Raw genomic sequence first — 72,089 nt, forward strand, 5'->3', positions numbered from 1 at the left:
TGCATTACTTAGTGAGATACCACACTGTAAAAGTTGCAGACTCCAAATCTAACCTTAAGGCAGTGACAAGTGGAGTGCCACAGGGTTCCGTCCTGGGACCTCTCCTGTTTGGTATCTACTTCTCTGAAGTACAGGCTAACACAGAAGGCCTCTGGCTGATGAAGTTCACAGATGACTGCAAACTAGGAGCCATAGTCAAATCCCCAAATGATGTGGACATCCTACAGAAGGGCCTCACTGAGACAGATGCCTGGTGTCAGAGCCATGGCCTCAAGCTCAATGCCAAAAAGTGCAGTGTCATCCCCTTTGGTAAAAACTCAGTACCCATGAACTACCACATAGGCAGCAATCTACTTAACATTGAATGCGTGATAAGAGACCTTGGGACCCATGTGGACAGTAGTCTCTCCTTTGATAGTCACATTGCCACAGTAGTCAGGAAGTCCTTGTACGTGGCACACCTCATCATAAAAGGGATCTCATCCAGGAAAAAAGAGGTCATTGTTCCCCTCTACTCGTCACTCATTAGACCCATTATAGAGTACAACTCTCCTTTTGGAATGTACCTCACAAGACATCTGCAGCAGCTGGAAAGGCCACACAAGTACCTCACAAAGAGGATTGCTGGCCTCAAACAAATGCCCTACACTGACCACCTCAAAAAACTCCAGCTTTACTCCGTAGCAATCACCTACTCTGAGGTGATCTCTGCCTAACATATAAAGCTATGTCAAACCCAGAGCCATTGGACATGCTACACCTAAAGAAATCCCAATCCCTCCAAGCTACATGCTCTAGGGACCTAAACCTTGTCACCACAATAAACAGGATACGCTGGAGGGATAGATTCCTATCCCAGAGACTTCCTATACTCTGGAACAAGCTACCCATCTATGTCAAGCAAGGTTCTTCATTAGCACTCTTCAAGAAAAATCTTGATGAGTGGATGGGAAATAGGAAATACACCCCAGGGATCACTTCTGTGTCTCTGCTGGACAGTGGCACAGGAAAATAACTTTCTTGGGTGGCGTAAGCTATGGTACCTTGCTGGCTAGGCTTACACAGGCCATTGGGCCGATAGCCTAGTACCTGCCTATGAACCTATGAGAAGGGCAGCTTTCAATAAATCTGAATGTAAAAGAAATTGGAAAAATAGAATAAATCCATCTACTTAATATTGGGTATTTATATATACTTTTTAAATATTGTAAAATAAGATTTATATATTTAGAGTTTCCTGGAACAGGAATGCACATATTATATCATTATTTAATACTTAACAAGTTTTACCATTAAATGATATCTCATGTAATACTTTCCAATTTTGCACTGTATGTTGTATCACTTTAAAATTAGATGCCATAGCATAAAATTATTTTTATTGTTTTTTTCTTCTTTTTTCTGAACCTACTCCTAATAATGTCTCCTCAAATACCTTCTCCCTCAAACCTGTACCTACTAGCTACATCAAAACTCTACTCCCTAAATTAAAACCATGCTCAGCATCAGCTGACAATATTCCTTCCACTTTTCTTCTACTAGCAGCTGACTCTCTTGCTCTCCCTGTATCTATCCTAATTAATCACTCTATCTCTGAATCTAAAGTCCCTTCCATCTAGAAACAATGCTACACTCTATCTATACACAAAGGAGGTAACTCCACTGAAATCTCCAACTTTAGACCTATCGCTATCCTCTCCCCTCTCTCTAAAGTACTAGAAACATGTATTCATAAACAAGTTATGCAGTATCTAATACAGGAAAATCTGCTTACACCCACTCAACACAACTTCAGATCCAAACATATCACCTCTACAGCTCTATTATCCTTCCTCAAGACTGTCTTTATAGCCATGGACGACCATAAACTTATTTCTTGCCTATTGTTGGACCTCTGAAAAGCTTTCAACACTGTCTCACACACTCTTCTGCTGCACAAACTGCATAACCTCAACTTCCCTCTGATACTGTTGCATGGTTCTCCAGCTACCTCACTGATAGATCTCAATCAATGAGATGGCACTTTGCACTCTCCCCTCCTCTCCCTGTCAAAATGGGTGTACTTCAAGAGTCTATCCTAGGGCCTTTACTTTTTAATATCTTTACTAATCAGCTCTATACCTCCTGTCCACAGTCATCTTTAGTGCAATACACAGATGACTCTACAGTCCTCACCACAGCCAACTCTCCTTCTAAGCTCTTCTCAGCTACTCAGGCATCTTTTAACTTAGTTCAAACATGGCTCTCCAACAACCAGCTCATCCTTAACCCTAAAAAAACAAAGCTGTTACTCTTCCTACCTAAAAAGTTCATAAATATTAAACCCTTCTTCTCCATACAGTCCCTTAATAACACTCCCATTCAGGTAGAATCCAGTACTAAGCTCTTGGTCGTAACCATCGACGATCAGCTTAAATTTGACTTGCATGTTAATAACTGTATCAAAAAGACACATTCAAAACTAGGGCTCCTTTACCGTAACAAGAAATTCCTTACCTCTGAAGCCAAGATTACTCTCTCTCTTACCTACCTTCTACCCAGTCTAATGTACAATTCTCAAATTCTCACAAATCTTAACTCAGCACTCCTGACCAAACTCGAATCTACCTACAACAAGGTAGCTAGATTTGATGCCCAACAAACCTACAAATCCCATCACTGTCTCTCTCTAAAACATCTAAACTGGCTTGAATTACCCCCACCAGCTTCTTCTCTCTCAGCTCCAGATCATCCATTATATTCTATACCAGGCTTCCTACTGCCCAGGACTATCCCCTCTCATCTCCCATTATTCTCCCTCCAGACCTCTCTGAAGCTCTAACCAAGACCTACTACAAATCTACAAACCCAAGTCTAAATTTAGACGCAATATGTACAGCTATCACCCCACTATTGCCTGGAATAGGCTCCCACTAAAAATCAGGAACCTTACACATCCTAAACAATTTAAGACAGACACCAAAGAGCACTTTAAATGTTACTGGTCCTGCCGCTGAACTCTCCCTCCTTAAACATCCCCTACTTCTCATACCTTAATCTACTTTCTGCCCTTAACTCACTCTTCTCACTAGCTCTCTCTAATCTTCCTTGACTACTCTTTCTACTGTCTTCTAAAATCTATTAAGCAAATTGCCTCAGAGAAACATTCTATTGTAATTGTCTTGCCTTCATGCAACTACATCATGATAAAAATGGGTTTTTGTAACCACTTACCCCAAAAACTATACTCATCTTAATGACATATTTCTTTTTATACATCTTGAAATAGTCATGCTATACTCCTGATTATTGACACTGTATAACATTGTATTGCTGCTTAATGCCTTGTAATAATCCTGTAACATTGCTGTTTAATGCTAATTTATAATGAAAATTGTATAATATGTTGGAGCTTTTCTCTCCAGGCCTCCGCTGAAAAGGGCTCTTCAGCTCAGTCAGACAATCCCGGTCAACAAATGTAAAATAAATAAAATAGTAATTCTAAATACAGTACATTACATAGATAAATATCAAAAATGAAATAAAAAGGAAGGAAAAAAAAGAAAAAAAGGCACAAAAATTCACTACTTTTCCAATTGGCAGTTCATATATTCATAGTGGTCTATTTTCATCATAGATGCAGTTTCCATTTTTTTAATTCATCTTTTAGTTACCAATGCTAAAGCAAGTTGACATTTTCATCCCTTTCATATTGGCTTAGCATATCAAGCAAAAACATTTTTGGTGACACAGGTATCAGTTTTGTAATTAGTATAAAACACCATTCAGATATATCAATCCAGTATTTCATAATTTAAGTACATGCATACGAACAATACAAAATATCATCTAAAGGAAAATGACAATGTCAGTACAGTGATGTTTCTAAGTAACTTATTAGTTACAGTCTGTGTGGTGTAAAATGAAGATCATACAAAACTGTATATTGAATTGATGCGTTCTGAACTGATTTATGTCATTTAACAACAGATGATGCATTATTGATCCACTGAGCATCAAGTTGTAAATATTTTCCCATCTATTTTTTTACTGAAAGAAGTTATAATATTCTTATTACTAATTAGTAATTTATATAACATAATATAATATATTTATGTGTTTGGATTTAGTTAGAATATCAGTGCATTTAACTTTATTCACATCAACATTAAAATGCACTAATTATATAAAGTACTCACTATATTGTTACTATGAATCATTTTTTTTTCATATTCTTCCCATGTAATATTCTCATATAAGGGAAATACAAATTTAGTAATGGAAGATAAACAGTGTATTTTATCTGTCTTCCATGAAATACTTACATAATTAAATAAATCATTTAACTCCTTGTTATATAGCACAATAAACTTATGCTTAGGCATAATAACATTATTTAAATACAATATACTAGGAAAGTTTGAACTTGAAAACCTTAAAAGCCTCCTAATTATATTAATGGAAATATTATCTTCATAACGAATATTACTATTATTAAAACATGCGATGTCTATACTGTAATAATAATAATAGTCAGGAACAGACAAACCACCTTCTAACATAGGTAAACATACATTTTCCGTGGTATTCTTTGATAACCCTCCTCCACAAAATTGATTCATTACCAACGTTAGTATAGCATTTAAGATTAGGAAGAAATAATAAATTCTGTAATGGGAAAAGAAAAACAGGTAAAATGGACAAATGGACATTTTAACTATATTAACTCTACCTAACAAAGAAAAAAATACTGTTCAATGCATTTAGTTTTGTTAAATATTCTGATATATATTTCATAATTATCATTTAATATTTGATTATATTTTTATTGTATACAATCAATAAACATTTGTAAGATCAGGTTTCATTTAAATGCAGTTTGTTAGACAAAAATGTAGCATTCTTTTTGCATAAGTCTAGAACTGCAGCCATGTTAAAGCAGGCCTTCACATTTTGCATGCAGTTTCAGTGAATGCACTTTCAGTCCATGAAAATAACCTTCAGTCAAGAATATTGATAAGAATAAAATGTGCAAACAGAATGTGCAGTATATTGAGTACAAACAGATCTTATTCAGATAGTACAAGGCTTGGAAACCAAGATTAATGTATGTAGAAATTTACAGGGTTTTGGTATTATTAGGAGATATTTCAGACAGTTTGTTTGGATTGATATGCAGAAAGTCATCACAATGGAGTCCTTAGAAGTTTGGTATAGATGCTCAAGAGTGAGTTCAGAAGTGAGGTAAAATATCCAGCATTCCAGAATATTAATTATATTATTCAGGAGGAAAGGACTATGAGTGCAGAAGCTACGGACATTATAAGCACTGTTATTGGAGACAGTAAGATTTGGCATTCTGAGTACAGAATTTACACAGTATAATGAGTGAAGAAGCTATGGACATTAAGATTTTATTTGGATATTGTTGACATCTGCCTCCACTGTACATAATAAAACATTCTTAACCAAACTACAGTGTATGCAGACTTTTATTCTGAAAAGTACAAGAAGACTTGGCACATAAAGGAGAGACTGGCACCTGTTCAGCACAGTTCTGGGTAACTAAAAGATAAAGACATTCATTTCAGTCTCATTCCAGTTTCTTCCATTTATTTCAAGTTCATTCCAATATTCTACAGTCCTATCAATTCTTACAAGATTTGAACTTATCTACAGTGAGAATGTAAAACTCAGAAATATTATCATGTAATCTATACGCAGAACAGAAAGGAATTCACTCATATTTATCACTATTAACGATATACCCAATTAAAGTTTTACATTTTTGCATTTCTTCTTTGATTATTAAGATATCATTATGATATTGTTTAATAATAATCATAGTGTCATCAGCATAAGCAATCAAGTTAGTTTGCAAACTAATTTTTGTAAAACATGTTATTTTAATATGTATTTTATGCACTAAGGGGTTAATTTTTATAACAAATAATCAGGAAGACACAGGGCATCCTTTTTTTATGCCAATAGTATTTGAATAGGATCTGAATAATGATTATTGATTTTTATTTATTTATTTATTTAACATTTGTTTACCGGAAAAGTCTGCCTGGGATAGAGCCCATTTTTAATGGAGGTCCAGAGAGAAATGCACCAGATGCATGTCTTTGGAATGTGAGAGGAAACTAGAGCACCTAGTGGAAACCCACAAAAATGCAGGGAGGACATGCAAACTCCACACAGAAGGTAACCCAGGCAAGAATCAAAGCAGAGAACCTCTTGCTGTGAGGCGACAGCCCTAACTGCTGTACCACTGCACCACCCTGATTATACATACATACATACAAATATTTCAAGCACGGGCATTACTGCCCTTCTAGCTTGCCTATATACCAAAACACTTGTTCCCATAAGTCTCCAGGCTGCTTTTAAAAATATCTAAACCAGTATTTGCTTTAATGTAATTTGGTAGTCTGTTCCCTTCATCAGCTACTTTGTCAGAGAACCAGTTAGTACACTTCTCATTCTTATAGAATCTTCTACATAGGTTGTCTGATGATTCTCTAATACCTTTTGATAACCCCAAACATTCCCAGAGGTGGTTGTCTCTAAATGCCCTATATACCTGAATAACATCTCCTCTTAGATATCTGTAAGAGACACTGTAAGTTCAGATACTTTAGTCTTTCGTAATAACTTAAATTTTCACATCCATGGATGTCCTTGGAATATTTCCACTGTACCATGTTCAGTTTACTCATGCTTGTTTTCTTATAGGGTTTCCATATTGTCATTCCATATAAAATGTTTGAGTCTAATGTAACTAACAAACAATGACTTCATCATATTTGATTTCCTAGACTTTATAAATCTTTTTATACAATCTATAGTTCTATAACTATCATTAACCAATTGGTTGATATGATTAGAAAAACTCATAGCTGAATCTACCCATATACCCAAGTCCTTCAATCAGTGTGTGCTGTATTAAATATTCACTTTTCAATTTATGTCTCCCAAATCTCATATGCTTGGTTTTTGATGTATTTATCAGCATATTATTCTCCTGTGCCCAAATGGTCAATAAATTTTAGAATCTGCACACAGTTTATTAATTTGTGTGTCTTTACTCCTTCCACATCTTATGTATCTATAAAAAGGTTTCCTATTATGCTCAATATCTTCATATAAATTTTCTTCAATTTTTTTCTTAATCTTGTCTCACACTATGCTTAATCTGTTTGTCCAGCTTGTTTATTTCAGTTTTCAAAGTTGTAGATTGACCTGCCTTCCATTTCTTATATTTTTTGTCTCTCACCTTAATCAGATATCTTGTTCTTATGGGAATATATCCCACTGATGTTGTATGCCTAGATCCTGATGTTAAATATTTTGTTGATTTTTTTGTACTCAAACAATTTCTCTTTCAAAACTTTCCACATTCTATCTGCAGTTTTTCCACTGAACACCTCACTCTAGTTAAACATAGTGACTGTTTTGCTTCCATATAATCTGTAATTAACCTTCTGTGCATTGGTTTAGAATTCAGTTTGGCAGAATTATCTAGCAACAAATTAACATTTGTAACCCCATGATCACTGCACATCAGTGGTGGTAAAACTTGACTTGAAGTAACAGTAAGTCAGAACACAAACAATGTCTAGTATGTTCTGTCCCCTGGTAGTATTTTTTTACAGTCTGAAGCAGTTGTTGTTCCTGAATATACAATGTGAATCATTTCCTTACTAACATTGTTGAATCAATATTATTCCAGCCTGTTTCTGGTATATTTAAGTCTCCAGATAATATTATTCTTCCGACCTGTGTTTCATGCAAGAAATGTATGAATTCTTCTAGGTCAGCTGTACTTGACTGTGGTGGTCTGTACACTCCAACAATTGATATATGTTCCAGGGTTGATATTTTAGTTGGAAAAGTGTTGTTTTGTATAAATTGTGTATCAATGCTATTAATTTGTCTGAACATTTATAATGCTTTAAAGTCATCCAAATGAATAGTCTATTCATTTTGATCATATCAGTCTGAATTTGTTTTAACCTGTGTTCAACATAATAAATAACACCTTGTAAATCTGATTTGCATTTAGGCAAAAGACACATTTGTAGATATCAAGAAGTTATTTAAATTGGATACTATTTTTTATTGATTACTTTTTTATAATTTACATTTAATATTGATAAAGATCTATAATGTTCAGGATGTAAACCAGTTTGCATTCTTTTAGAAATGAATACATTATGAACTAAATTCATAGAGGGTGGTGGGGGACAAATTAGGCATAGTTAAAAACTGTATTAATTTAAGAATTATACATGCAAACTCAGCACAAAGTTATATAAAATTCACCTATAAACCCATCTGGACTTGGGTCTTTATTCATTTTTAAAGATTTTATTCCTTCTATAACATCTTATAAAGCAAAAGCAGGAAAGGAAGTTGTTCTAAAGAACTTGAAGTATCTTTAGTCCATTCATTCATTCTTCTGATTAGCATCCTGATACCATTGCTTATTATAAAGTGCATGAAAATAGTCTGCTAATACTTTTATTTCAGCTTTTGTTTTTTCCCCTAATGCCATCATTATTGCATATTCATGTAATTATATTTTTATGAAATTATGCTAGATATTGTAATCACGGTGGTGGTGCTGCGGTAGCGTTGTCACCTGACAGTAAGACGCTGACCGGTTCGACTCTCAGCTAGAGCGTCTTCTGCGTGGAGATATGTGTGAATGGGCGTACCTTCGTTGAAGGTTGTATGTTAGGGCTGGCAACTCAGCACATAAAAATCAACTGCCAATCATTAGCGGACCGGAGTTCCGCTGTGGCGACCCCTAACCGGGAAAAGCCGAAAGACACAACAACATGCTAGATATTGTGCAGCTAGTATTTTACCAACCTTATCAAAGAACATGAAACTTTTGTTAAAAGAATTCCACCACTGAATTACATAATTCTGTTCCATTTTTCTTTATTTTTAATAGGATTATGTCAAATGTCTCCATGTGCTCTATGTCCCATTTTATGGAGACAGTGGTATTGGATTCCTTATGTATTTCCCGAAAATCCCCTTTTCCTTCTCTAACAGAAAAACAAGCTTTGCATTATTGAACCAATTAATGTAGATTTTCTTTTTAAAGATACTTTTTACAAACCCTGCATGATTTATATTCAGATTCATTGCCAAGTGATCAGTAAAGGTTAAAATATATTGATCATTCAGATTAGATACAGAAATTAAGTCTGCAGTAATAAGAAAAAATCTGTACCACTACATAATTTATCTTTATTAGAAATATGCATAAAATATGGAATTAGGATTTTTATTTATCCAAACATCAATTAAATGTTCTTGTAATATAAAGTATATAAAACACCCCTTTTCTTTTTTGATAAATGACTGAACAGGCAATGCAGATCTATCTATATTCCTGTTTAAAACAGCATTACAGTCCCCTCACACATAATGACTGTTATACATTGCAATACTTGAAGGACGTCAACAATACTATTTAAAAACATATAGTTATTAAATGGACCATATACGGATAAAAGAACAACATATTTTTAAATTCTAATGAGACTGCTACTATTTTCCTACTAACCCCAGTCTAATTAACTTTGCAGTCACATATTGACTTAATTAGAATAGCTACCCCCTGCTCTTGCACACTACCAACATTAATTAAATATTTTATCCAGTGATATTCATTAAACAAACTATTCTGAATAGTAATATCAAAATGAGTTTCCTGCAAGAGATTCTCAACAAATTGCATTGCTTTCTTTAACTTATAAAAAGTATGAGCACCATTTAAATTTATACTCAAAGCACTAAAATATTTACTTTTATAATAAAAATACCTTAAATCCAATGGGAACATCCTTACTGTGAAGAAAAAGAAGAACCAATCATAATACCCATGTAAACAGAAAGAAAAAATTGAAAAATAAATATTTTCATAAAGTCCATGATAGAAATGCATAGCACAGAAGAACAGGCAGGATCTTGTGCAATAGGGAAATCAAATAATGCCTAGAAATTTTAATTCATGTCTGGCTTCCATAGGAGAGTCAAAGGTTAAAGGTGCGTATAATTGTCAATTGAGCAGGAAAATAAAGGTCAATGTAATATTTTTTCTGCCATAGAATTGATCTTATTTCAGAAAATCCTCTCCATTTCTTAACTATTTCATAAGGAATGGCTGAAAACATAGTTCAAAGAATTGAATTTCTTGCTAGTAGATACAATCAGTATTCTTTCTTTATCTTTCCTTTTAATAAATTTCACCATAATTGGTTTAAAATAGTTCCTTGAATTAGATGGCTGTGGCCTCATAAAAATTCTATGAAATCTGTGCATTTCAGTGTTCATATCCTCTTGATGTATATCCAAAAGTACTTTGAAAATTTTACGTAAGTCATTGTTCAGCTCTTTATTGTTATCCCTTTCATCAGGAACATGTAATATTCTCAAATTATTTCTTCTTGATCTTGCTTATGAGTCTGTTATTTTACATTGAAAGTGTAACTTTTTTTTTTCATTCCATTACATTGATCCTGGAGTGCTTTATAGTCAGATTTAGCAGATTCAAGTTTCTCTTCAAACTCCTTTACTTTGTTAGCGTGTGTAATGTGCATTGTTTTCAGTTTCCATTACTGTATTCTGTATCTGGTAGATTTTAACCACAGCAACTTCCAGTCATTCCAGTTTATCTACAATTAACTGCAAGTTATGATTCAATCAATTAGTGACACTGTCTATAGATGTTATATTAGTTGCAAGAGTAGAAGTATTTGAGATATTAACATCACTATTGCTATTATGTTTTGATACATAAACAGCTTTTATTTCTTTTTCTCTTCTATTGAAGTCTTGCAAAGGAGCATTAATGTAGTGAGGCACTGACATTTTATTTTTTTGTGAGAATACTTGAAGTTTTCGTTTTTAATTATTTTTATGCCCTGACTGGAATTAATAGATTCAGTTTGGTCCAGCTCAACCTGTTGGACATTGCCATCAGAAATTTTACTGCTGCAAGTGATTTAGTTCTCCATTTCCTCAGGCACTCCCATGCAATAGTGCAACAAAGTTTTCATGTATTTAACTCCAGGAAGGTTATTTGTAGAAAGAGGTCAAGAGGTCATGAATATTTGTTTTACTTATACTCTTTTTATTTTATTGTATTTTTTTACATATTTCAGTTATTTTTTTTTAAATGCTTGCCAGGCATATGCTATGTAGACTTTCTGCAGCAAGACAAACATAGTTATATCACATTCAAATCCGGATTGTCCACCCCCATTCTAAGAAATTTGTTACAGTACTTTCATCATAACATAAGATTCTATATCTGGGCGCCCTAACCTCCATATTTCCCGTTATTTAATAAAATGTAATTAGATGTTAAAAGCAATTTTAGTTTTATTTGGATACCCAAAGACATTTATAAACATTGTATTTAATTTCTTGAATGTGGGTTTTTACTTGACATTAAGCATGTAGTTTTTATAATACCATTGACAATATTATTATTTGATCAAACTCACTCTCTATTTAAATGTAAAATAATTCTTTATATAGTAAGAAACATCTTTGTAAATCATTATTAACATTTTCATAGCTAATTTAAATGATACTATCTAAATTTCTAGATTGTGTCATATCTAAATATTCATTTATCACAGTCCCAGCTATGGTTATATCAGTATACTATTAATTTCTTTACCCCATGGTTTATTAACAATGCATTTGTTTTACTCTGGTTAAATTTTAGCTTAGAGTCTTTCTAAACATGTAATTATGGAGCTGCATATTCCATGGATAAATTACCATTAGTTAAGGCTAATAATACATAATTAGCCAACAGTAATATTTTAGAATAACATTCATTCTACACTTTGAATTCTTCAGTGTTGTTATAATGTCTAATTGAGTCTGCTAATAGTTCCATAGAAAAAGAAAATAAAAGAAGTGAAAGAGTACAACCTTGTCTAGATCCTCTGATAATTGCAATTGAAAGGCAATGCTCCAACATTAATGTAACCCAAACAACTGAGTGTGTAATGCACTCTTTAGCTTTCAGTACAAATGTGGAAAATTAAAAAACCTCAAGCACCTTAATTAAATACTGACAATTTAGGAGCTCAAAGGACTTTTCAATATTTTAATTAATTACTGCCAAATCCTGACAATTAGCATGCTCTTAATCATTTAGTGTTGTTACTCTTTAATGTTATCTTATGTTTGCCTTTTTAAAATAAAAGCAGCTTGGTCATCATCTGTTAGAGTTGTCAACAAGTTTGCTGATTGTAAGACAAGAATATTTTATAATCTATATTTTATAATGAAACTGACCTGCAAAATGCACATATACTTGGGTCTTTGTCTTCTTTCAGTGCAAGAATTGTTGGTATATATTTTCAAGAACTGGCAATAATATTTCACTTTGGATTTTAACAAAAACTTTCAAACAGTCAAACAATATTTTCTAGAGCTAAATCCTTTGGATGAAATGTTAAACCGATGCTCCATCTGCCTGAGTTGGTGGCAGCTCACCTGGATATACAAGATCCCACAGCACTTTTCAAAATGAGAAGGGGAAATTCCAAGGTACCCTAACCAAATTTCCCATCATGGTCAGTATGAATACTACCTTGGGTCACCTCTGAAAAGAGGTCATTAGCCTAGTGGGACTAAACCAGTCAACAAAGTTGAACATTATAGGAATGATATAGCTTGCCCATATTTTTCTGACATTGGCAGTAGTACATATTCTAGTAGACTAAATGCAATACAACTGACTAGTCATACTAATTCTGCTCAGAAATTCTCTTTATTTTTTACACATGACTTTGATAATGTCAAAGAGATTATTTATAAACATTGCAAGGTTTTAACTGTTGACTCACAAATCAAAGAGGTTGTGGGTGAGAATCCTCAATTTTTATTCAAGAATAGAAAGAATTTACATAGAATCCTGTGTTATCCAAAAATAACAGCAGCTCATAGCAATGGTTCCTATAATAAAGGTACATCTCCCTGCAACAATTGTAATTTTTGCACTCATATTTGTAACCATAATATGTTTGTCCATCCAGTCACTTCATATTGTCATGTTTTTGATGTGGCTGCTAACTGTAATACTGAACATGTTGTTTACCTTGCCCTATGTACCCGCTGCCCTACCTTCTATGTTGGTAAAACCGACAGAAGGCTTAGGGACAGGGTAAGGGAACACCTATATCAGATACGTATTAGGTCTAGTACCAATGCTTTGTCTAAACATGTCCTTGAAATTGATACTTTGCATACTTTTAAGTTTATGGTCCTTCAGGAGAACACCCCCAGTATGAGGGGAGGTGATATTAGAAATTACACCGAAAGAATAGAAATAAAACGGATTATTAAACTTAAGGCATATGTTAGTCCAGGTCTGAATGATAAGATTTCTTTAAAACCTGTATTAAAAAACAGGAAACTAATTGTGAGATGAAATAGAAATATGTGTTTTTATATACATAAAAAAATTTATATAAAAGTTTATTCATTTTTAGTTTTAAAAACGTTTTGATATTTTTTAGTAGTGATGAACTAATGTCCTATTTAGACATATGTTTATATGTTTTTATTAGCTTTAACTCTGTCTTTAAGTATAGGCAATGATGTCACTGATTATTTGCATAATTAATTAACAATTATATAAAAAGGAGGAGTAATGGTTTGAATTTTGTTAATGGTCTGAGGAAGCCTCTTGGTGAAAAGCGCTTACCTGTTTGGTGTATCCAATAAACGCTTATTGGATTTTTTATGGAATGTGCTGTTTATTGACTTATTTCAACTGCTATTCAAACCTCATCATTTTGATGTTTAAGACTTTATTCTGCACGGGTTTGCTCCTTGGCTATATTGCTTATTTTACTCACATTTCAAGAATTATTCTATCAGTATAACAAGCATCTTGCTTGTATAGGACCTCAAAATTAACCTTCCTTAAAAACAACTTGATATCAATCACGGTCTTACTCAAATTAAAATGTTTAGAGAGAACGGAAGTCAGGCCTTTTTCGAATATAGAGAAATGTGTAGAATCCAAACTAATACCACTATAATTGTACACTTTAAAATTGTCATATTCTACAACTGGACCTGTTTGAATCAATACTTTCTCTGTCCTCTCCCCCTCTTCAAATGTGTGCCTTACTGTGGTGATTGATGTAAAACTATGTACCCTGCTGTTCTCTCTGTCATATCCGATCAGCCCGATGAAGGGGGTGGTACTCTAAAGGGTCATATATATTATATTATGGATATAATTGTCATTATTATTGTTGCTATTACTATCCTGACTAGGAACTATATTGTCAGGAAAATGAGTATTACTCTATACACCAGAACTAATGTCCTGTTCAGTGTGAATACTGTTACCCTGCTCCTTAAAATTCTGTTTGGGTAGTGGGTAGGCCTGTTGTTTAGTATACACTTGTTTATCACGTTCTATTTTATCCATTACTTTGAGAAACTACAATGTCTACACTACAATAAGGAATTATATCAGATGATTGTATAATACAAATGCAGCTATTATAGCATAGAATGTAATTTTTGGTTTACTGTAAGTCTTGTATATTTTTTGTATAATTTCTTGTATACGTTTTGTATGCTTTTTTTGTGTAACTTTTGTATAATCTCTGTATGTGGAGCTTTTCTCTCCGGGCCTCCACTGAAAATGGGTCTTATCCCAGTCGGACTTTCCCAGTAAACAAATGTAAATAAAAATAAATTTTTCTTTTTAAAATACTAGAACTATAATCCACATAATCAAATACTTGATGAAAGTGTGCCTTATATTCTTCAAAAGTAAGCAAAAGGTCATCCTTTAACTTTTTATTAACTACCTCAATGTCAATTGTACCGATCCCCTTCAATAAACACAACACACTGAATGACATTTGACAACCTTTATTAAAACTTCCATAACATAACTTTGATTACCAAAATTTGTCAAATACAACTGGACATGGTGTAGTCGATTCTAAGCACAGCATAAACATCTTTGCAATGTTAATCAGGACAGCGTACCTGTTTATCCTGTCCCAGTAAGCAGCGCCCATACCTTTACTCACTTACTTTACTTATAAACATCCTTATAATGTTAATCAGGACAGCGTACCTGCTCATCCTGTCCAGTAAGCAGCATCCATCCCTTTGCTCACTTACTTTACTTATAAACATCCTTATAATGTTAATCAGGACAGCGTGCCTGCTCATCCTGTCCAGTAAGCAGCATCCATCCCTTTGCTCACTTACTTTACTTATAAACATCCTTATAATGTTAATCAGGACAGTGTACCGGCTCATCCTGTCCAGTAAGCAGCATCCATCCCTTTGCTCACTTACTTTACTTATAAACATCATTATGTTAATCAGGACAGTGTACCTGCTCATCCTGTCCAGTAAGAAGCGTCCATACCTTTACTCACTTACTTTACTTATAAACATCCTTATAATGTTAATCAGGACAGCGTACCTGCCCATCCGACCCAGTAAGCACCATCCATACCTTTGCTCACTTACTTTACTTATCTTCCAACCAAATAAGCAGCATCATTACCTCCGCTTGTTTATCTATTCAACAAGAACTCCTTGAAATGCACCATCAGACACAAGAGGGGGAACAGAAGAGGGCAAGCCTGTCCCTCTTCTCCGCTACCAGCCTGACCAGGCTGTTCCCCCTTACCATCAACGTCCATCAGCTAGCCACCCTTAGGGGATAAGGCCAAACATCATTCAGTTTACCATAATTACCAGGACATTACCAGCCGCTGGCAATTACCTAATGTTTACCAAAGCATCACCTGCCACTGAAGCAAGAATACTCAACCCCAACCATCAAAATAAAAGCAATTGCATATCACCCTTCCCAACCAATTCCTTTTACTTGTCCAATGACATGCAGAACCTGAAAAACCTCAGAATGCCATTCAACAACCGCCTTGCCAACACCAACTACCCATATCAATAATAAGGCACCTAAACCCCATGATGGCTTTAGCAGTCTTACCCCTCTTTGTTCTATCAATACCCTTGAATGCCACCAACAATAAACCAAACTGAAAATGCCCTATGCCACAGTAAAAACCAGATTATACCAGAATGAAAATGCCCTATGCCACCTGGTCAAAACAAGATTAGTAACATGCCAACCCCATCCTGCATGTAGAAATTAAACCATATCTTTCTCTCCTTCTAGTACAGTAAATCAGACCACACTTCCATGCAAGGACACTCACGTAGCTCACAACTTGACCCAATTACTCAACGCTTGCCCTGCGTGTTCTACCATGAACCAATGACCATCAATCTCCTACAACAAACTTATCCCAACCCTTCAACATAATGAACCCCTAGCCATAATTAACTTCACATCCCCTTAACACCCGTGTGACTAATGAGCAAATATTAAAGTGGATTACCTACACGTTATCATGCACCACTCCGGAAAGAAAACCTGTAAACTTATGACACCTAAAGCAAGACCTTAATGCCCACCATTCCCCTATTATAAGTTTGTGTTCCCTCAAGCACCACCTCAGAAAGGTCCACTACACCTTCTATGTTAGCAATTTCATGGGTGCCCATAGTAAATAAAGAGTCGCTATTCCATAACAGGCCCAGTCCATAAGAAGACTACATTCTTAAACATCCTGTGAGCCCAAAGTTACCAGATGAAAAGCTTGCAAACAGTAGAGGCACAGCCAACACGAAACGCCACTCATACTCACAAGACCTATAAATCCCCATTCATAGCTCAGATTAAGTTAACTTACCTGGATGATATCCCAGTATTGAGCTGCCAGTGGTAGGAACAGCTATCACAGAAGCATCCAACTTTCAAGCTCACCTCCTTCCAGCCACCAGTTGATGTCCTCTATGTATTTGTCTATCTGCAACCTCGATACTCACCAGTCCAGCAAACCACTCTGCAAAGAAAAGAAAAAAGTGTAAAACCTCTAACCACCAGCCAACACTGCCAAAGGCCCACCATATCAATCCACTGTGCAGCCACTACCCTGCCCCATATTCCTATTATGTCATCCCCATTTAATCATGTTTGTTTGTTGTAGGGTTTTCATATCGTTATTCTATACTCAAGTTTGGGTCTAATGTAAGTAACAATTAATGATGTCATTATTTTGATTACCTGACTTTATATATATTTATATCACCTATAGTACTGTAATTATCATTAACCACTTGGTTGAAATGATTAGAAAAACTCATAGCTAAACTAGCCATATACATTGGGCATTAAATGAGTCTGCAGTTTCAATTGCTGTGTGCCGAAATTACATTCTCACCTGTCAATGTATGCCTACCAAACTTCAAATGCTTATTGTGATGTATAAACTCAGAAAATTGATAGAACAGATATTGCCTTAACTTTCTGAAGAGAAGAAGTACTGAAACTCAAATGACCCTCGCAACTTGAGCCCTTAGTAAATGCTCCACCCTTTCCATATCCTGCTGATAGAAGGAAAACAATCCAGGAATCATCCATGTCCCTCTTAAGGTGGGAGAAAAGTAAAGACAATGACACGAATAGGTAAACGTGCTTATACAATACAAATTAATACAGATACAAGTGCCATAATAACCATAAATAAAACGTACATATAGCCATCCACATTCCTGCTAGGCAACCGACACCATGTCCATCCTAACTAAGAGCAACATGCTCTGTACTCTGGAACTAGGAGTTGCCCAGGACGTACCAGAATCATCAGCCAGACCCAAAAGCCTATTCTATAAATTAATACCACTTCTTAACCATTCTATGAGCTTCCTAGTTTTCCCCCAAAACCATAGAAACTGTTCCTTTGTCTACCCTTTCCCCATAAGTGTCCCTGTTCCACATCATGCCAATGAATGGCAAAACAATAAAGGTAAAGAAAATTTTAACAATCCCATACTGCTACCCACAGAGCAGCTTCCAGAACCTGCAGTGGCATCCGCACTAAAGAGGAAAATCTTTAACAGACATTGCCCCATCACACTAACTTGCAAGAGGTTTCAGATCGAGGTTGTGTCTCAATGCGACTCAGCCTTACATAACCTGCACTCTGACCCCCAGACCATACATCATTACCACAAAGTCTGTTACCCAACAATCCTCTGACTCAATTGATCCAACAATCTCTGCCTCCCATCCGACTGGGACTACCAGCATGCTCCACCCACCCAACATGAAGGTTCAGAAAGTAAAGGAATGGAGCTGCAACCATCCTCACCATCCCCTTGTTCCCAGAAGACACACAATTCCCATTTTCTGACATGCATTTAAATACTCAAGTCACTCAGTAAAGGAGCCATACTCCACACTATGAGTATAAAGGACACAGGCCTGCAAGCTGCTTCAATGATTTTATCTATTTGTTCAGTTACTGAATGACTGTACTACAGGCCACCACTGTACCTCGCCCCTCCGATTGCCCGGCCATTGGACTATGACATTCCTTCTCCAATGGTATACCTTTGCCCCCTCACCTCTTGCATGTTGCCCCCACAACTGTACGTTCCTGATCAATTAAGCTGTACTGCCAGCTATCTCCTGCACTCCACAAGCCAAAATCTTGTTTATAATCAATGACTCTGTCATCATTGCTCCCATCCAATGTTCCTCATGCATAACTAGATCTCTGCTATGACCAACCACACAAACAAAACCCTGAGAACATCTGGACAACATAAGCCCGACACCAGACCAAGAGGCCACACCACAGCCCACAATCGCAGTCCTCTCATAGCCACAATCTGTCCCGAGGGAAAACCCCCAGAACGTGGCCCCACCGACTGGACCCAAAGAAGCAGCCCACTCCAGTGAAATCACAACAGCAGCAGCACAGTTTCAATGAGGACAGTACGCCACGCTCCCATCACACTTCCCCCACTTCAACGGTTATGCTACCTACATCTATGTGGGCCAAAGACAAATAAAGAGCACTCACCTGTCTTTGTCAATCTCTCTTTTTTTTTTTTTTTTTTTTAAATGCTGAGGATTACCGAAACAGAATCATTTCCTGACATGGTTTTTAATCTGATAAACTCCAAGTTACTATTTCTTTGATATTTCAGTTGTGCAGTTTTGGTAAAGTGGTAAAGGCTAATAAGCAGTCCATTTGGAGATACAAGTTTGAAGATCATTAACTCGGATTAATATCTAAATATTTTTAATTGAGCTTTAAAACTATTTCTGAATGCTTATCATTTAATGACAACTAATGAGATATAAGTTATTAACTGATAATCTTTACAACAGTGAAAGTATTATCGAAGAAACTGATAATTTGTTAACATCTAGATAAAATTATCAAAGAGATATGGCCTGTTACGAAGCAAGCCCAAAAGTGTTACGTGATTCAACAAAGAGAAGGTTACAGTGAGCTGCCTGTCGGGCGCTAGGATCCGCCACATAACACAAGCACTCAGGTCACTCCAAAGCAAGTGCAAATATGACTCAGTCATTGTCTATGCTGGTGTGAATGACCTGAGACGTACCTCCCTGGACTACATGAAAAGAGACATAGAGGAGCTCTCTGATCATGTAGCTCAGGCCGGTATGACCATGACCTTGAGCAGCATATTACCCTCACCAAGAATGATGCCACAGTATAAAGACAAAATTATCAATTTTAACAACTGGCTAAAGTTTTGGTGTCATTCAAAGGGGAGCCAGTGTCTGTCAGCCTGGGATGATATGCTCGACAAGCCACTTTGCTTCGCTAGGGATGGCTTGCACCTGTCACCCCTGGGCTTTCGGATATTGGCAAAGGCTCTTGCCATCCCCATAGTGCCTTTTTTAGGCAAGGCTCAAAAGACAAACCCACCTCCATAGACAACACAAGGAAAAAGAAACTAAGGGTAATGCTGCTCAATGCCAGAAGTCTAAACCTCAAGATGCACGCACTCGAAGCCCTCCTCAGTATGGAGAAAATTGATATCTGTGCAGTGACAGAAACCTGGTTCAAGGCTCCCGAGAGCACCCCAGCACTACCAGGTTATACCTCATATCATGCTTTTCGGCCCCAAAACTCAGACCGAACCACAAAAGGAGGGGGAGTATCCATATTCATCAAAGATACCCACACCTCCAGGTTAGTGGCATTGCATGAAGCATCGGAGACCATCCATGTGCAGCTAACAGTGAGCAAAACTGCCTTTCAGTTTGTAGCATGCTACAGGCCACCCTCTCAAAATCAGGAATCCCACTAGGCCTTCCTGAGAACACTGGAGAATATGAAAGTCTCTCCAAACACCATTATATTGGGTGACTTCAACTACCCAAACATTGACTGGGAGCATTACTCAAGCCCCAACATCCTAGCCCAAAGGTTCCTAGAATTTATAAACTCAAATGCTATGGAACAACTAGTCACCACCCACACAAGAGGAGAAAACATACTGGACCTGGTCATCACCAACATAGGGACTCTATGCTCCATACCAGAGGTATTCCCCTTATTGGTAAGATCGGACCATAAATTAATCTCACTGGATATTCACATCCCGATCCCACCCACAGCCCAGAAAACCACAGTGAAAAACTTCTCAAAAGCTAACTTCACACTTCTCAAAACCGAGGTGGAATCCTTCAAGGCCCCCGGGCCAGTGGAAACTACGGCTCAAAATGCAGAATCCTTTATAAACACATTCTATGGACACCTTCAGGAATGCATGGATCATGCTATCCCAAACAAAACCAAGACCCAATCTTCCAAAGGCAGACATCCTGCCTGGTGGACCCTAGCCATAAATAAGCTGTACAACAGAAGGAGGAAGCTACTACATGATAGAGCAAAATCCCTAAAAGGGAAGGCATATCTGATCAGTACTATCAAAAAACTACGATCCCTCATAAAATCATCCAAGGCCAGCTTCGAGAGAAAAATTGCACAGGACACTAAAGATAATTACAAGGCTTTCTTTAGTTATGTTAGGAACCTGGGTGGCAATTCCCAGATATGTTCAGTGTTGGTCCAAAATGACAAAAAATACACTGAACCCACAGACATTGCCAACATCCTGGCAGACAGGTTCAGTGCAAACTTCTCCCCCCCTTCCCCCCTAAAGAGCAAATATCTATCCCAGCAGAGTGCTGCCTCCCTGACATCTCAGAGCAAAAAACACAGCATCAATAGGACCAGACAGTGTCCCGGGCTGCGTTCTACATGAACTCTAAGAAGAGCTAAACCCCCACATAAAGCTGCTGTTCAATCTCAGCCTTACTACAGGATATGTACCCAAAGAATGGCATACAGCAACAGTGGTCCCACTCCACAAAGGTGGTGCCTCTACGGACCCTGGAAACAATTGCACCATAAGCCTGACTAGCCTGGTCTGCAAAGCTATGGAGAGGATCATCATGGAACTCATAAACAAAGACATTGGGGACCTACAGACACTGGATTCTACCCAATTCGGCTTTGTTAAGGGCAGATCCTGCCTCTTGAACCTGGTTGATTTCTTTGAAACAGTCACCAAGGCCATTGATGAAGGGAAGGTAGTCCACACAGCCTACCTGGACCTTGCAAAAGCCTTCAACACAATACCTCACTCAGACATCATAGATAAGCTCTCCAGCTTAAATATAAACCCCTATGTCATAAGATGGGTTGCAAACTGGCTCAAGGACAGAACCCACATAGTCAGAATTGCTAAAGTCATGTCAGACTCTAAACCAGTTACAAGTGGCATCCCACAAGGCTCAGTCCTGGGACCTCTCTTGTTCAGTATATATTTTTCTGAGGTTCAGACTAACACGGGAGGACTGTGGCTGACCAAGTTCGCAGATGACTGCAAACTGGGCACCATAATTGACTCTCCAGCTGACACAAGCATCCTCCAAAAGGGTCTCATAGAGACGGATAACTGGTGCCAGAGCCATGGCCTAAAGCTAAATGGTAAAAAGTGTATAGTCATACCCTTTGGCAAAAATAAAGTGCCCACAAACTACCACATAGGCGGGAATCCATTAAGCATTGTGCCCCTTTATTCATCCGTCATCAGGGCCATAATTGAATACAATGCCCCATTTGGGATGTACCTTACCCGACACCTGCAGCAACTTGAAAGACCCCAAAAGTACCTCACAAAGAGTATCATGGGACTCAAACAGATGCCATATGCTGCTCGGTTAAAGAAACTCCAGCTCTACTCAGTTGCATACCGCCTACTTAGAGGTGATCTATGCCTGATGTATAAAGCCATGTCCAACCCGGAATTAATGAGCATGCTCCACCTCAGAAAATCCAAATCCCTTAGAGCTACGCACTCAAGGGACTTGAACCTCAGCACAGAAATAAATAGGACATGCTGGAGGGACAGATTCATAACCCAGAGGCTCCCTTCACTCTGGAATAGAATCCCAGTCCATGTTAGGCAGAGCCCCTCACTGACTCTCTTCAAGAGGAATCTTGACGAGTGAATGGGAGATCATAGGTTTACCCCGGGGATTACTTCTGTGTCACTACTAGACAGAGACACAGTAAACTAACCTTAAAAAGGGCACAGTGAAATCAGTTCAGAGGGTGGCGAAAGCCAAACACACTCTGGCCAGGCTTGTAAATGCCTTAGGGCAGATAGCCTAGTATGAACCTATGAACCTATGAACAACCTGTCACCGTTTTTTTTTTTTTACCAGTGCTACTTGCGCATGAGTGGCAGCAACCTCTTCCCTTACCCTGTCACAACTGAAAAGGAAAAGGCCACCATCATTGATAATCCTGTGTCTACTGAGCGACCGGTATCTTCTGCACTGCTTTACCCATGCTGCTTGTATCTCCCATGCATATAACAAGGGGAAAATGCCTGCAATTAAATAATCGTGATGACATAAATGCCTGCTGCCATTTTAGTAACTATTAAATGATCACAGGACCGACCATGCTGCCAACTAAACTATTACCCCCCACTCCCACCCCCCACTTAGACAAAATTATCTAGACTTTCATACTACTCCATCTTGTAGTCTGCATGTGTAAACACTAGCATACCTTAAACTTCAGCGCCTAAGTGAGCCATCATATGAATGCAACTGACTACCATGTTGACCTTCCTATACAAATACAAGGATTTGCATTAGCATGCATTTTCTGAAGGGAATGAAGTCTGAACTCAAATGTCCATCATTATCTGGACTTCAATTCTCAAAGATTTGCCGGCGGTTTGCAAGAAACCACCATTTTGAGATGCAGCCCCAAATATATGAGGCAAGAATCTGGACATTCTGCTAACACTGTAAGCTGCCCGTGAGCCATGCCTCTCCACTTCGGAGAGCAAGAAATCTGTACAAAGCCACAAATAATAGAAAAACCAAACTGAAAGTTAAATATGGTCTGACCAGCTCACAAAGCACTCTCTACCTCTGACAATGTGCCCGCAGTACACATATAAATCACAAGCCGGAAATCAGGTTTTACACTAACCTCAACTCCAAAGGGAAGGCTGAAACTGAAATGTCTGCCGTAACCTTATACCTCACTGAGACCACTAATAATTTACAATGCTCTGCCAACTGCTCACGTAATAGAAACCCCCCCCCAAAAAAAAAAAAAAAAAAAAAAAAAATGGCAGGGAAATGGGACAGCCGAGATGAATGCCCTCCATGGATTTGCACAGCCGCAAGTACGGCCATGCTTCTGTGCTCTTTATAACACAGCACAAATGAAGAAACAACCATGCGTTAACTCTCTCTGAGCCCGCGAAAAGCCACAGTGCAGTTTCCTCAGCAGGAAGCCCCTGACCAAGAACAAAACACCTCTTAAATCCCGATTACAACTTTTTAATTGAGTGGACAGAAACGCAGGAACAGATGATATTACAGGCTAATCCAGTGTAACTGCTGCGACCTGTACCTACCCAACAGGTGAGTAAGCAGCTTGAACAGTCTGGGATCTATTATCATAGAGGTTGCAGGGGAGGAACTGAAAAAGACTGCTTCACCCCATTACAGACCATAACGTCGAAGGGGAGCAGTGCCATGCCTAACTTGTCTCAGCTATGCTAAGTAAGGCTAAGAATAGTCAGAGATACTTCAGTCTGGCAAGTAAGCACTGCAGCCTAACAAAATTGAGCGCCTCATCATCAGCCCCTAAAAGCACAACCCATTTCCCCAAGAAAGGGAGGGGGAAAAGAAAAAAAAAATAATATATATATATATATATATATATATATATATATATATATATATATATATATATATATATATATATATATATATATATATATATATATATATATATAAATAAATATACAGCAACCACCTGCCTCCTACCAACCAGCACCAATCACTAACCCAAGGCCTACCTGTGTGCCAGGAATACCTACAGGTCATCACGGACGTAACCCTTGCCTTAGCAAGTCCACACCAAAATGTGATTACTTACCCAGCTACATTCATCTAAATCCCTTAAGCACCTTCCACCCTTATCTCATTTCCTTCCAATCATCCATCCCACCGTTTAACCCTTTCACCTCCCCAACCCATTGAACTCCCATTAATATCAACCTAACACCCCTTGAAGATGTCCTAGCACAACTTGGCTTGTTGCCATGCCTCATTAACAAGTTGCTGTAAAATATTCTCATTATAACTTATCACAGTCCACATGAGCTCTATTCCTCATCTATCAAACATTTATAATAATTCACAATAATATGCACTACCAACCACTACATTGTTTGGATATTTAAAAACCCTCAACCCTTTAGGTACAATTTTTAAGTTGATACATTCTCTCAAGTAAGAACTGTCCAGTTGTAGATTCTGATATTTCAATAATAAACGTTTAAGTTCTTTTAACCTGTCCATATTCGTACAACTATCATTGTTAGGCATTTGTCTTTACAAAACATGCTCAGTGTTTAACCAAGCTTGTAGGTCACCTGTTTAAAAACCACAAAGGTTTGTAGCACCATTTAGTCCATATAATGAATTCCTCTGTTAAGCTGTTATACCTGGTACTTGTGTACAACTATTCACCAATCCACCACCTCTAATATGTACTCAATCAGCTATATTAGAAACACCATGTTGTTCCAGGTTTATATCATGCATCTCAGCATTAGAAAATACTTCCTGATTACCAGGAAGGTAAAATACATCACATCCTCTTTGTGAGCCTACAGGAGGTAAAGTCAAAGAATGGCTCAACAAACCAACCAGTCTAGTAAGGTCACCTACAAGACTACTAGGTAATGTAGTTTTTTCAGTCTCTCCTTCATTCTGCAATACCAGTGAAGCCATAGCTACAAACCACACTCAAAACCAATAAAAACAAAATCAGAATCAAGTACCACTAAAACACAAAAGTCTGCCTTCAGTACACCAGTAGCAGAAGTAAGTAGGTCTAATCCCAAATTCTTTAAAAAAAAGTATAGCGAAGGGCCAGTTGGTAAGAGCAGCCCATATGTGTTCAAGGACAGTTTTTTTGGATGAGTGTGAACATTTAAGGATGACGCTCATCCAGAGAGGTTACCCTGATAAATTTCATATGGATATCATTAAGGAAGTAAGTCTGGGAAGGGGTAGTAGATATATCCCCATACTCAACAGCAGCTTAGGTGAAACACAATATACTGAAGTAAGTCAGGGTCTGTCTAATGATGAAAGTTTTTGTAACGCTGTCTGTTTGGAATATAATAAGGAATGTTATGTTATTAAAGATATTATTTTTAAAATATTGGAAGTTATTTAGCCAACTGCCTGGGACTTTAGATATTTAAAAAAAAATTCCCAAGTTCGTATACAGGAAGGGTGTTTGTTTAAAAGATGTGCATGAACATAGTGCATGTAGTTCTCTGCTCAACAATTGAAATAAAACTGATACATTTAAATGTGGCTGCTGTAAACAGTGCACTTATATTAGTAATGCTGAATTTATTTATTTGGAAAGCCATGGTAAAGAGTTGAGGTCTCAGTCATATTCCAACTGTAACTCTGTTGGTTCAGTGTACATTTGCACTTGTAGGTGTGTCTTCTACATATGAAAAGCTGAGAGGGCACTAAATAACATATTTATGATATAACACATAATGTAGAGAGTAATGCTTTGGCTAAGCATGCAAAAAGTTGTAAATGTTCATTTAAAGTTTTTTGCTTTAGAACAAGTACAAAAAAATCCAAGAGGAGAAAACTGGGAGAACCTCTTTGAGTATAGAGAGCTGTTTTGGCAATTGACTTTACAAGTCAACAGATATCCAGGCGTAGATGAAGTCATTTCTATTATTTCAGTTTTAGGATTGAGAGACCAGCAAAATTATAGTATGTGCATTCTTATACATTATTTAAACATATTATTTAAATGTATTAGGACATTGGTTTTACAAAAATGTTTATTTTTCAAGTTATTTATGCACTTACATTTTCGTATTTCATGTTTATATTTAACATGTTGGTTTTAATCGTACAGTATCTTTAAATACGCCTTGATTGTTTTATTGAAAAGTTTTTTTTATTGGTGGATTTTAAATGATAGTTTAACTTGAGTATATATCTTGCACTAGAAGTTTTATGTCTTTAGTTCTGATGAAGTTCAAGGTGTTTAAATGAAAGCGCTAAACTGTTATGTTTTACTTGCTGTGATTTATTAAAGAATTTGGGATTACACCTCCGGACTACTTATTTCTGTTACTGGTGTTCCAAAGGCAGTGTTTTGTGTTTTAAATCATCTTATTTCCACATTGGAAACATTTCTAGTATTAAGCACCTTTTATCTTAGGGTGAACTGGACTAGACTATACTTGGGACTTCCTAACACCAAGCTTGATTCCTTATAAATTGTTCAAAAATCCAGTGCCAGACTCCTAAATGGTACATCTCATTTCCAGCATATCGCACCTGTTCTGGACTTTCACTAGCCAGTTCATTATAGAATCTTCTATAAGATCTTGGTGTTAGATTATTAGTCCATTCATGACTTAATTTGCAATCACCTGAAGGAGCTGGTCTTGCCTTATAACCTCATCTGGCAAGTTTCAACATTCTGCCTCCAGGGGCTGCTGGTGTTCCACATGGGCAAGTGATATATCTGATGTCCACACCTTTGCTTTTCAGCCTCCTCACCCATGGAACTTACTACCTTGGTGACTCCAGGAGTGTCTGTCATTGTCTGACTTTTGCAGAGCTTGAAACCAATCTTTTCAAAATAGGCTTCAAGAGAGTGGGATGACTTCTTATTTTAATATAATTCTGGTGCATAAGTCTTACTATTTGAATCCAGCTATCTAATGATTGTTTTATTTGCTTTATCTTTGCATTTAGCTTAATTAAGTTGATTTATTCTGTGTAAATGTGTTTGAACATGAAACACCTTAAAGTTAAGGCTGAATTAAATAAAGCCGTTTTATTTTTACCATGGTTTCTGTTTTCTGCAGTTCATTTACATTTTTATTAACGGTTTGTATGCTGCTGAGCTTTCATCTTGATTTGCTTGCCATTTTTAAACAATTATTAGATGTCTTTGAGATAATCTCCTGGCATATACTCAACTTACCATTGCCCACAAGCTATTTTACCATTCTAACAATACTCCTATACTCTCTGACCTCATCATCCCCTACAAAAACCTTGACTCACTACGCTCCTCTAGCAAACTTCAAGCAACCACAACAAAGTCCAACAGCAAAGCAGGTGATTCCTTGTTCTCGAATACTGTAGGTAAACTATGGAACCAACTACCTATAGAGCTTACCTTACTTCCCTCTCTCCCTCTTTTTAAACAAAATCTCAGAAAACATCTGAAAATCCATTGGTTTTGCCCCTGCAGCAATCCTGATTAATCATTTTATGCTATACTTCTCACCACTCTCTTTCTTTATTTCCTTAAACCCTGTGCCTCTCCCTGTAAGGACAGAGCTGAAAATGTTTTTCCCTATACTATCTATGGTACTATCTATTGAATAACTTATGGATTTTGTCAAACTTTATATGACACTGTTTAATAAGTATATCTTGTATCCTTCATATTGTGTATTTTTAGTCTTGTATGTACTGTTAGTGCTTATAGTGGAGCTTTTCTCCTCGGGCCTCTACTGAAAATGGACATTAATCCAGCTAGACTAGCCCGGTTAACAAATGTAAAATAAATAAATAAAATAAAATATATATAATATAATATATATATATATATATATATATATATATATATATATATATATATATTTATTTATTTATTTTTTTTTTTCAGGACAAATTCTTTGTTACTGTACAAGTGAGGGAGAGTCAAGAGTGTGAGTAGGATCAACTATGAGTGATGTGAGTGTGGGGGGAGGGGAGAGCTATGCAGGGTCATAACAGGGACAGGTTCTAGAGTTGAGTAAATGTGCCTTAAGTTCTTTTTTAAATAGTGGAGTGTGAGAGAGAGTATGTCAAGGGGAAGTTTATTCCAAGCTTGGGCCACAGAGTGTTTATAGAGTTGCTTACCTACCGACTTACTGGGGTGGTAGATATTGAGAAATTGCTGATTGGAGGTGCGGAGAGATCGAGAAGGGGTATAGATAGAGACTAGGAGAGAAAAGATGGACAGTATGAAGTTTTAAAGAGCACAGAGTGCAGCATGAGAGATCTAGTAGTTGTGGGAGTTCCAGCCATTGTTGAGACTTTAAGGCAATAAAGTGGTGTGTGTTGTTTGGGGAGTTATTGATGAATCTGGCTATTTTGTGGTAGGTTTGTTGGAGTTTGCTCAGGGTTGTTGTTTGAATATTTGTGAGAATTGGGGCGGCATAGAGGAGAGAGGGGAGGAGAAATGCTTGTCCTAGGGTGAGTCTACCCTCAGGAGTGAGGTATTTTTTGTTCCGGTATAGGAGACCTAGTTTCTGATGGGTTTTCTTTATGCATTGCTGTATGTGTTGATTAAATTTTAGTTCATCGTCAATGATGACCCCTAAGAGTTTAGTGTAGGTGTCAGGTTGGATGGCTGTGTTGTTACAAGACTTAATGACAAAGGAGGATCTATGATGAGCAAGAGAATGGGGCAGGAATAGTAAGAGTTTTTTTTTTTGGGATTGAGGATTAGAATGTTTTTTGAAAGCCATTGTTCGGTGGAGAGTAGAGCTTTTTGGGTTAGAAAGTGTAGGTCAGAGATGTTGTGGGCTGTAGAAATAATAATGGAGTCATCAGCGTATTGTATGAGAGATGACTGATTGCAAGAGGTGAAGAGGTCATTGGTGAAGATGTTGAATAGAAGGGGGTCTAAGATAGAATTTTGTGGAACACCAGTAGAGATAGGCAGGAAAGGAGAAGAGGAGGAGAGCCATTTGACCGATTGTTTGCATCCAGATAGATAGCTAGCGAACCAGCTGAGGGTGGAGGAGGATAGGTGAAAGTTGGCAAGTTTCAATAGAAGTAAAGGATGAGATACTGTATCAAAAGCTTTGGAGAGGTCTAGAAAGAGGCAGAAGGTAAGTTTATCATTGTCCAAGGATTCTGCAACGGTGTGAGTGAAGAAGAGTAGAGCAATAGTTGTGCTGTGATAGGGGCAAAAACCATGTTGGGTAGGGGTGAGTAAGTTGTGATTGAGTAGGTGATTGAGAAGCTGTGTGTGGGTACATTTTTCTAGTATTTTAGATAGAGGGGATAGAATGGCAATAGGTTGATAGTTGGAAGGGTCAGTGGAGTTACCTCCTTTATGGAGAGGGGTAATGTAGAAAGATTTCCATAGGGTAGGCAGAGTAGAGTCTAGCATAGATCTATTTACTAATATAGACACTGGGTAGGCAATAGAGTCAGCTGCAAGTTTGAGGAAGGTAGGAGGTAATTTATCAGTAGAGGGAGAGCAGGGTTTGAGTTTGAGCAGTAGAGATTTGATGTAAGAAGTGGGAACTGGCTTGAAGGAAAAAGGAGTAGTAATGAGGGTGGGTGTTGGGTCTGGTAAAGAGGAGGAGTTAGGTTGAGAGGGTAGGAGATTTTGGATGGAGGAAATAAAGTGGGAATTAAGGATGGCAGCTGTTTCTTCAGGAGTTGTGTTTGGGTAAGGGGATGGGTTTAGAGGGAGAGCCTGGGTAAAGGATGCTGTTAAGTGTTGACCAGCATTTCCGGGGGTTAGATCTATCTTTATGCTGGCCTAAACTATAAAATGATTTTTTGTCTATTATTGTCTGGTTTTTGGCAAGATTATGTAGTTGTCTGTATTTGAGAAGATGACGTGTTTGTTTAGATTTGATCCTCCAGGCTTTCCAGACACTGTCTCTTTGTTTCATGATGGACTTAGTTTCTTTAGAAAGCCAGGGGACATGATTAGATTTCACTCTGATCTTCCTGGAGGGAGCTAGGGAGTCCAGAGTATTCAGGAAAATGCTATTAAAAGTGTCAATGGCATCATTGAGAGGGAGTTGCTTAAGGATGGACCAGTCAATGTTATGTAGAACTGAGTTAAACTGAGAAGAATTAAATGTGGATAGTTTCCGACAATCTTTAAAAAGGTGAGGTTTAGGAGTATGTGGGTCATATCTCAGGATGGAGGTAGGGAGATGGTCACTGAGGGAGTCTGGTAGGGTTTTGGGCTGATGGTAGAGTTGAGGGGAATTGGTAAGAATCTAGTCTATTGTGGAGCAGGAGGTAGAGTTTTTCTGAAAACGAGTGGGGGTAGAAATGAGTTGCTGGAAACCATGAAGGTGAATACTAAGTAAGAGAGAGTCAGTAGAATGTTTTGACCAGTCTATATTGACATCACCAAGGATGAGTGTTTCATAAGGTATGTTGAGGGAGAACCAGGATAATATGTGTTCTAGAATGGGTACATTGTTGCCAGGAGGAAGATAAATGGAAGCGATAGCAAGTTTTTTGTGTGGATTCAGATGAAAGTTTAGAATGAGGAGTTCAGCAGGATGGAAATTAGGAATAGGTGTGGGGTATGGTGAAAAGTTAAGGCTGTTAGAGTAGAGGATGGCTACACCACCTCCTTTCTTTGAAGTTCTATCAGAGCGGTAGATGTTGTAGCCAGGAGGGAGTATTTCACTGTTAGAAGTATGTGGCTTGAGCCACGTTTCTGATAGGGTTAGGATGTGAGGGGTGTTGTAAGCTATCCAAGAGTGCAGTTCAGTAATTTTATTTGCTAGGCTTTGAATATTTAGTATATAAAAGGTTAGGTGTTTGCATGGGATTGAGTTGTGGGACTGAGGTTGTATAAATGGTAGGCTGTCGGAAGAGGGTTGTAAGGAGGAGGTGGTTAAGGTAGATAAGGGGGAGGGAGAGGAGAGGTGTACAGGGACCTGGGTTGGGGTGGATGTCTCCTGAGGAGAGTAGTTGTTTGTAGAGAAGAGCACTTGATGTGAAAAGTTGATAGTATTTGGGCAATCTAGATTTAGTCCTATTAGAAGGTTTGAGAATTTGTAATATGTGTCTTTTGTACAGAGTTGAGGTAGATGAGTTAAATAGGTCTGGAGAGATGGTAAAAGAAGAAGAAGTAGGAAAGTTGTAATGTGAGTGAGAGGTAGGGGAACATAAAAATGGATATGTGAAGTAGTAGTGATAAGAGGTAGCAAAAGAGAGCATAGTGAGTACTGTTGCAGATATAAGTAGATGCAGCATGATGAGTAGTTTGGTTAAGAAGGGGAAGAAAGGAAGTGTAAGAAAGTATATAAAATAGGAGAATATGCTAAGTGTGATTTGATGTTGGATTGTGGGAGTGGTAATAAACAGGAAGTGGAATTGTATTGGATGGCTTGGCAGGAAGAGGAGGGATGGTTAAGTATAAAGGAAACTATACAGAGGTGGGTGGGAATGGGGGTAAGGTAGGGGAGCAGAGTGAGCACGCAGGGTGAACGGCGTGAGAAAAGCCAAGCAGATGAAAGAGTAAGCCAGCAAGGAACAATCAATAAGATGGATAGCAAGAACAAGGTAAGAAAGGCACAGGGTGAGGCACTAATTTGCTAAGTGAGACTAGGAGGAAGGCAGGGAGGTTGACAGAGCTACAAATATTAAGTAGCTTATTTAGACTAGAGTGGGAAATTCAAAAATAGGTAGATGCTGCCATCTAGTGGACAGATCAGAAATTGCAGTAGAGGGGCACAAGGACTTAGTGGTGTGGTGATGGACTGGAAAGAGCAGGTTGAGTGGGGTCTTCAGTAGGCTGTTAGCGTGCACAGGCAGGAGTACAATACAGCTATAGGGAGTGCAAACAGCTTACAAAAAGGTAGATACACTTTGTTTTCGTATTTCTTATATGTTCTCAGTTTAAGCTTGGGGAACCAGTGAAGCACAGGGAGATAATTACACATTCCCTTAGATAGTGTTTTCAGCAGACAGGAACCCAGGGTACACGCAGCAGGGCAAAACTTTGTTTTAGTATTATTTTATCAAATAAAGACTGGTATTCACAAACAGATTCTCTTCACCCATGCTAACTGGCAATGTTCTTGCATCTCCTACTTACTTCTTCCCTGAGTATGACCACCCAGGCAGACACACACACATTCTCACACACATTTAACTGCATACATGCCCCTAAAACATGCACCCACACATTGTATGTGTGTCTGTGTGTGTGTGTTTTATATATATATATATATATATATATATATATATATATATATATATATATATATATATATGGGTTCACTACATAATCTCGAAATTTTTAAATATCGAATTTCAAAATCTCGAGACTATATAGCCGAAACCCCTAAATGCCGAAAGACCAGAAGCATGAAATTCAAAATGCCAAAGTACAACACACATACATCACACACATTCACACAACTTCCTCCCCAATCAAACATATCATCCTACTCTACAGATAAGCAGGGGGGCATGCCTCCCTGCACCCCCCCATGTGGGTGGCAAGCCCCCCACCCCCCCTAGTTAAATATACTAACTCCGAGATTGCACAGACATACAAGGGAAACTCACACCCACACATTTTACCGTCCCTCACACACACACACACACACACACACACACACACACATCACAGTCACAACACACACTGACACACACTAAAGCACCAAACCAACACACTTACACATAGATACTTCCCTGAACTTCCAACTATCCATCAACAAACCGCAACACCAGAAACGCTACTTCAATATCTCCAAACATCGGAATTTTGAATTTCGCGCTTCTGGTCTTTTGGTATTTAGGGGTTTCGGCTATATAGTCTCCAGATTTTGGAAGGCGATATTCCAACAGTTCAAGATTATGTAGTGATCCCATATATATATATATATATATATATATATATATATATATATATATATATATATATATATATATATATATAGTGTGTGTCTGTGTGTATATATATATATATATATATATATATATATATATATACACACACACACACACACACACACACACACACACACACACACACACACACACACACACACACACACATACATACATACACACACACAACATGCACACCCACAGCTCCACTGTACTTAACTGTACTGCGAATACTTCCATAAGAATGAATGGGTGAACACCAGCAGCCACAGCTATTTCTGGAGGACAGCACATAACAAATTAGCATAAGCCATTTCCCTGGACATCTGCATTAGCATACGACGTTCCCATAGAGGAGAGAAGTGAGTGACTGTGTTTTGAATTGGGAAGGCTTACAACAATGTTGAAACCCTCCATTTTAAGCCTTCACATCATGGTAAGCTTTTCTGAATCCTAGGATTTGTCTTTACATATATTGTAATGCATGTTCTTGAATTATATCAGTTACAGCCATACTGTATATAGTTCCAACATTCAACTCCTCTGAATCATCTGCAGAAATCTTAGCTCCTACATCTACATTGGTAACTGCTTCACTTTGAGTTGATGCCACTGATAAGCATTTTCCACTGCATTTCCGCATGGAAGCATGGCATCATCTCTTGTCACCTACTGTTGAATCAAGTAAACCAGAATAGAATCCTCTAGACCTCCGGGCTAAAACTGCATAGTGATTACACAACTTTCTCACTGCTTTTCTCCAGCTTCTTAATCTCAGCTTTCACAATCCTTGTTCTCCTCCCTAGGCCTTCCTAATCAAAAGCCCTCTACAGTGCACCCTCCTGAAAGGAGCAGGGGGAAATTTATTAACATTGTCTATCATCATAGCTCTCCTCTTCCCATGGTGCATAGGGATAAACCCTGGCTACACTCAAAATGCATCAAATCTACCACACTGCAATCTCCATAATTTAATTTTAGTAACATATTCCTGTATTTAACTATTCCACTAATCTTTATTCTTTTTCCTTATTTCCACGTGTTTATTCCATGTAGCTTTATATTTTCCATAGTACCTGATCCCCTTAATCCCTACCTTTCTTTCGAACTTTTTAATAATCAAAACAAATGTAGTGAAGCCGAAGAAATGATTAGGTTTAATGACAGCAGCCTTCAATACTCTTTCTTAGCATATAGTAGCCCTTTTCTAACTGAATTCAACTTACATCACCTTACCAAACTAAACACATTTTCCAACCCCTCTTTTTCATAACTTTCTGACTTCTCGGCATATATATGTATGTATGAGTATGTAAAGTCCACCAAAATATCCTAGCTCACGTAAACTATGACAACATGGTAAACACATTTTTTTAAAAGAAAGTTGAAATATTTTCTTTCCCTACTTCCAAATATAATATGTAATGCTCTAATTGTATATCTCTGTAAAATACACCATCAAATTTAACCGTGTTTTTAAAACCCTTACTTTTGTTCTTATTCAGCATTAACCCTACGTTCTTTAATTCATCTTTAACTCTAAACAAAAGTCTTTACATCCATACTTCACTTTTTATGTATTAGTACCAGATCATCTGTATAAACTAGAAGAAAACAGGATATTTGTACATGTCCTCATTTACCACATTACCTTATTAAGTTTTGCAATTTCCTGTGATTTCATTCATAATGAACATAAAAAACACCTACTCACTGGGGAGCCTTGTTTCACACCTCTTTTTATCATTATCTCTTCACTCTGTCATCCATTTACTAAGACTTTATTCCATACCTTAACTATATAGACTTTAATGCCCTTATTATCTGTTCTCCCAGGCCTTATGTTTTCAGAATGTCCCACAATGTATCAATATCAATCCTATTGAAAGCCTTATCCACATCACACACTATCATTTAGCTATCTGCTATCCACAAAATACCACCAATGAGCAACCTTCGCAACATTTGAGGCGCAGTGAACGCCTTATCAACACCCATGCTCATAGGGGCAACATCTTGGCCCATAATAACAACAACGATAATGGGGCATTTGATGTGGACAATATTAGTGAGGATGAAGAAGTGGTCTCCAACCAACGGGATTTTCAGAACACCCCGAGGGGTCAAAAGAACAACTGTCAAGGGAACAGAAAACAACTCCCCCAACGGAACAAGAGGAGGCAGAGGAAGAGATAGTAATTCAACACATTCACAAACCAGGACCCACTATTTGTAAAAGTACTGAAGGAGACTTTAGTATATACAATTACACTGAGTTGAATATTACCCGTGAATGGGTTAATTTCTTTTCTAAAGGTTTAACATTTGTTCCTAGCAGAAAAATGGATTTTACTAAAACACTCATAGATTTAAAACTATATGTTCGAAAGTTAAATCTTAATGTATTGCTAGGTAACTATCCTTTATTGACTAATTCTCAAAGGGTCTCTAGTGTTTTTTACCCGCCATTGCATCCCAACTTGGGCCTGTTTGAAAAAATGTGTGAATTCGATCTTAGAGCTTTACATCGAGATAATGTTGGACAGGGGCATAATAACTTTAACATCACGTCAACTGAACATGACTTTATTCACCTGCTTAACACCTGCGATATTCGGGCAATGAAACCCGACAAGGGTGGGGGGCTGGTTCTGATGAACCATAATGATTATGTGGTTGCTATGAGAAAACATTTAAATTCTGAAGTCTATAAGAAAGTTTCAATTAATGAACTAAATTTAGCTTATAGGAAGGTTAGGACGACTTTGGAAGACTTGTTTCTTGAGTCATTTATTGACGTAGACTTGCACCAATACTTATCCATTCTAGCCCCAAGAGTACCAGCTTTTTTCGGAATTCCGAAATTACACAAGTTCATAGATAGGTTCATAGATTAGTACTAAGCTAACTGCCCTTGTGAGCCATTTTAAGCTTAGCCAATTATCCCGTGTGAGACTCAAACCCTGCACCTTGTGTTTTGTAAGGCAAAAACACCTTACCAAATCCACCTTTTAGACCTATTGTTGATGGACGTGGGTCTATAACTTATGCTTGTGCAAAATATGTAGATAGTTTATTGAAACCCTTGATTGATAAGAAACTTCAAATTTGTAAAGACTCGTAGGCCTTCCTGTCCAATATAGATAAATTTGACTATCAAGCTAATACATGCTTTGTCACTATAGACGTGAAAGATCTTTACACTGTCATACCTCACCATTTAGGTTTAGAATGGATTAGAGATTTTTTGTTTGTAAGAAAAGTCCCAGATAATACTGTTTATATCATAGAAACATTACTGGAACTAGTGCTATCGTACAATTTCTTAGCATTTGAGGGGGACGTCTTCTTGCAAACATCAGGGGTAGCTATGGTCTCCCCGTGTGGAGGGAGCTTCGCCAATGTCATCATGGCACAATGGAAGAATACCTTGTTGTTTTACACATCCAACATTTAGGGAACATGTCTCCTGGTACACTAGATACCAGGATGACATGTTCCTTATGTGGAAAGGTCCAAGAGAAGGAGTTCCTCTATTTATTTCAGACATTGTAAAATTGACTAACTTTTTGGACTTTACTTATCAAGTTGAAGAGAGTAGTATCAATTTTTTGGACATTCTGTTATATAAAGATTATTCCAACTTAAAATACAAGAGTAAAATTTACAGAAAACCTACGTACTCTAATGCTTTATTGCATTATGATAGCTGCCACCCTTTCCATCAAAAGAAGGCCGTAGTAAAAGGGCAAATGGTGAGAGCAGCAAGAATGGTCACAGATTTTTGTGATTTTTTGGCAGAGTGTCAGAACTTAGAAAAAATGTTTGTTAATAGAGGATATCCTAGGAACTTAATTGTTAAGGTTAGAGAGGAAGTGGTCCTTAAAAGACATGAGGGTCACTTTAAACCATTATTGGGAGCTACCTTGTTGAAAGAAACATTAGTAAATATTGAACAAGACCTTGAAGGTGACTTACCTAAGGACAAAAGCTTACAGACTTCTTTTTTATGTGCATTCTCAGTGGACTATGCTTATATTAGGCAGATATTGAACAAAAACTGGGGGGCAGTTACTGAGGATTTAACCCTGAATGGGAAATTGGGTATGCAGCCAAAGATCACCTATAGAAGGAATTTAAGCCTTAAAGCTTTACTTCAAAAAAGAAGGAAATTGCAAGGGCCAGGTCCTAATGGTATGTCAAAGTGTGGGGCATGTGCTCAATGTAAAAACATTCAAGTAACTAAAGAGGTCATGATCAATGACAAACGATATTTTATTAGGGGGAGATTCAATTGTGAGTCTAAAGGCGTGATCTATGCTGCCATATGTGATCGGTGCACCGCTTTTTATATAGGCAAGACCGAAAGAAAATTAAAACAGCGGGTCTACGAGCATGTTTATGCCATAAGTAAAAAAGATACAAATAACGCTTTGGCAAAACACATACTCGAGTATTCAGACCACTGTTTTAGATTTGTAGTCTTGCATTGCAGACGCCTTGATCCAAGAGGTGGCCCTTGGCAACTTCTTTTGGAAACAGATGAGCTAGATTGGCAGATTAGGACAACTGCCTATATACCCCCTGGTCTTAACGAACAAATATCAATTAAATGTGTACTTAAATTATTATCGTTAAGACGCTGAAAGGTTTAAATAATTTTTTTTTCGTTTTTATTCATCATTTTTATCAAATGCACTTACACTATTTTTCTTTTAGAATGAATTTGAGGTTTTGGATAATGTATGTATGTGGATTGTACCTTTAATTTTTATGGTTGTTTAGCAGCTGAACTTAAGTAATTGGATGTCTTGTTAATTGTTAATTAATAACTGTTATGCTGAAGAGTATTTAAATGTTCTTAATTGATTTAACATTTTGTATCTGAAGAAGGTGAAGCATTGGTTTTACTGAAAGCGCTTATAGTAAATTGTTTTTCTACTGACATTTGCTCCGTTTGTTTTTATTGGTTTCTTTTACGCTTTTCAAAGTTATAAATCTCTACAAACACACACCACTACCAGAACTTTAAATCTACTTTGCCATTCTTTCTCAAAGTCCTTCCCATGGATCTATATATATATATATATATATATATATATATATATATATATATATATATATATACACATATACATACATATAAAATAATAATCTGTAATACTATCATACTGTTCCTTCCCTTTCATATCCCATGCACCCCTTTTAACTTTCAAACTCTAATTTTATTAATATATCTGTGTATCTCTTTAATCGCTTATCTCCTTCCACTTTTACATGCTTTTACTTCCTCCCGTACAGACCTATACTTCTTAGACAAGAATTGCCCTACTATATCTGATTTTTCTTCATTTTTCTTTAATGCCCAAAACAGGTAAAAGTATCCCAGTAGCAACACCATATGTATTAATCCTAAACCATCCTCTTCCTTTCCACTACTACTCCCCTCTCTTTTCTGTGTTTAATGTTGGCCCCTATATCACGCTAAACATCACTTTTATTAATTCTTTCTGTTTGTTCATGGGAAACACAAACACCTCCAAAATATCCCATTTTTCTTAACACGTGCATGCATCAAATATACTTTCTATTTACGACATGTTAAATGTCCACAACTTTACAGCCTTTCTTCTCTCATCCATTACTTCTCCCTGATGTGGTCCTCTATATATGACAGTTAACTACATACCTTTTTCTTTGAAAAATGATCCCCCTGGTAAATGTGTCACCAAATTCTTTACTTTTTACTGTATTCAGATATAAACATACATAATCCAAATATTCAATTAACCTCATAAACACCTCCTTCATCATTGCTTTATTTTTAACAATTAGTACCAAGCCATCCGCATTGTTCATACATATTGGCACATTAACACAATTTTTACTTTCCAGTCTGTCCTTCTCATAGCTTTTTGACATGTGACCAATACTGCATTCATAACTAACATAAATAACAACCTACTCATAGGACAGCCTTCCTTTACTCTTTTATTTAATTGTACTTTATAACTTAACCACTCATTTACCATAACCATGTTCCACATAATCTTAAATACCTTTTTTAATCCATTCTTTATCTTCTTGCTCACACCATACTCCCATGTTATTTTCTACAGACTACCATGTTCTTCACTATCTAAAGATTTATCCAGGTCACAAACCTCAATCTTTACCTCACCTTACTCTGTAGCTACACTGTCTACTACTCCTTTTGGAAGTATTAACATGTCTTTCACCTGCTTTGTGTTCCATACATTTTTCTATTTCAGTCACATATTACTTTAATAAATCTTTTCAGTAAATGTTTCATTAAAAATTGTAATCAGTATTACTTTATTTCCCCAATGTTTTTTATTCTGCCCTTTTTTTGCCTTTTTAACTATGTAACAGCTGTGATGCCTTTACCTGATCTGTGCTAGAAATAGGTCGATTTTAATCAGTGTACTACCCCTGGTGATCAGACATAAATTAATTAATGAAACTGTCTTCCAATATTTAACTCTTCTCTTTCACCTTTATTATAAATATATTCAGTAACTATTTTACAAATATGTTTGCTCTGTACTTCTTCCTTCAACAATTCATTAAATATATGTTGAAGAATCCTTTCTTTGTATTCTCTAATCCTGAAATAAAAAGCATAACTCATACCATCAAGGCCTGGTGCATTTTATTTATTACTCACATTCTTCTTTCATAATTTTTTTCTCTAATTCTACATTCCCCTCATCTGGTATTTTTTTTAACATTTCTTTCTACCCATCTGCCCCTGTTTCTCATTCATATACATTTTTTTCACACATTTCAGAACTGCCATAATACTTGTTTGGCTATATATAATATTACCATAAGCATCTCTGACTTGTAACCTTTTCTATCATCATATGTCACATTTTTTTCTATTCTTTCAACACAGCTCTCTGCTTATATCTCTCTACTCCGTTTTTCATATTTTCCTTTTAAACAAATCCATTTTTCTCTCATCCTTAAATCTTTCATGTTTACCTAATAGCATATTAGAGTTACACATTTCCTTTTCCTCTTATTTGCTTCAGTACTTCAATACACTGTTTTATATTTTTCCTTGTATACCACCCACCACTATGTTCACATTCTATAAAAAGGCCCGGCGGACACGTGCTCATACCATAACACTTTAATTTCTTCCTTAAATACCCTCGAGTGCACACTTCTCCCAGGAAAGCATTTAAAGCTTTTACTTTCCCTTATACATTTTCTTTGTATCCTTTTGTCACCCAAAGTGCACAATGTTCACAAAAATATATGAGTTTATTCATCCATATCTTTTTAACCCTCCTGAGAACAAAAATTAATGATCTCTGTTCTGAGATTTCCTCTTTTATATGTTAGTTGCTTAACTCCAACTACCTGCAACTTTCCAAAATGCATCATACCTTTAAACATACTGCCAAATCTTTCCTGATACGTGTCTCAATTTGCAGTTAAAATCAGTTAATAAAATGTCCATATTCACCAATTCACCAAGACATATTTCTTCACCTCTTCCAATATTTGTGCTCATGCACACATTAATACATATGCATATATGATGATTAATTTTATCACACTCATTCTTATTCTCACATCAGAAACAACCATCCTACTTCAGATTTATTTATTTATGTTTATTTATTGACATTTGATTACTGGAGAGTCCAACTGGTAGGAGTCCATTTTCAGCAGTGGCTCATGGTGAAAAGCTACACCTTATTACAAAACATTTTAAGAATAGTAATTTTACAGTCTTGCAAAATAAGACTAAAACAAATACAGTTTAAATAATTATACCAAATTAGACACAATATGAAAATATTGGTTAAGAATAGATACAATTTATATGGCAATGATTTAATAATTAGAGAAATTTTAGCCAGTTTTTAGAGAAATTAAAGGTAATTTAGCATAATACAAACAGGATTTGCAATATAAAGTGAGAGAAAAGCAGGCTTATGGTATAATTAGAGAGAAAGCCCGGGGAGAGAAATTGATAGAAGTAAGGAAGTCATTAAAGAAGGACACATTTAGGGATATAGTTTATCCTGCTGCTAAGCAAGACTAGTGCCAGCTTTTGGCTAGGAAGTATTCCTAGTAATATAGTCAATATTTTGACAACAGTTTTATTATAAGTAGAGCAACCAATGGAATACATATCTTTACTGCAACTCCATACTGTCTTTCTTCCCTATACATTTTCTAACTAGTCTTTCTGTAGATATCTTATGACTTGTAAACATACAGTATTACATTTCATCCTTAAACGTTACTTATATACTGAAATTATTTACTTTATTCTTACTACTATCACATTCTGTGGAAAAGTATAGACTCAAACTCTTTTCATTTTTTTGCAATTTTTTACTACCACAGCATAACTTTCTTTCCTAATTCTCTTTCTAGTTGAACTTACTGTCTTGATTTTGAAGCATCTTTTGTCATCCACTTTTAGTATAAAAAAACTTATCTTGATTTCTGTCACAACATTAGATCCTTCATCTTTTTCAACCTCCTTTTGAATGTCATCTTGTAACAAGGCAGTAGGTTACTATGAAACATTCTCTTCAATTTGCCTTCCTTCCAATTCCTCACCTCTCCTCCCTCCCCTTAATCTGCCTCAGGGTAACCTTCTTCTCATAACCATGAACAATAAAACTACCAATGACCTTCCTAGTTGCAAGTTTAACATTTTATTCCACAACTTTTAGCAGAGTGCCACCTCTTCTGCATATGTGGAACACCTTTTATCAGTTAATGTTGTTCTAAGTAGGTATTGTCCCCACAAAATAAATACATGAATAAATGAATAAAACTAAAATCAAGATTTGGGTTGACCCCAAAATCATACCCTTCTCTTTCTAGCAATAAGTACTGTGGTGGGCAAATGCATCACTTACCCTAGGTTGTCATCTTTACATTCTACCATTTTCTGACAAAGAAGCCACACCCCCTGTGTAATATGTTTTTGTAACAACACCTCTTTTTACAAGACATACCCAGAAGCACTAATTTCAAATACCCTGTACAATGAAGGTAGCCTCAGCCTTAGATGAAGTGGAGCCCACACCCCATTGTCTGCTGTCAACCTGGCACACCTCCCAGTGTCCCTCTTTATCTCCCCTTCCTAGTCTCACACACCACCCAGATGACGTTTTTCTTGTTTTCTCACACATTGTCTTAGTCTTCAGCCTAGCCTTGGATCTTTTCAACACATCTTAACTGACCAACATTGCACTTTAATAATTATTGTTTAGGAGGAAATTAGTTTGAATTTGAGGTTTGGGGGCTACTAGACCTCTAGAAGCCATGGGATATAGATGTGCTGAGGGGCATTTGAAAGTTTATTTTTCAAATTTTTGACCCAATGATGGCATTAACAAAAATCATAACTAAGGAAAAATATCTAATTTTTTAAGGAAAAAATAGGTTGTGCCCAAGGCTTAATGTAGAAAAATGACAAAATAGTTACTGATAAACTGAGTACTGAGTGATTGTTACTCATAAAGTGAAAAGGCAAAAGTTGTGTGAACACAAATTAATATCTGGAAATATGAGCTCCCCAACCAAGTGCAATCAATCCTCTCCTTAACTGGGGAGTGGCAAATGGGCCATCCCCATTCACTCATCTTCTTCTTCTTCCAGTGGGGTTGCTGATCAAATCCTGGTCACCTGGGTTACAGTCAGAGCTCCATCTATCTATGCCACAGAGCCAGATTCTATGCAACCTGCATTAATTGTTGCTAATAGAAAAATAGTCTGCTTAATCTTTTGGGGGGACTACAATAAAGAAGGAAAACTTGGTTTGTCCCAAACAAATAACTGGTGTCAGAATCATGACTGAAACTAAGTTCCAAAAATGCATTATCATATCCTTTGGGAAGTTGTCTACACTGGAGAACTACCACACTGACAATATTCCCTTAGAGTTAATCCACTTGTTTGAGATTTGGGAACTTATGTCAAGAGCGACCACATTTTAAAACAATATGTGTCCTCTGTTTTAAGGAAGTCATTCTATATTATGCAGCTTATAAACAAAGGGATTGTGTCTAGATCTAGAAATTTCATTGTCCCCCTTTATTCAGCCTTCACTAGGCCAATTATTGAGTATAATTCCACCTTTGGCATGTATCAGTACAGATACATGCAACAACTGGAATGCCCACAGAGACACCATGCTAAAAGGATACAAGGCCTAAACAACATATCCTACATGGACTGACTCAAAGCTCTGTCACTATACTCTGTATCCTACAGACCACTAAAAGGTGACCTGTATCTGGCATACAATGCACCCTCCTACCTAATATTGATCACCCTACTAAACATTAGAAAATTAAATACATCAGAAATACTGAAGTACTCAGTGCAGGGAACTAAACCTTTTCTACAACATTAAGAGTAGAGTTTGGAGTGGGAGGTATATCTCACAAAGTATACCACTGCTCTGGGATACATTCCCCATCCATGTAAAACAAAGTTCATCCCTCTCCATAGTCACGTACAACTTGGATCTATGGGTGTGTAACAGAAATTTTACCCGAGGACTACCCCCTATATTACCAATGAACAGAGGCATTTCCCAAATACTTTATCCCATGCATTGGTCTCCCTCATATTACCTATAGTATGATTCCAATTATTCTCACTAGGGGTAATACACAGTTATCAACCATGGGATAGATAAGGCCAATTTAACATCAAACAGAACTAGTGCGCCTCCAGGCATTTTTGTAGTTACATCCTACTGCACCACTAGACATCAAATATTGCTTGTTCATATTTGCATTAGTAATTCCAAAACCAACTTTGTTTTTTAAAGGCTCAAGCCACACTCACTGGGAATTAAAGGTACGCACACGAGAGCTGTACTGGAGGGAATGAGTTAATTCAGTGAAATTGGCTAGGCTTAAAATGGCCCGTAAGGGCAGCTGGCCTTCTACTTACCTATGAGACTATATAATTTTGGGTGCATCAAGGGGTTCTGATATTAAAAATAACAAGCACTGCTTTTCATTATTTTTTCATAATTATTTGCTGTGGTTCTATTAAGGAACAAAACTGATAATGAAGACATTAATAAACAAAGACCAGACAATATATTTGCATGTTCTGCATTTGTTAATTCTAGATAGGAGGTACATGTCTGAGGTGCATGCCTGTGGTGTGCTAATAGTGTGCAAACATTCTAACTAGGGAAAACACAAGCACTAAGACTAGAAACCTCATAAAATGTAAATAGCTCTATTATCATCATGATTTAAGGTGAATCAGACATTTACACTTACCATAGCAAAGTGCCCAAATTAATAAACCTTTTTCTTCATAGAATCGGATGTACTATATATAAGTATAAAGCCTGCTGCCTCTTATACAGATTAACCTATAGCAAATAAACAATAATAAACTAAGTTATGTAACTAAGTATGAACTTGCTGTGGAAAGACTAGTTTCTGCTTATAGTATTGGGTACTTTAAAACTGGCTCACTCTGGACTTTGCTGACTCATCATGAAGCTGTGTAGATGTGTACAATTGTGAAAAAAAATCTCAGAACTTTTTTAAAAAAGTTATACAAATAATACCCCCAAACCTACAAAAAGGGAATACTCAGGATTCCTACAAGTTCTCTACGAAACTTAATGTGGACTGTTCTGACTGACAGAAAATCAAGTAAATGTTACTACTTTAAAAAGGATATAATAAACTGATATCTTCAGCTGCACTGACTGGCAAAAAAAAACATTACTTTGTGACTGACTATGTGGTGCCTTGCTTTTTTGCTTTATTGTAACTGAATCCTGAGTTCTCTTGTAGATTGATTCCAGCTACATAAAAACTTTCGTGGCCAAAGGGATAGAGTGGTTTTTGCGTTGACGTCAATCCTCAAACAAGATATGTAAAGAAGTCAATGTGAAACCTTGAGTGATGTTGCGTTCGGTGTGTGTGGTTGTTGACTAATCATTTAGCATAATGGTTTAACTCTTTTACACCTATAATATATTTTTTAAAACTTTGATTTAACACCCATCACTTGTTATGGTGTCCTGACATATATTGATGCTGGCTTCTTTTACTAAGGGGTTTACAATAATATAGCTAGCATAAGAAAGGGCAAGGTCAATGCCCTGCAGTAGAGATCTTAATCCCAGTCTGTCCCTTGCTATTTACAGCTTCGTATTTGCTTTCATATTTTAATAACTGAGAGATACATGTTATTCAGGGGCACAGTATGGGAGACAGAAAAATACATTGTCACTTGCCAAGTATAAAACACTATACTGCAACTACTGCTAGTTGTTTCGACTTGTAAGAAAGATATGGAATAGTTCAATATGTACATTAATACTTTCAAATCCAAGTGACATGCAAAGTGTTTCATGGCACTAGATGAAACCTTAGATAATGCTGAAGAAAACTGTTATTGATATTTGCAGTGTAAATAGTATTATCCGTGGTGGTGGTGCTGCGGTAGCGTTGTCGCCTCACAGTTAGACGCTGTCCGGTTTGATTCTCAGCTAGAGCGTCTTCTGCATGGAGACATGCATGAATGGGCATACCTTCGTACTTCATTGAAGGTTGTGTGTCAGGGCTGGTAACTCGTCACGTAAAAATCAACTACCAATCATTAGCGGACCGGAGTTCCGCTGTGGCGACCCCTAACCGGGAAAAGCCGAAAGACACAACAACAACAAACAGTACATCTGGAAAGCTGTTCAGTTTTGTTTATATTGTTAATAATACAAATGAGCATTTTTATATTTTTGTAAATATTTCACTAAACAAAATCTCAGCAAAGAAGGTCTTGCTGTCATGTGAAAGCTGCACTCTGGAATAATAAAAGTGCTCTCAGGCTATATATATGTCTAAGCTGTACAGTTTTCAAGATATTTGTGTCCAGGCAGGTGCTTTTTGTCATGAACGCCTGCTCAGGATTTATTATAGCAATAACCCATGCCTGGGTGTAGGTAATGCTGGATTTACCCACGGTTGGTGTGGTTTGGTCACGAGGGTGAAGACCGAGTGGCCAAACAAAGCCAACCATGGGTAAATCCAGCATTACCCACACCCAGAAGTGGGTTATTGCTATTATACAATGACATTATTTAAGAAAAAAAATAATTACTTTTCTTAAATAATGGCATTGTATAATGCCTCCTTGCTGCCCTTCCGCAGCTGTCTGGTATTCTGCGGCAGTTCTGATGTACTGCGCATGCGCATGCCTACGCAGTACATCAGAGCTGTGGGCAAAAGCAATGGAGAAAGCAAGATCTCTGTTGCTTTTTACAAACTGTTTCGCTATGTTAAATGGGTTTAACATAGCGAGACAGCTTTAAAACAAGCAACAGAGAATCTCCATTGCTGTTTTTAAAGCTGTCACGCTATGTTAAACCCATTTAACAAAGCGAGACAGTTTTGAAAAAAAGCAATGGAGAAAGAAAGATCTTCGTTGCTTTTTACAAACTGTCTCGCTATGTTAAACTCGTTTAACATAGCGAGACAGTGTGAAGCAACGGAGATTTTGCATTCTCCGTTGCTGTAAGAAAAAGAGTTATAGTAATGGAAAAAGTCCAGGTGACCGGACCTTTTTCCATTACTATAGCTCTGATTTACAACGTGAATGCTGACCAATCAGTGTGCACGTTTTTGAATATTAATGGGGGGTCATTGTATAATAGCCATGTGTAGGGAGCTTGAGGACAGGAAGTCAGATCAAGTGGAAGTTGCTAGTTTGTTTGTGCCAAGTTGGTGTAGGGGTCATGGTGGTCAGGGTTTTCTCACTCTCTCATTGGCCAGTTTGATCTGTTCATTGATGAGATGGGTTACAGTAATCCAGCCCTGAATCAGCAGTATTTGCAGTCCTTGCTTGAGTGCAGTCAAGGTGTTTTTATCACATTGCATATTCATATGGTAGTGAAAGAAATTATTTGGCCAGGGGAGTTTACTGGTGTCTTTGAAATGATCAAAGCAGATATGGCTCAGCAGATCACAGAAGTGTCTAAATACTAGTACTAATAACTCAGAGCTTCTCCTAAAATTTCGAGTTTTAGTTGGTATGTAGCAAAATTTGAGCCACAATTAGGAACATTCCCACAAATTAGGGACAGCTGAGAAGTATGCTGCTCAGCTTATTCAGTAACTGCAAAACACAACAATAACCAAGAGCAGGAGAGCAGGTAGAGAGAGAGTACCAGGGGCAATTTACAAGACTTGCTATTAGGAAATGATGTCATACTTACATGTAACAGACGGACAGGAAAAGGCAGAACTTAGTAGAGCATATAAGAAGAAGCTTAAGGAGGAAGAGTGGCTAGGATAGGATGGAAGGATGAGCTAATGAGGTAGTGGGGTCTGGCCCAGTCCAAACAAAGCCGATGATTACTTGTACACTTGTGGGAATCCAAAGAATTTTGCTGAAATTAGCATTTAATAAGATCCAAACAGGCTAATTTGCCCTGCTTGAGTTTGTCTATGGAATGTTGCCTCTCAGTAGTCTTGATTTAGTGAGATGTCTGTATGTAAATGGAAATAAAGTATATTTAATGTGAACTATAGAATGCAGTCATACACAATAAATCCTTCACAGGGTCTCACTTTTCTTTCAGAGGAGTGTGACTTTCTGTGTAAGACTTGAGTGCTCAGTTTGGTTCATGCATGTGTTTTAATTCCATTTGAAGTATAGCATTTTATTTATGATGAAGTAATCCTGGCATGAAGAGATAATATATGTTATTACTTGGGTAATTTATTTGTTAGAATGTGTTTCTGAATTGTTGATCACATAAATGATATCAATAAGTGGTTAATACTACAAGGAATGAAAGTATAATGGCCCACCCAGTCTCTGAAAAAAATCAAAATTCAAAAAGATACACTTACACACTCATGACAAATGAATATTACTCTTGTCTCTGTGGTGTAAAATTCTAAATGAGATATTTTTGTTGACTATTTACAAGTAGGTGTTAATTATATTAATTATACAGGCTATTGATAACTTAGTACATAATTATTGTGATATGTTTCTGGTATTTATGACAGAGAAAGTATTATATCCTTATCAGTCTGTATTATTCCGAAAGTTGGCAGTGCATTATGGGTATGAATAAGCTATGAAGAACTATAGGTGGATAATGATACTTAATCCTCATGTCACAAGCCATCCATGCTTCACTTATCTATTCTTTTACTTCTGCTTTTTCCTTCCATGGTTTTTTCATGTATAAACACATAAAAATACCAAGGAAAGCTGACCGGTGGTCAGTTGCGTCTGCCCCCATGTTGCAGCCAGCTGTCATGCAAGTCTACCCCCCATATACTTGTCTATTTCTTTCCTTGTTTTGTTCCAAGAAACTTAAAACCCCTTTGCTGACTTGTACTGTATCACTGGATCAAAACAGTACATTCTGGATCCCACCACCATCTCTGTAAAATGTTCCTCTTTCTAGCTTGTATGCATTTCTTCTTCTACCACTATAACCTTCCTCTTCAGCTCTACACCTGCACACAAACCTAATCTGTACCACACCCCCTTTCTTCCTAATTCCACCATTCTGATGGGGCACTCAAACACATTTACCTGCTAGTCCACTTAGTTCTCCTGCACCTGCTTCACTGCTAGGTTTAAGTGCCATGAGATGTTGTCCTTGAGGAGTGGAAACCAAAAGTGATTGAATGATGATAATATGATCAGCATAACCATCAGTAAATAAGCTAAACTTTATGACATTCCTGTCACATCTTCATGTCCCCTCCCTTGTTACATGCAGCCATGTGGTGACTGATAACAGCTCAGTATAAAGGACAAATAAAATAGGGAAAGTAGGTAACAACCCTGCCATAGTCTTTTAGACATCTATTTCATAAGTGCATTTGGAGTTTTTCTTTTATCCAAGTCCATCGGTGTAGTTTACATAGTAACCGAATAAAACTTACATGAAACCTATTTTTCTAGTGCATTCACTAGAAGAACATACTTAATTTTATTTTATGAGAAATTTGTTTAACTTTCAAAGCTCACAGACAAATATGGATGTGCCTGAAAAGTAGCTTCTCCATTACCAGTTGTATTCTCACTGCATCTGTGACCTGCCTTGCAGCAATGAATCCTTTAGGTTTGGATTTATGAATTTTTGCACCAGTGTTTCAGATTTATTTTTATAATCGTCTTATCATTTACATTAAAAGGGTGCTGTCAAGCTTAAGTTTTTCTTAAGTGTTTCAGAATGTCACATGACCACTTTTCAAATTACTGGTTCATCAAGAGTGGCGGAGTATCTTGGCTGGGGAAGTGGTACACCTACAGCAATTGCAATCAAGCCATTTCCAGAGATGAGTGTTTATGTATTTATTTATTAATTGGGTAGGTGAACTGGTCCTAGACCTCTTTCAACTATGACCAAAGTCAAAGGCAAATGTAGGTATAGATAAAGAGCAGAGCATGAATGCCATGGACATGGTTAGTGACCACCTCTTAAAACTTAGTATAAACACTGCTTTTATATATGCAAACAGCTAGCTGATACATTGTTATAGAGCAAATTGATAAGATGTTGCACACAGCATTTCAAAAAATACACTTACAATTCAAATAAAGGCAAAGGTGAAAAAAGGAGAAGTGGCATAACTTTATGGTGTGGTACAAACAAAAAAAGAAAAGAAGGTGATGGTTTATGCAAACCAAGGGTTAGAGAGAAGTTGTAACAAAAAGAATTCTGTAAGAATAGACATTCTTATTAAACTTCAACCTTCTATTCTGTACTCCAAACTCAGATTCTGAAATTCATGAAACAGAAGCAGCATAACATTTGTATAGACATGCGATAAGGAGACATGTGTGTCCACTTTTATTATTACACATAGATATTTATATACTCTATTGATTTGTAATAATATAGGGAATTAGAACTGAGTCACAGAATGTAACAAGCATACTATGTGTTTGAGAAATGGATGCAAAGAAATTCATCGGGAGAGCGAAACCAGAAAGGTAAATCTTGTCATCCATGTTGATAACTCATAATATTTAGTTGCGATCGGAGATCCAATCATAATTTTTTGTAGTGCATGGAGATTTATCTGCTCCATGTGCTACTAGTTAGTGAAACATAAGATTAAAAAAAAAGTGTTGTCGTGGCTTTGAAATCCAGTAAAGCAGTATTCCCTGTATAATGGAGTCAGTTTAATTAAAAACACTTTGTGTACTTTAGCCGACAGCAGGCAGAAATGGGAGTTGAAAGAATGCTGTTTCATGTCCTACTGCTGCTGTTTTCTGGTCAGCGCTATTGGCTTTTAGTGCAGATACAATGTTAACAGTGCCTAGGGGATGCTTAGCAATTGTTAAGCATCCCCCTAAGTGTTGCTAAGGTCGGGTCTCGCACTATAGCAGTACTGAACTAGGTTGCTTATTACTGTAAGATTAGTGATTTATGCAACAGACGAACATAACACTCCAGACATCTTTTCTGTTTTGGCAAGTACAATCTTTATCTGAGTTTTTTCACAAATTTAGCATCTAATACAGCAGCAATTTTCTTAAATTAATACCACTCTTATATGCAGCACTTGAAGAAAATGGCAAAACATTGCACAGCTGCTTGGAAGGCAGTTTCTTATTTCTAGAGTTTACACCTTCTGAATATTTCTCTGACATCTTGAATGAAGCACATGGTAGTACTGGACTGGATCAGTCCATCTGACTCTCTGGTGAATATTCCTGATTTGGACTTGTCTCTGGTGTCTTCTGTTTAACTGTAAATCATCTTCCTGAACTACATATGATCTCTTCATTTGATGATAACCAATAATTGTCAGTTACATGTTAGGTTTGCACCTTAATTTTTGATATGGTGTCACTATGACTCTTTCTCCTTCTCCCAGAAGATGGATAAATTATATTTCTGTTCTGACTGCCTTTTTCTGAGAATTTCTGCTACTGACAGTGTCTTGTTTTGGAAGCAGCAAAGTGAAGAGTGCTGGGAGTTTCTTTCCATTAATGAAGGAGCTAGTGCCACAGTCTCACGAACTGTACTGGTATATTTCTGTAATCTAGTGCTGCTAAACAAAGGTCTTTATTGTTCCAATCATCTTTAATAGTTTTTCATATTCTGTATTATATGTTCAATTTGTCCGATTAATTATAGATATTTTTGTCTTAGTGTTAACATGTTGAAACTGATAGTCATTTGAAAAAATTCTGAACCCCGATACACAAATTATGGAATGTTATCCAGTATCACCTGGGCAGGTATACCATGTTCTGCAAGTAGTGAATTTAGCACATTGATTACTGGTGTGGCTGTTATATCATTGACTTCAGGGTATCTCAAATAAAAATCATACAAACATAGAAGAAAGGTCAGGTTATTATGATAAAACAAGCTTGCCTCTTACTTTTAACCAAGGCAATCGTATAATCTCATGAGGTGTCATTTATTTCCTCTGATTTTAGTCGCTTTATATACTGTGAAGCTTATAGCTGTGTACCATCCGTTCAGTTTGTACTATCTTGTTGAGTCAATGCATAATATCTCTAGCTCTCACATCGAGACAGACATTTCTAAATGACACATAAACTTTCAGTAGTATCTAAATTGTTTGCACAGATGGTATAATCACTTTTACACCTTTAATAAATAAACCGTGTGTGCAAGATGCCTCTTCACTGAAAGCATACTATGGCTTGATCGATTTATGTTTAAATGCTTAGCATGCTGAACATGGCCTGACCATCCAGATGTATGACTTCTGTCAACAGCTGCATTTCTATATTGTGTACTGTAGACATTTTAAGTTGTTACAGCTTCTGTGTATGACTGAAATTTGTGTCATGACCCACAGCACTTCCAGATATTCCTTGAGCAAATCTTCCTTGCAATCATTTAAATAAGATCTAGCGAGCATATTAACTATATGCCTTAGTCTTTCAGTCCAATGTACTGCAGCATCATTTTTGCAGTGATAGCAACATTTTTGCTGATGCCTATGTGTGGTGATTTGTTGCAGATGCTTTGTGGAGGTTTGTGATCTGTCCCACCTCTAGTATGTTTCACACAGATATAATTATGAAACTTATTTCAAACCCAACCAGAATTAACAAAAACAACAATAAAGACTCCATTTTGGACTGGATTCTTGTTAATACTCCCCAACAAACCTACTCTGCAGGCACCCTTCCAGGTGATCTAAGCGATCACCTGTTAACCTATGTTAGTAGAAAAAAAAACAGCATAATTTTTCCGACCTCCTTCCGCACATTTCGCACAAAAAAAAAAATTTAACTCAGAGCTCTTTCTCTCTCATCTATATCACTGTAACTGGACTCCACTTAAGTCTCTACCTCTCAACGATGCTGTACAATACTTCAACTCCTTATTCATATCAATTTTAGACCAGCATGCACCTATTCGCAAGATTAGAACCAAAACCAAGCCCATCCCCTGGCTTAGCAACAACACTAAGCAACTAATCATAACCAGAAACAAATTCTGGGATAAATGGCGTACCTCAAAAAAACATGCTGACCATCAAACCTTTCGTGAATATAGGAACAAAACAAAAAAAGCTATACTTTCTGATAAACAAAACTACTACCTTCATCTTCAACAAATATCCAATAAGGAACCTAAAAAGTTTTGGTCCACCATTAATAATCTTCTATCCCCAGGCCAATCTATCACACCCAACCCACAGGACTTGAATCCTGAAAACCTTGTACAAATAGCTAACACCTTTAATTCCTACTTCACAAATACTATACAAAACCTGGCTAGTCACCTATCTCCCAACACCTCAAATCTAAATCCCTTCTCTAAAAATATACCCCCATCATTTCACTTCCTTCCCATCCCTACATCACATATTTCATCACTACTTCAAAAACTAAAACCCTCCACACCCTCTCAAGACAAACTCCCTGCCAAGTTTCTACAAATTGGAGCCAAAGCTATTGCTTTCCCTATCTCTATACTAATAAATAGATCCATCAATGAAGGAACAGTCCCTGATATCTGGAAAGTATCCCACATCATCCCACTACACAAAGGGGTAACTCTATTGATCTATCCAACTATCGTCCCATTGCCTTATTATCTCCTCTTGCCAAAATTTTAGAAAAATGTATCCACAAACAATTCCTAAACCATCTTATCCATAACAACCTACTTGCTGACTGTCAACATGGCTTTAGACCATCCCACAGTACCACCACTGCTCTACTTTCCTTCACAAACACCATTAACACTAACCGCAATTCAAACAGCCTTTCTTCTGCTCTATTTATTGACTTATCCAAAGCCTTTGACATGGTGAACCACAAAATGCTTCTACATATTCTCAAGTCTCTCTCACTTGATCCTAATAGTATATCTTGGTTTAAATCTTACCTCAAAAACCGTCAACAAGCTGTAATCTGGAACAACTCACTATCTGACCACCTTCCTATTTCCCTAGGTGTCCCACAAGGATCAATCTTGGGTCCTCTTCTTTTTTCCATCTTCATCAATGACCTCCAAACTGCTATCCCTTTCTCTATATGCATCCAATATGCAGATGACTCCACTATTATCTGCACAGCTACCTCTCAGGCTGAACTTCAGTCCCTTACACAAAAAGCCCTTAACACAGTTGAACAATGGTTCTCCCAACGCTGCCTACTACTCAACCCAAAGAAAACAAAACTTCTACTCTTCTCACCAATACGAAACCCATCCCCCCTACAGTTCTCTCTTACCTCCAACAATAATATCAGTATCACTCCAGATACCTCCACAAAACTACTTGGTATTACAATTGACAATAAACTCAATTTTGAAAATCACATTAACTCTACTATAAAAACTGTGAACAAAAAATAGGAACCCTATATAGAATAAAACCATTTCTTACCCCAGCTACAAGAATCACCCTAGCCAGGACCCACCTAATCTCTACTCTACTCTATGCATGTCCCATCTACACCAACCTGTCAAAAAAAAACCTAAATATACTAGCTACATCCTACAACAACATAGCTAGATTTGCAACCGGATCTCCTTTTAGGACCCATCACTGCACTAACCTAAAACAACTTGGCTGGCTTGAACTTCCGAATCAGATCAAACTACAACAACTTATTATAACCCACAATACCCTGTACCAACCTACCAAAACTCCTATACTCACTAGCCTCATTACCCCGTACTACAACCTGAAACATCTACGCTCCTCTAATAAACTACTGATAAAAAGGACTATACCCAATAACTCTGCTGGAGATTGCTTATTCTCCAACTCTGTTGGGAAACACTGGAACACTCTACCCGCTGATATTACATCCCTGACTTCTCCTCCTCTCTTCAAGAAAAATATCAAACTGTACCTTAATAATAAATGGCTCTGCCCATGTATTAACCCAGACTAGCCTGCTCATCTGTCTCCTCTCTCTCTTTCTCTCCCTTCTCTCCCTAAACTACTCAATAATAATTGGCTCTACCCTGTAGAAACCCATACTAGCCTGCTCATCTATCTCGTATCTCACCTTGCCTCTCGGCTTCTCTACCCAACTCCCCAATAGCTTGTTTTCCTAAGTTCCACAACTATACATTAAGACATGGAACTTACCCCGTGTACAGCACTCACTCATCTTAACTTTCTCTCCTCTCTTCTTAGGTATTTTTCTCTCACCACTCCTTCTTAAAACAACTTCTAAAGCTGTTAGAAAACTATGGACTCCTCTACTCATCCTGTTCTATCTTTGACATCTGTCCTATCTTTACTTCACAGCTATCTCTCTTTATCCTTTCTTTTACAATTCGTCACCTTCATAATATTTTACTTTACAAAAAAAAAAAAAAAAAAAAAATTTTTGACTATTTTGTTATTTCATAATTTCTACTCATGCTTATTGCTTCTTATAACCTTATACAGCCTGTTATTATGAACTTTGTATGTTCTATGTATAATAACCTGGAGCTTTTCTCCCCGGGCCTCTACTGAAAAAGGACATATATCCAGTTAGACTAGCCCGGTCAACAAATGTAAAATAAAAAATAAATAAAATAAATCTGACAAAGAATATGGCCATCGTTTCCTTCACAATTTGTGCATACCTGCTTTGTGCATTTGTTAAAACTTTAGATGCACTAGCAGTGTGTCTGCACTCTTGCAGATGTATTGCACCTGGTCCATCCTGGATCCTAGCATCCACTTGAAGTAACATATGCAGTAATATTTGAGTGTAAATACAGTGGCCTCCAATCTCTTCAACAGTTCAGTGCTTCTTGCTTTTTTTCTGACAAACTCCAAATTGCATCTTGCTCAAGTAGCGTTCTTAGAGGCACAGCTACACCTGGAAAGTTATGTGCCAGCTTGGAAAGTTATTATGCCATCCTAAAGAATTATATTAATGTGATTTTTTTTATAGTTACAATGGCACGTTCCTTACCAGCATCTGGCTATAAATCATCGACAGTTTGAACATTTTGACACACAAGTCTGACACTTTGCTCAGTTCACTTTCAAGCCCTGAGATCTCAGCCTGTCAAGGAGATCAATTCATTTCATATTATGCTCTTGTTTGGCAGTATCCAGACTGAAATATCAACAGTGTTTGCAGCACTTTCTAAGCCAAGGGCTCAGCTGGGTGTCAGTGACTGTACTAACTGTAACCTGCCTGAAACACTGCACTAAAGAGCCTGAGTGTTGCAGAAAGTGTACAGGAAAGCTATATAACGTTACCTCTTGCAGCATAGCAGCACTCTTAGGCAACCAGTCCTACGATACTTTCCTTTCTGCTTTTCAGTAATGCAATAATAACCTTTTAATTGCAAAGTGAATATGGGGCAGCAAAATAATTTTAAAGGATATCACCAACTGATTTGTTCTGACAACTATGCTGATATAATGAGGCCTAAACATGCATATGTATACAAACCTTCCAAGGAACAAAAAAAATTAAGAAAAAAAAAAAAAAACAGCATGAAACCTTCTTAATATAAATGATGTAAAACATTCTTACTAGGAAGCTATACAACTGTTCATCTGACAGTCATATAACACTATGAGCTAAGCAATTACATCTGATACAAAATGCATTCCTTCTTTCTCTTCAGTAACACAATAACACATTTTCAGATGAGCAGCAAATCTAAGATAGCACTATCATTTTTCAAGACCATTACCAATTGACTTATTCTGACAAGAGTATGTGGGTTTCCTATAAATGGATGCCGCATATTTACCCTCTTCACTATCTTTTTCTAGTAGCACGTCTAGGTATGGAATTTTTGTCTTTTCAATCTGGAACTTTAATACTTTAATGGGTTATTGCACTATAACAGTGCACACCCTGCAACTCAGAAAAAATCAGTAGTGAAAGGCCAATACGTTAGAGCAGCCCATATGGTAACTAGAACAAAAGATTTTTTGGAAGAATGTAATAAGTTAAAAAATATGTTCTTGAACAAAGGGGTATCCCCCTAACTTGATTAATAAGGTTGAACAAGAAGCAGTAGAGAAAAGAAATATTGGGTTTTAGCAGCCATTGCTTGGTAAAAGAGATGAAAGTGAAGAGACTAGTTTTAAAACATCTGAAAAAAATCAAGAACATTTTAAATATGGGGAGTAATAACCTTCAGCTTAGAGAGTAAAAGGGTCAAAACTATTTAGACTAAAAATATGGCTATTCCTGATGGAAGAACCTAACATTCATTTGAAAATGGACGAGCGTCCATGTATTATTTATAGAAAAGGGTTGACTCTGAATAGTATTTTAGCGAGACCAGTTTTGGAGGTTAAGCCCACAAATTATTGTAGGATGCGTTGTTGTGGATGATGTAATTACTGTAAATGCATATTACTAGGTAACAGTATTAGTGTAAAAGGTCAGAAAGTACAGATTAAAAATAGATATGACTGCACGTCGAGAGGAGTAGTATATATAGCACTTTGCCAGGTATGTGTGTCATTTTATGTAGGTAAGACCAAAAGGTCAGTTAAGAATGTATATATGAGCACTGCTATGATATTAAGAAAAATAACACTATCAACACTATGGCCAAACATATAGAGGTGAATAATAAACACTGGTTTAAGTTTACTATTTTGGAACAAATAAAAAAGAATGATAGGGGTGGACCATGGGCAATACTGTTACAAAAGAAAGAATTATATTGGCAGCTACGTTTAAATGCTATGAATTACCCAGGACTAAACGAGCATGTATCTATAACTAGTATTTTAAGGTTAAAATCCTTGGAAAGATAAAAAAGCCCTAACCGATTTGAGTTATAGATGATTAAGGACTAGGGAAGGGGAACATGTGTTTTTAAATGTTACTTAAAAAGTTTTTTTTTTTTTTTTTTTTTTTAAAAAAAACTGGTACAGGCATACGTGTTGGTGCTCTGAGAGTAAAATTAGGCAGAGGGTGTGTATGTAAAATTGTTCATTGATTGGTTAGAAACAAACTGATATAGGTAATGAAGGGGGATTTAAACATTATGGTTGGAGTTTGCTAACATCTGAAGAAATTTTAAATTTGTCAAAACGAAAGTGCTTATCTTTTGGTCTATTTATTTTCAGATTTTGTTTTAAAAGGTTATATTTAAAGATGTTAAGATTTGCACTGGGTGTGACGAGGGTGGACAGGATTAGGAATAAGTATATTAGAGGGTCAGCCCAAGTTGGAAGGTTTGGAGACAAAGCCAGAGAGGCACGATTACATTGGTTTGGACATGTGCTGAGGAGGGATGCTGAGTATGTTGGGAAAAATATGCTAAGTATGAAGCTACCAGGGAACAGGAAAAGAGGAAGGCCTAAGATAAGGTTTATGGATGTGGTGAGAGAGAACATGCAGGTGGTTGGTGTGACAGAGCAAGATGCAGAGGACAGGAAGAAATGGAAACAGGTGATCCGCTGTGGCGACCCCTAATGGGAACAGCCGAAAGAAGATAATGTTTTAAAAGTTTATATTAAAGGCTTCATACCTCCTAAGAGCCTGTGGATCTCTTCATTTCGTTTTTTGACTTACAGAATTTAACTCGTGAGATCAGATGCTATTAGTGCCCAACGTGGAAAATACATTTTTGTCAAAGTGACAAAGGCTGTTCAAGGTAATTGAAACAATAAATGCAGTGTACTACAAGGTTAGATAGCACAGAGTAAATCTAGCATGATAATGTATTGAAGCCATGGAAAGAAATATAGGGCTGTGTGGTGAGTTTGCAAGCTAATGGTCATCCACAACAGACTTTGTAATCTCCATCCTTTTTAAAAATATAAAAGCAACCAGTGCCCTGTGCTGGTACCATGAACCAGTGCCACACCCCCTCAGCCCTTCTAGTGAAGAGAAAAAAAAGCACTTTATTGTATTTCCCAAACCTGATTAGTTTGATAGCAATCACATACTCAGAAATTAATTCAGAAGTTGATAGCGAGTCTATGGAAAGGCCTGATACTTGGCAACACTGGACTTAATGAAGGGGTATAGTTAGGAAAGTTATAAAAAATAGCCTTTGCAACTCCTAACAATCTGTTTCAATTCTCACCGTCACCATTTGGCCCACAGTAGCTACAGGCACCTTTCAGAGACTGAAGGATATAATACAGAAGCCTGACTTCCAGCATATATTGCAGCATACTCAGAAGATATAGTCATTCATTCAATGAACTGGAACAGATACTGTGGTAGAAGTCATACGACAGGTAGGCTTGATTGTTAATGCTAAGACCAAAAAAAAAAAGTAAACTGGGTAAGGTAAAAGCTAAGTACTTGTGATACCGTGTAGGAAGACTGGGGGTAAGAACACAACTAGAAAAATAGAAGTCATAAAAAACTGACCTGTACTCTCCATTAAAACAGAAATTAAAGCTATTTTTGGACTCGCTGGGAAATATAGAAAGTTTTTATCTGTTTTAATGACAGATATCAGAAAAGCGGTTGTCTAATTTATATATATATATATATATATATACATACATATATATATATATATATATATACATACATACATATATACATGCATGTATGTGTATGTGTGTGTGTGTGTGTGTGTGTGTGTGTGTGTATATATATATATATATATATATATATATATATATATATATATATATATATATATATATATATATATATATATATATATATATATATATATATTACTTTTGTTGCTTTTGTTGGCTGGGGCAGTCTGACTGGGCTATGGTAGCTCCTTTTCAACAGAGGCCTGGGGAGAAAAGCTCCAGTTACAAAACAGGCTATTTTATATAACATATTTTATATAACAGAGAAAAATGTAAAGCTTAAAGTTACAGTGTGAACATACAATAAATGACAGGCAGCTATATTGGAGACAATTTGCGATCAGTAAAATTTACAGTATTTATATATTAATACATGACAAACTGGCACATACAGTAAGGTTTAAAATGTCAAATTACTATTTTACATTTATGGGTAGGAGAAATAATATCAGAAAAGTAAAACGTCCTGTTAAGTTAGAGCATTTAATAAACAAAAAAGTATTGTATGTTCTGAACCTGTGTTAGTGACTACTGATCTTCATAATGGGTTTTGGGCAGTGCTGACCCAAGACTTTAAAGGTAAGTCAATCCCTGTAAGTTGTATCAACAGGAAGTTCTGCAGTTCAGAAAGGAGATAGTCAGCCATTGAAACAGAGTATCTAGCAATAAAAGAGCCTTCTGTTTCTTGAAGTACTATTTATTGGGTGGGCATTTCAGTAATTCACTGTGTCCCCCTAGAGTGGTTGAGTAAGCAGATGGATGGCAATGCCAAGTTGTGCCAATGGCCACTATCCCTACAAACTGCTGGTGGGATCTGAGTCACACAACCCATCATATGGAGTGTGAATTCTGCAGGGAGAAGGGAGTTGTTACATGTTGGTGACTTGTGCTTTCAAGTTCAAAAGTAATTTGTGTGTGGAAACGTCATCAATGAGCTGTAGTCAGTAAACTGGATGTACAAAATGAAGTTGTACTTGGTGAAAATACCTCTTATGCAGAGCATGAATCTGTGTTTGAAAGAAGTCAGCAGCCTTGGACTTCTTTTTTCCAAGAACAGCCCATTTGCTAGAAGGCTCTATAAGATTGTACCGATGTTAGAGAAAAACTTAAGGCAGTGACGGCTTGTTTCAGTTAAAAAGTCAAGTAGGCTATCATCTTTGGTTTATGCTGTGGAATTGTATACTTGTGCTAAACATTTTTATATAATCACTGCCTTCAATGCTTCCTTAAACTTGCAGTATAAAAGGAGTTTGAAGGCAGCTGCAAAATATGGGAAAAAATAAGAAAACTTAATTCATTCCGATAAGGACTTTTGCTCCAACTCAGGACTTCTTTGGGCTGTAACAGCTTTTCAACAACAGCTTAGAACATAACCATAGCTAAAAATAATAAAAAGGAGCTGCAAGCAAAGGGAGGCTATTCTAGGTTACAAGACTGGCACAGAATTGCTGCTACAGGGGTTAGGCCACGTTAACAATTTGTGCAAGGACAGTGGACTCAAGTTCTATGCAAAAAATTTTGCATAGTTCATTTTAGTAAACAAAACATTTTCACATATCATTTAGGTGACATACTCCTTCAATCAGATACTGTCATAAGGGATCTAGACACTCTTGTTGATAAATCCTTATAGTCTGACCATCATATCTCTACACAACATGAATTTGGAAAGACTTCTGTATGGCTCATCTAATCCTTGAAGGCAATGTCACTAGATCCAAAGAAGTCTTAATTCCCCTTTAGTCATATTTCATCAGATCCATTATTGAATATAACTCTCCTTTTCATGCTCTTGTCTAAATATAACACAACTTAATAGACATCAGAGATTCATCAATAGCCTCAAAAATCCTAGTTATCAGGATAGACTGACAGCCCTCTTTCTGTACTCCACTTCCTTTAGAGATCTCAGTGGATATCTGTGCCTAACCTTTTGAAGCATGAAAAATTCAATCCTCTTTGACCTAATATTCCTTCACAGAACAAATGGTGCCTCAAATACCCAATTAAAGGAACCACAGTGGCATGATAGATTATATTCCAATGTATCCCTCACCACTGGAACAAACTTGTAAAGCAGAGCAGCATCCTTGCCACCTTCAAGGTAAACCTAGATAATTAGATGGGCAGCCTCAAACCCCCCAAAGTATTGTTTGTCTTGATCTCCTTGAGGCTAAAGAGAAATTTTTGATGGGGGTTTTACCTGGATTTCTAATGGTCTGTTTGCCTAATAGCAGTCTGTGAAACTATGAACCTATGAATTAGGGAGGGATGTGTGTCTAACATAGGGGATGGGCAATTATCTAATAATTTAGTCTTTTTGTGGACCCTCCCCTCATTTACTGTGTGGAAAATGACTTAAAGTGGTATCTGCTAGGATCAAAGAGAAGACGGGACTAATGGTTTGAACTGGTGGGGTGACGTTACAGTACTATGATCAATCAGACCACTTTCTGGATTTGTGTTTTTACATATATATATATATATAGGTCAGCTTAAAAATATCTAAACAGGATAATATTGACAATGAAATGATCGACAGTCAAAATATCTAAACTGCAAAATATCTAGTCTACAAAATATCAACTGAATCAAAATTATACTGGGCAATGGTTCATAAACCTTTTCTCACAGTTTTGTAACCTTACAATTGGTATATATATATATATATATATATATATATATATATATATATATATATATATATATATATAATTACCAGTGGGTGTGGGGGGATGCAGGGGGGATTGCCCCCCCACAAAACTTTGAAAGAATGTGATAAAAATCTAAGCATATAGAAAACCAGTGAAAAATCTGAGAATACTGAACCACATATTGTCAGTGTTTTTGCAGGGAGAGGGTTGCACCCCCCCCCCCAATTATATATATCAAATTCAAGGTCGCATAACAATGGTTAAAAAGCATAAACCCTTCACCAGTATAATGTTGATTTTGTCAATATTTTGCGTTGAGATATTTTGTAGTTTAGATATACTGACTGTCAATTATTTGACTATCGATATTATGCTGTTTAGATCATTTGAAGTGCACCCATATATGAGCATCCATCAGTGTTGAATAGCAATTTGTTCAACAGTGTAATGTGGTGTGAAAATACATTAGATGTAGTCATTGTAAGTCATCATATGCTGAAAGCAGAAAGTTTGAATGTTTCAATTACAGTAAGTGGAACTGAGGTGGGAGTGTCTGCAGGTTAGGGTTAGAGTTTGAGCTATTTAAAACAATATATTTAGTAGTGTGAATGTGTGTGCGTGTGTGTGCGCGCGTGTGTGTGTGTGTGTGTGTGTGTGTGTGTGTGTGTGTGTGTGTGTGTGTGTGTGTGTGTGTGTGTGTGTGTGTGTGTGTATTAATGCCTTGGAGTAAGTGTTTGACTGTTTACAGGTTACGGGTAGAATAAGGGCTAGATTTGGAATAGGTTTAGTACTGCACATGTGCGTTGCTGTATGTGGTGTGTGTCTGAGTGTCTTGTTATGTGACAGTGGTTGGGAAAGGGTTTTTTATAAGGTAAGGTTTCGGAACAAGGGCAGAGTTAGGGTTAGCACTTTTTGGAGGGGACAAAGCGAAGGAGGTTAAATGATCAGAAAAGGTAACTATTTTTTTTTTTTTTGGTACGTATGTTTTCAAAGTGCTGATTCATTGTGTTTCAATGCTTTTGCACTTCAAAGGGGCAATTTTCATTATGTGCTCCTCTTTTGTGTGATTTTTGTATTTGAGTCAGCATAATGCTGCATGCTTCTTTAGCAAATATATCTCTATCACTCTGTATGTATAAACCTTGACTGTTGTACTCTGGGTTATTCTTACAGTTTCAGTATTGAAGGACTTGGCTTAGGTTTTTATTTTGTTCTCCAACTGATATTGTCTGTATTATCATGTATTAATTTATGCTTATTATGTCTCATTTCTGTTATTTATACTTACATTTCAAGTCTGTCACTTAGTATGCTTTATGACTTTATTCATTGTGTGTTTATTTTTGTTTTGTCTTTTCTTTTATCGGCTATGTGTAACATGCATTTTTTTGCAGCAAAATACTAAGTATGTTAAATTATTTACATATGTCCTTTTGCACATTGTAAGGAAGCTAAATATAAATATAATTAAATACAAGCAAATAATTTGATATACCTTAAGAAAACATATTAGCATTATATATGTAGCACCAATAAGGGAGACTTGCAAAAAATGTTGTCTACTTAAGAGGATGGTATATTAATTGAGATGAAATGTTGATTTATTTATTAAACATTTGCTTACTATTAGACAATTAGACATTTGCTTAGTGGAAAGTTGAACTGGATCATTTTATCAATTTTTTCAGCAGAGGCCCAGGGAGAAAAGCTCCACAAATATAAGAACAGAAGATACATAAACACAGGTGAAACCTGGCATCATATTACAATATACAGCAAATATATAGATTAATACACATATAAATGTAGACTAATACACATACATCAGCCATCAGTCAAACAAGATAAATACAATAACGTTATAATTGAGTGAGTTTATAACTCGCTCATAAAGCAAATGTCAGAGTGGACCTGCGTTCTTAATTACATTAAAAAACACCAAAAACTTGGACTCCTTTACAGGAACAAAAAAATTCCTATCCAGTAAAGCCAAAATTGTCCTATCCCATGCCTACCTTCGGCCCTGCCTACTCTATGGCTCACAAATCCTCACTAATCTTCAAACCGCCCTGCTTTCAAAATTAGAATCCACCTACAATAAAGTGGCTAAATTTGCTGCAGACCACCTCTACAACTCATACCACTACCTAGCTCTCAAAAAGTTAAACTCCTACTCCTCTCTCAGCTTCAAATAATATATTCTATTCTGTTTCTGCCCTCCTTCTGTCCCAGCATTTCCTCTCTCATCTCTCCCCTACTCACCACCAAGATCCCTTCATAGCGCTGAACAAAACCTTCTTTCAATCTACAAGCCTAAAACTAAAATAGGACAAAACCTTTACAGCTACTCCTTGGCCCAATCCTGGAATAAACTTACACCTACTAGACATTTGAAATATCAATCACCGACATCATTTTAAAACAGCTACTAAAAATTATCTAAACAAAACTTGGATCTGCCATTGTAACCACCCTCCTTGACAGACTTCACCCTATTTACCTCTCTCTCTCTCCTAACCTTTCTTTATCCTATTTATTTATACTCCAACTATGTATCAACATTGACCAATCTAAGTCTACTTTAATACTTTACTAGTAAAGCAGCTTAGGATTGAACCTGAGTCCTACGCTCTGTAATTATTGTGCATAAGAACATTTATAATCTTCTTCATTCAGCTGCTCCCATTAGGGGTCGCCACAGCGGATCATCTGTTTCTATTTCTTCCTGTCCTCTGCATCTTGCTCTGTCACACTAATCACCTGCATGTCATCTCTCACCATATCCATAAACCTTATCTTAGGCCTTCCCCTTTTCCTGTTATCTGGCAGCTTCATCCTTAGCAGCTTTTTCCCAATATACTCTGCATCCCTCCTCGGCACATGTCCAAACCAACGTAATCTTGCCTCTCTGGCTTTGTCTCCAAACCTTCTAACCTGGGCTGACCCTCTAATATACTTATTCCTAATCCTGTCCACCCTCATCACACCCAGTGCAAATCTTAACATCTTTAACTCTGCCACGTCCAGCTCTGACTCCTGCCTTCTTGTCAGTGCCACTGTCTTCAACCCATATAACATAGCTGGTCTCACTACCCACTTGTAGACCTTCCCTTTCACTCTTACTGGTACTCGTCTGTCACAAATCACTCTTGACACTCTTCTCCACCCACTCCATCCTGCCTGTACTCTCTTCTTCACCTCTCTTCCACACTCACTATTACTCTGAACTTTGATCCCAAGTATTTAAAGTCATCCACCTTTGCCACCTCTACTCCCTGCATCTTCACCATTCTTCTGTCCTCCCCCTCATTCACAGACAAATATTCTGTCTTAGTCCTGCTGACCTTCATTCCTCTTCTCTCTAGAGCATATCTCCACCTCTCCAGGGTCTCCTCCACCTGTTCCCTACTCTCACTACAGATCACAATGTCATCTGCAAACATCATAGTCCACAGGAACTCCTGTCTGATCTCGTCTGTCAACCTGTCCATCACCAGTGCAAATAAGAAAGGGCTCAGAGCTGATCCTTGATGTAATCCCAACTCCACGTTAAACGCATCCATCACTCCCACTGCAGACCTTACCACTGTCACTCCCACTGCAGACCTCACCACTGTCACACTACCCTCGCACATATCCTGTACCACTCTTACATACTTCTCTGACATTGCCGACTTCCTCATACAATACCACAACTCCTCTCTAGGCACCCTGTCATATGCTTTCTCTAAGTCCACAAAGATACAGTACAACTCCTTCTGACCTTCTCTGTACTTCTCCATCAACACTGTCAGAGCAAACATCGCATCTGTAGTGCTCTTTCCTGGCATGAAATGACACTGCTGATCCCTAATCATCACCTCCCTAACCAGTACCCAGCCACTGGGGATGCACAAGCCAGTGCATTTCTTTGTGCCGGTCCTAAGCCCAGATAAATGGGGAGGGTTGCGTCAGGAAGGGCATCCGGCGTAAAATGTTGCCAAATCATACATGCAAACAGTACAGAAATAAGAACATTTATAATGTTGATTGTAAATATTCCAACATTTAACCATATACTAGATATGATCTTTAATTACTTTTACTTTTATTATTTATCTCAGCGTTTGTCAGTGTTCCTCTTATAATTTTTCTCATTGTATATGTTCATACTTATTTGTGGAGCTTTTCTCCCCAGGCCTCCGCTGAAAAAGGGCTTCGGCTCATTCGGACTAATGCTACTAAAATGCGGACTGCACACAATAAGAGATTACTGTTAAAACACAACTTTAATGTTGCGGATAAAAATCCAAGTAGCAATAAATTCCAAATGACAGTGAGCGCTTTCGGCAAGTTAAATTAACCCGCCTTCATCAGACAAACAGCGAGACCAGATTGAGATGTCTTATACTTTACAATTAAAAACAACGAACCAATCACACAAAGTAGCATTCACAAGAAGACCGTTCCATAGATCTAATAGACCGTATGGCATGTTTAGATGTGGGTCATGCTCCCAATGTAAGCACATCAAAGTAGTGAACAGGTTCAGCATTAACGGTAGGGAGTATAGGTGTACTGGACATCATAATTGTGAGTCTAAGGCGGTGATTTATGCAGCTCTCTGTAACCTCTGCAATGCATTCTATATCGGTAAAACCGAGAAAAAAAAAAAAGCAGAATTTACGAACATCAATATGCCATAACTAAAGAAGATGTTAATAACGCTTTAGCTAGACATTGCATTGAGTATACAGGGCATTCTTTTCAATATCTGGTCCTACAACAGAGGGAAATGGACATAAGAGGTGGCCCCTGGCAAATCCGCCTAGAAATTGATGAGCTGTTATGGCAGATTAGGACTAGAGCCCACATATTCCCTGGTATTAATGAGGGATTGTCAATTAAATGTGTTCTAAAATGGCTATCTTATAATAGGTAGCAAATTTAGTACATTTGTGGATCTTAGTATCTGTTCGTAGTTGTTCCACTTTTACTCGATGGGTCCACACATCCATTTATGATTGCCCATTTGGTCTATGTTCTTACAAATTGTCTATAAATAATATTAACATGGTTATGGCACCTTAGGGCAATTAAGTCAGTATATCTTTCATGCTTAAACATCATGCTGGTACTACATGGTAGGCAGTTGGTACTCCATTTCGGATGGGGTTTACCTCAGGGGTAACACAGCCACCGTTGATTCTTGTATCTTTTTGTCCTAGTAACAAACTGTAGTAGAATATCAAGAGGGATCTAATGACTTTATATTTATTAGACACCTCGACTATAGTTTTTGTCTATGTTAGTCTGATGGGCTGACTGGTATCGATTGTTTGGGGTTTTAGGTCCAGCTGGGTAGAGGTTTGGACTTCTTAGTTCGTTTGAACTATGTGGCTCCCTACGTTGGGCCTATCCCCCTCATGCCTGCACACTTCTCCCCTATTTGGGCCCTATCCTTTGCGTCTGCACACAGACGTGCTCTAAATCTGAAAACACACCATACCAATAAGACAAGTGAGTTGTACTGTCGCTTTAATCAACTAACTGATTCGCAGTTTTTATAATGAGCGACTAAGCACTCAAGCTGTTGACCTGAATACGGGTCAAGTTTTGGTTTCAAAATTTTATATACTAAGTCAAGCCATCGAATCAGAGGTTGGTTTGACTTTATAATAATACAAGAATATATTTTTCTAGCACATGAGCATGTCGTGTTTATTTGTAAGACATGACATTTCTAATGTATATGTTTTTATGTCTATTTTCATTGTGCTCTCACCTACAACGTAAGCGGGTTGCTGTTATGTTGATGTAATGTTTTTTCCGTATGCTAGATGTAACCGCTGATGTCAGTGTACTTGTTTTCAAGCTGCATTTGGATTTAATATTGTTTTAAGGTTTCTATGGAGAATCTTCAATTAGCAAATGCTACTTTGTGTGATTGGTTCGTTGTTTTTAATTGTAAAGTATAAGACATCTCAATCTGGTCTCGCTGTTTGTCTGATGAAGGCGGGTTAATTTAACTTGCCGAAAGTGCTCACCGTCATTTGGAATTTATTGCTACTTGGATTTTTATCCGCAACATTAAAGTTGTGTTTTAACAGTAATCTCTTATTGTGTGCAGTCCGCATTTTAGTAGTCCTGGTCTTTTGTTTTTGTTCATTCGGACTAATGGTCAACAAATGTCTAATAAATAAATAAATAAATAAATAAATTCAAATAGTGGACAATGAGGAGGAGGAGGGGAAGAGGGAAGGGGAAGTGAGGAATAAGCCTTTGTTAGATAAATGGAGTATGATAGGGGAGACAGGCGATATAATGAGTGAAAGCAACATTAAAAGTAAAGGAAATAAGAGTTGGAGTAAGCCAAAGGAAAACAAGGTAAAGGGAGGCTAGGGTGTACGTAGCTAGGAATGGAGGGAAACTGCAGTTATTAATCAGGACAACCGCATGTGGAAAGTCATCAGCTTTAGATGAACTATTTTAGTTGTGGCTTGAATAAATGAATCCCATGTATAGCCCTGATTGGTGCTGGGATCGTATTACATAAGTTTGCTAGACAGTGTGAGTACTGAGTACAAATTTTGACCGCGACTTTCGAAAGACTTATAAATGTCAAATAGATTTTTTTCAGAAGATCGAAGGATTTGGGAGGTTGTGGTGGAAAATTGTACTTCTAGCTGGGCAGCAAGTGAGATTATATACATAATTTATGTATTGAGAGAAGTTTGGTACAATTTAGTCAGTGGAATAATTCTAACCAATTTAGAGAGTTTTGGAGCAGAGCAGTGATGTGCTCTATGACTTTTGTTAGCTGCCAATCTATCTTGTCGTAACATTGTTCTACTTTAGATTTTAGGATGGTCTGAAGGCTTGTCAAGATGGGAGAACCATATAATAGATAAGTAGAGTGACTCGTGGATGCAGTAAGGAATTTCTTTGGCTGTATATAGCATTCCTATTTTTTGTGAGTTTTTTTATATTGCTTTTTATATGGAGGTTATATTTGAGGCTGTCATTTATTGCATCCCCAGCATTTTTATATGGGCTGCTACTTTAATTAGAGTCTTCCTTAAGGAATAGATTGTGACTTTACCATGCACCATGGGTCAATTGAGATTAAAATGGTGATACCATTGTACATGTATAAAGACCTCATTTGAAGCACTATATCTAGTCTAAGGGCACATTTCTGTAAGGAGCTAGGCAGGATAAAAACAGTTCAAAGAGGAAGACCAAAGATAAGCTTTAGAAGAGCAATGCAGGTATTTAGGATGCTGGCATACTTATCCTGGAGAAGAGAGGTAGGAGCTATAAGAACAAATTTCAGATATTTCAGGAAATGTAAACAACTTGGAGGATATCACAATTTGGGGGCTATGGACTGAGAGGGACTTGGATTTACTTAAAAAAACATATTTTTCCTTTACATGGTTTATTGTGACCTTGGGTTCTGTGTTAGGGGTACAACTAGCATGACTTTGAACTCTACTTAAATTTGACAAAAGAAATCTGAATAACAGGAATGTCTGAATTCTGATTTTGTATGGGGGTAAAGTATTCCATACCTCCTGCCCTCTGAATCCCTTTACATAACATAATTCCAATCTAATTTAGATTAAGATGGTACTTCTCAGTACTAGGACACCAAACAAAAACTATTGATGCTTTCCTGACGCTGGAACATGTACATAAATGTATAATTGCTGTGACATGAGTTACTGGCAGCACTCCATTTATATCTGGGCACTGCACCTATCACTCATTCAGACATTGCTGGGACACAAGTTCAATGTACTGACAGCACTCCATTCATATCTAGGCACTGCACCTGTCACTCATTCAGACTGGGAGTGGCAGTGGAATATCCATATTAATCTACTCCCCCATTATCTCACACCAGATTTCTTATGATATCAGTCTGTAAGTTCTGGGCATCTTAATCACATTAAAGTCAATAACTGCATTATTGCAAGTTATAGATTATCTTCAGTGTCACCTGATAACTATGTTAGCTACTTCAATAAGTTGAATTCTATACCTTTTAGTCCAAATATGCTAAGCTTGGGAGACTTTAACTACCCATCCTTTAACTAAAACTTATGCAACAAATAATAAATGTGCCCAGTGGTTCCTTGATTAGATCAGATAGAGCAAGCTCCCACCAGAGGTGACAACATCCTTTACTTATCTTTAAACATGTTGCCTCTGCCCGCACCCCTACTAATGTCTTCCCCTCCTTAATCGGTTCTGACCACCCAACTTTCATCTTTTCCCTCAAAAACTAGTACTGTCCTGCCTAATAATGCTGTCATATTCAGAGATTACTCAAAAGCCAACCTATTATCTCTATCTGAGGACCTGATGAAACTCAACAGCACTCTTCCCTCTGCTGACTCAGTCACTAATACCATCACACATACTGCTAACATCTGTGTACATATAAACTGATGTACAGAGAACTACATCCCCATTCAGTGTAAGCATAATGGGAAATTTAAAAGTAAACTTCTATGGTGGAACATCCAAATAAGTTAGCTATTTAATAAGAGGAAAAAGTTACTCCAGCCTACCACCTTAAGGATAACAATAACTATATAAGACTTATTAGAAGTAACACCCAACAATAAACCAAGTTCCAGTCAAACAGAACTAGCTGCTCTGAGTCCAGGGCTATAGGCAAGCCCTTCCAGACAAATTCAGTTTTATTTTTACCTACCTTACTTACGCCTATGTTCCCTCCCTTGAATTTCTAAACTTTCCATTCCTAAAAATCACTATGAACCAGATTCTAGAAGCTCTATCTAAAACCAAAAGCAATAACTCCATTGGCCTAGGCAATATACCAAGCTGTCTCCTAGTTAATACAAAATACAACACTGCTGATCTACTCCTAAAACGTTCAGCCTTAGTCTGTCCATAGGCACATCCCTGACCTCTGGAGAATAGCCATCATTGTGCCACTATACAAGGGTGGCTCCACCATACACACTGGCCACTTATTGTCCTAATAGCCTGACCAACATCATCTGTAAAATCATGGAATGTATCTTGGTCAGCTTCATAAACAATGAAATTGGTGACATAGAAACCCTCAACCCTGACCTTTTTGATTTCATGAAAGGTAGATATGTTTCTTCAATTTGGTTAATTTCTTTGAAAAATGTAGTAGATGCCCTTGACATTGCCCATTCTGTCCATATTGCATGTCTCTACCTTGCTAAAATGATTCCCCACAAGTCTAAAGAAAAACCCCAGTGTTACCCAATGGATTGCAAATTGTCTCTCCAATCAAATGCACACAGTAAAATTGGAGAACCTTCTCATCTAAAAGGCACATTGTCATTCAGTGTTTTGTCCTGGGCCACTCCTCTTTGGCATCTGCTTCTTTGATGTGAAAGCAGATGTCAAAAGTCTATGGCAAACCAAGTGTGGTGCTATTATTGACTCCTCTAAGGATACCCTTGTGATCCTAGAGGGATTTGCCAGAAACAATACTTGATGTACTGACCTTGATCATAAGCTCAATGCTAAAAATGTAGTGTAGTTGCTTGTGGGAAACAAGTCTATCTGATTACCACATAAACTAGACCCTGCTTAAGAGACCCAGAGTCATTAGAGATCTAGGTAACGTTATTGGCAATGTACTATCCTTCAAACATAATTTAGTTAGGAAATTCTTCTACCTTCCCCAGTTACTTCCCAAAGATATATCTCCCTTGTCTAAGGGCATCATGATCTCCCTCTATTCCTCCCTTATCAATTTAATCATGGAATAAAACCCATGGTTAGAAATATACCACTTCAAACACTTTGCCCAACCTGAAAGACTGCAACATTTCTTAAGTAACAAAGTCAAAGAACTATATTATCTGAGTACCTGAAGGGAATGAAAATCATCTTGCTTTTCATAGTCTCTTATCAGATCCAGCGTGGTAATCTGAGCCTTGCCTGGGCTATGAAAGAGCATGTCTTACTAGACCTCATCCACCTCAGAAATACTTTTTAGTACCCAAAACATTCACTCACTAGGCTCAAACTTCATTCGATATATACAACGTCTGTTGGAGAGAGAGCTCAACCAGAGAGTCACATACTCATGGAACAAGATCCAATTGCATGTCAAACAGTATAACATAGTGGCCTCCACCATGTTCTGTCTCTTCATGACTGGGTGGATGCCCATAATTTCTCTCCTTGAGTAAGCAGTGTGGCCCTTACTGACCGGGGAAGTAGAATCCATCC

The sequence above is a fragment of the Protopterus annectens genome, chromosome 11.part0, assembly GCF_019279795.1.
Source record: "Protopterus annectens isolate FY-2018-M chromosome 11.part0, PAN1.0, whole genome shotgun sequence".
NCBI lineage: Eukaryota > Metazoa > Chordata > Ceratodontiformes > Protopteridae > Protopterus > Protopterus annectens.